Source organism: Sarcophilus harrisii, chromosome 1 (genome assembly GCF_902635505.1).
Source record: "Sarcophilus harrisii chromosome 1, mSarHar1.11, whole genome shotgun sequence".
Classification (NCBI taxonomy): Eukaryota; Metazoa; Chordata; class Mammalia; order Dasyuromorphia; family Dasyuridae; genus Sarcophilus; species Sarcophilus harrisii.
Window position 1 is genome coordinate 525,712,712 of NC_045426.1, and position 72,089 is coordinate 525,784,800.

The window sequence follows — 72,089 nt, forward strand, 5'->3', positions numbered from 1 at the left end:
CAGCCACTCCAACCAGAAGTAAATATTCCTAAATGTTGTTCCACTCATGGATTTTTTTTTTGGGGGGGGGGGGGGAAGTCCAATCAATTGAAGTAATTCTTTACTTATGCAATTTATTTGGTATGGGCTCCTTTTCATGGGCAGCCACTAGCAATATGCTTCAGACTTTGTTTTTAGGAGCTTAATAAATATTTACTGAATGAATGAATAATGTAAATTTAGTCTAGATATATCTGTGGGTTTTTTTTAATCCTATATCTATAAAAAGAGCTCACATTTTATAGCCATATAGTATGATCTTGCTCCATTTGCTTAACTCATTTAATTTTCAATATGGATTTAACTAAGACATGGGAACTAAATGGTTTCCGCCTCCCAGTTCCACTGAGCCTGGCTTACATCTGCACTTTTAGAATAACACATGCACTGACTCCAGTTGGTAAAATAATTGTGTTTGAATGGACTAAAAACTGACACAGCTGCCTTCAATGAAAGCCGCTGCTATCCTGGAGAACTGTGCCTAGTATTTCAGGGAAGTCTTTACAGATTATTCAAGTCATCTCCTAGAAAAGTTTCAAACAGGATTTTTACTACCTCCCAGCACATGCTATTAATCAATTTCATCTCTTCCTTAAGGAGGAGATACCCAAAGGGCAAGTCTTCTATTTTTATGAGGCTTTCAGGGACAAAGATTAAGGATGGGCTCAACCTTGGAGATCAACATTAACCCCACCCAATATAAACAGGCAGTTATGTAAACCTTAAGGAAGAGTAACATACCAAGTTTCAAATTACTTGAGTACTCGGAACAGAAAAATGGGCCAAAAATATAATGAGAAGCCATGTGAGAATGAATTGAATCTATGTACTGATTCCTGTTGTTATTCAGTTATGTCTGGCTCCTCATGAACCCATGAGGTTTCATGGGATTTTCTTGGTAGGGATATGAGAGTGGTTTGCCATTTCCTTCTCCAATAGTAAACAGATATTAAGTAACTTGTTGAGGGTCACACAATTAGTAAGTGTCTGCAGCCAGATTTAAACTCAGGTGTCCCTGACTCTAAGTCCAGTGATCTATCTACTGAGCCATTTCATTGCTTTGCTGATTCCTAGTCTCCTAAGGCATTAAAATAAAGATTTGGCAAATTAGTATGTCATTACCAGTATGAAATAACACCTACTAGCACATAACCATGACATAAAAAGTTTGAGAGACATAGTTTCTAGACAATTAATCATTTGATTAATAATGCTAACATATTATTAATAAAAAGATGGTCATTTGGCCACCTCTCTTAGACCAAAGACTACTCATGGACCCCATTAAATGCTTATATGCCCTTGGAAGAGCTGGTTTTCCTTAGGGTAGAAATCAACTCTGATTGGGTAACAATTAATGAGAGAATTAATATTATAATGAGAATGGGAACTATTCTAATGAGGGTTGGGCTTTGTGACTTTGATCACTCAGTTTTGGTCAAAGAGAATTATCTATATTTATGTTACCCATCTGACAAAAGGGAGAATCCACATTTCCCCAGATTTATCTGAATAAAACACAATGGACCAGAATCCATTAATTCATCTAACTTTGTCTTTGGAACAAATCTGAGTTCTTCTACTCTCTATCTCTTCAAAGTCAGTCTAAATAACTTAACAGGGGCTGATTTCTGAATAAGGAAGTTGAAAAGTGGGAAAAAACCTTGCTCCTAATTCAATAGTTATTAAATACATGAGAGAAATAATCATTTCTCTCAATAACTTTGAATTAATACTTCTAAAGATGAAACCACTGTATGTGAGGTAAACAAGACTGGTCCAAATGGATTTCACTTGTATACACACACACACATACACATACACACACACACAGATATGTTTGTATATACATAGACATATATCTATGTGTATATATACATAAATGTACAGTATATATGTACAGAAATATATACATGTATGTGTGTATATGTACGTGTGTGGGTACAGAAATATATGCCTAAATGTATAAATACAGAAAGAGATGACAGAAAAAAGCTATATGTGTTTTGGGGGAGGGGAAAGGGGGGGAAAGAAAGAGAAGAGAAAGTGTGTGTGTGTGTGTGTGTGTGTATGTGTGTGTGTGTGTGACAAAATATAGAATAGAGGAAGATAAGTAAATAAGTACATAGAGAAAATAAAAGAAAGAGAATTAGGTAGATGATAGAGAAAGAAGGAAATGGAGAGAGATTAGTAGAAAGATATCAGAAGACAGAAAATAGAGATAAGCAGATATAGATAGATAATAGAAAGGAAAATAGGTAAAGAAGGATAAGGATAATAGAAAGAAGTAGAGATAGGAAAAGAGACTTAAGGAAGAGAGATGAGAAGACTGACATAGGAGAGAAAATGGGGGAGAAGGGGAGAGAGAGACTTATTTATGAGAAGCAATGTAAGAAGCTCATTATTAGTAAAACCTCATCATCCTTAAAAGTCCCATCAGCCTTGGTGATCTACTTCATGACCACCCTCTGTCCCTCTGTTTGGAGTGTGGCACCAAAAACTACATTTAAGGAAGAAACTCAGCTCAGAATATCTCCTCATTTCTGACATGTACCAGCTGGGTGACTCTGGGAAAATCACTTAGACTCAACAATCCGTGTAATTTTGGAAGACCAAGATTGCAGAGTAGATGCTGATTTACTTTGATAAAGGGAATTTCCTCAAGAGCTCTCAATATTGATGAAAATACAAGTCTCAACCCCCCAAAAAACCTAATAACTCTATATATGAAAAGAAGGGGATTTATACTAAAGCTGTATAGTAAGTACTGGCAAAATACTGACATTTCCCTCTTTAAACTATTAGGATGATGTTGAAACAGTAAGCACATCATATACATTTCTTTATATATTCAAAGTTTCAGTGAATTTCTAACAAAGAACTTAGACTTCTTTCTACCATATCTTCCAAATACAACCTTTTCCTCCAAAATATTTGAGGGAAATCCTTGTGCACACCATAAACCCTTTGAGTAGTGGAGTCATGCCTTATATTTTTATGTATCCATCACCTTGCCCAACTCAGTAAGCACTCAACAGATATAAACTAATTGATTGAGCCAGTGGGACTCCATTTTCAATGATAATTTCTCTACCCTTTGGCTGAATTCCTTCTAAAAACTGAATTGGCTCAAGCTTTCTATTTGCTTCTAGCCTAAAAGCAGGGAGTGATTTTGAGGCAGAAATAGAAGTTTTCTTTTGTAGTGAAGAAATAGCCTCTCTATTGTGTCCCATATAATTAACCATTTAGAAATAGAAAAAAGAATCCCCTCTTCTCATTTATGCTAAAAACTGAAACTAAATTTGCCTCTTTCCATAGTTATGCTTTATTGTTTGGACCAGCTCACTTAGTTCATTAGCTCAGAAGCCATAGTACTGGATTCAGCCATGCTATGACTCATTTAAATACACACACACACACACATACACACACACACACACACACACACACACAGTATTCTCTGGGCATTGATGACCTCTTAACAAAGAATACTATAAACATTATGTAAATAAACTTCATGAAAAGGGAAACTTGAAGAAATTATGCACATGGATCCAGGAAAACATAATGGAATTTATGGGAAAAGAAGCCCCAAATACATGTTTTGCTGGTGGTGCAAAGCATTTTCACAAAGAAATGACTACTTGGTCATGACAGTTTCTATTCCTTCTCACATTCTACTACTTCTAGGTCTTAATGTAAAAAATTTTTTATAACTTATTTTTGCCAAATTGTTCCACGTTAATAGGTTTCATAATGGCTCTAGGCAAAAGAAATCAGAGAACTAACAACAAATCTTAGAAAAGGATTGCTTTCTCACATAACCCGAATGTAAAGTGGTTGCTCAAGCCTAGGATCCTAGGCTCCAACTTGGTCCCTTGTGGAATTTAGAACCAAATTCAGGTCAATCAGTGATAAATGCTATTGGGGTAGATAATACAACAATAATAATAATAATACAATAATCTACAATAATAGATTTTCATGTAAAATTCAAATTGGAATAAATCAAAGAATTTTATAAGAAACCTTTGTAGCAAGGTTTAGCATTGGATTTGGACTCAGAGGACCTAAATTCAGATTCTAACCTTAAATTTACTACCTGTGTTCTGTTTGAAATATAGTAAGAAGACTAGTTTGTCTAGACCATAGAGTGCATAAAATGAAATAATATGTAATAAAGTTGGAAAGGTAAGTTGGGGCCATGTTATGAAAGGTTTTCACTGTCAAATAATGTTTGTATTTGATGATAGAAATAAGAAACAGCCGCTATGTCTGATTGGGTAGAAAAATGACATAGTAAGTCTAACTCTGTCATAATGTATATCACTTTGGCAGTTGTATAGAGAACAAATTAGAACAGGGAAAGATTTGAGTCAGGTAAAAGCTCTTGCAGTAACTGAGAGAATATGAGAGCCTGACCTTTGTGACTATGTGAGCTAAAAGAAGGTGATAGAAGTGAAAAATACTATGGAGGAAGAAATTAGAAGATCTAGCAAATGATTGGTTTTGAAGGGTGAGAAAGAGTGAAGAATCAAATTTGACCCTAAAGTCACCTGAACAACCTGGACCCCTGGAAGAAAGTACCTTTAACAGAAGTTGAGAGACTCAAAAGAGGGATGGATTTGGGGGAAAGAGAACAAGTTCTGGTTTTAGACATGTTGAATTGAAGATTCTTATATGATATCCAATTTGAAATATCTAATAGGTAGTTAGTGATGGAGGCAGAAGCTCGAGAGAGAGACTATGGGCTAGATATAAAGATCTGGGAGTAATCACTTTAAATATGATATTTAAACCTATAGGTGCTGAAGTCACCAAGTTAGAGAGTATAGACTGAAGAAAAGAAGAGGTGTATTATTTTAGACAGGTCTCAGCCATGATTTTCTGTTTTATTGAGGTAACTGGAGTTAAGTGACTTGCCCGGGGTCATACAGCTAGGAAGTATTAAGTGTCTGAGGCTGGATTTGAGCTCAGGTCCTCCTGACTTCAGGGCAGGTGCTCTATCCACTGTGCCATCTAGCTAACCTCTCTTAGCCATGTTTTACTTCACTTCTTACTCCTTAACCATCCTTTAAATAACCTCCAACTTTCTTCTACCCTTCAATTCTGGAACCATAATCAAATCAATTCTGCCAAAATTCCTAGAAAGGATGTATGAATGTTCTCCCCTATGGCAACCCACATCATTTCCAAAGGTTTCTGGACCAAAATGTATCTCCATGTTTACTATTTCCCTATTGTATTTACTATTCCTGTAACAGTGTAAGTCCCTTTGAAAGCACAAGACCCTTTTTTGGGTAGTATTTATATTCCCAGCTTTGGAACAGAGTAAGTACTTAACAAATATCTTTTCATTCATTCATTTGTGTGTGGAGTTCAAAGACAGTCCTGATAATTATGACCATCTCCATATGTATCATCCACAAAGCTATGCTTGGGCTCTACAGTCTCTGCTCTATCAGAATTCTAGTTGTCTGTACTCCCCACATGCACTATTTAAAATAAGAGTCTATCATGGTTTTAAGAGCAGAATCTGGAGGGACAAATGGGGATATTTTAGAATAATCTGCTCAAAAAGCCAAGAGGTAGAACAAGAGAGGGAGAGAAAGTAATGGTAGCTTCACCTAGAGCATGCCGAGTTTGGCGTGCAAAGAAGGAAATATGTTGCATGAATATGATTGGAACAATGCAGAGATGGAAGTAGGGGACATACATAGAGAAATAAAACCTTTGCAAACTTGTTTGGGCATTAATGAATTTTCCTACCTTGTCTAGATTCTCATAGCAACTGTAGATCATAATCAGAGGCATTAGCATGTATATCCCTTTATGGGATGAGAATTAAATGGAGATAATTATACAGCACAGTTTCTAGTAAGAGTACCAAGAGTTTAAACTTTCTGTTGTGTCCCTGTCCTGCTGTGTTGAAAGAACACTAGAAATTGAATAGAGAGTTGGTTTTTAATAGCCCTTGAGATGTTAAAGATAGTCATCTGGGTATTGGGTAGTACTTGCTGCTTGATTTCATTTCTTATTATTACTATAATTTGATGTTTGATTATATAATTTTAAACTTAAATACCTTCTGGCTTGGTCTTGTAAAAAAAGATTCATCAGATAGAGCCTTTTGAGCTACAGATGTAAATAGATGCTTAGAATTGGCATAGTTTTCAAGGGATCACAATGAGAGACCCAGGAGATATTATTATGATCAATACTGGAGTAAAGTAATCATATTTTTCAGTGAATTCAGCTTTATTCCCTGTGGGATCTTTAAAAATCCAAATTAATCCTCTAGTTTACAAAGGATCAATAAACTCTCATGTTCCCTCCTGGCAATAACCCTTCTTTATTCCATTTAATCCATATTTATTGAAGTGTTTGTTGAATTGATATTTATTAAACACCCTTCAATAAAAAGAGGTGTTAATTATGAAGCTGATTACTTTAGAGCAGAATTTTTCAAATTAATTTATCCATGGAAAAATTTACAATTTATAATATATTGAAGGAAACCAAAATGCTGGTTCAGGAATTATGCTTGGAATAAAGGCAGGGAAGTCAGTTGGGTTTGGAACTGATTTGACTAGATACAAAGATTAAAACTTTCTAGAGTTAGATCTCCAGGAGAATGGACAATCTTTCAATAGGATTGTCCTGTACAATATTTTATCAATTACTTTCATGATAGCATAAGTGGTATACTAATCAAATTTGTGGATGAAATGTATCCAAAATAATATATTGGAGAATAATGCCAGAATCCAAAAGTTCTTGACAGATTATAACAACTTGTTAGAACTAGCAAAAAAAAAAAAAAAAAAAAAAAGTAATTATTGTAAATGGTAGCTACAACAGTACAAAGAAAAATAATTTTGAAAAATTTTATAGCTGATCAATGCAATAACAAACTACAATTACAGATGATTAAAGATAAAGCATACTACTCCTTTCTGGTAGAGAGGTAAAGAACTCAAAATACAGAATAAAACATACATTTTGGGACATGGGCATGGTCAGTGAAGGAATTTGCTTTGCTTAACTATATACACACACGTACACACACACACATTGTATATGTACCTGTGTGTTTGTGTTAAGCCTTTTATTTGTCTATGTTTAATTGGGGAGAGAGTTGGAAGGAGAGAGAATAAATGCTTGTTCATTAATTTTTTTTTAAAATTAGATTCTAATTATTGTTCCATAAGAAACGACCAGCAGGATGAATACAGAGAGGATTGGCGAGACTTACACGAACTGATACTGAGCGAAATGAGCAGAACCAGGAGATCATTATATACCTCAACAACGATACTGTATGAGGATATATTCTGATGGAAGTGGATTTCTTCGACAAAGAGAAGATCTAACTTAGTTTCAATTGATCAAGGATGGACAGAAGCAGCTACATCCAAAGAAAGAACACTAGGAAATGAATGTAAACTGCTTGCATTTTTGTTCTTCTTCCCAGGTTATTTATACCTTCTAAATCCAATTCTCCCTGAGCAAGAAGAGAACTGTTCAGTTCTGTACACATATATTGTATCCAAGATCTACTGTAATCTATTTAACATGTATAGGACTGCTTGCCATCTGGGGGAGGGGGTGGAGGGAGGGAGGGAGGGGAAAAATCAGAACAGAAGTGAGTGCAAGGGATAATGTTGTAAAAAATTATCCTGGCATGGGTTCTGTCAATAAAAAGTTATTAAAAATAAATAAATAAAAATTAAACAGAAAACAAATTAGATTCCAATTTTTTAAATTCAAGTGTTGGAAGGGAGGGTTGGTTGATCAGGACATTTCTGATCACTTGACTCCTCCCTCTACCCAGTTCTAAAACAATGATCCTAAGTAATTAAATAAAGTAAAGGGGAAATAACAAAGACAATGAGGTCTTAATATCTTAATATGTTAAACAGATTACAAAGATGTATCTATATTCTGTTATTCCTTACAAAGTATGAAATTTTTTTCCCTGATAATATTGGAAGGCAGCTTACCATTGACTGGCTGAAGACTGGACATGTCCCTAATAGCCTTCATAAAGCCATATTTCCTATTTCTAGAGATAGTTGGGGCAGATATCAGTTTCAAAGAGTGTGGCTCCTAGCATTTTATAAGATAATTGCCTATGTATCATTCCAATGATCGATAAAGTATGCATTAAGTGCTTAATATATTCCAGGTACTATGCTATAGAAGAAGAAACAAGCTCTTGAGAGGAACAGTGATAGCTCTGAAGGGTATAACTCCTGGCAGTAGAGAAGTCATGTATGGATTCAAGAGAGAATTAGCTCGTAGCCAAAAGAAACATGCCAAGGGAGTCTTAGCAAAGTGAATTAACCAACAAATATGCTATGGTCAGTAGAGAACAGCATGAGGACACCAGAAGAGGAAAGATACCAGAAGCATGAGTTGTCTTGGCCATATGTTTCCCGTGTATAAGCCTGGCTAGCAATGAACTCTTTAAGTGTATTCCTATTCTTTTTCACTGATTCTATATAGCAACTAGGTATACAATGTTGTCTTCATAGCAGGAAAATATGAATTCAATCCTGCCTCGTTAACTCTAGGCAAGTCACTCTATCAGTCTCAATTTCCTCATTTAAAATGAGAATAATAGCATCTACTTGACAGGGTTGTTATGAGGTTCACATGAAATAACATATGTAAAGTGCCTTCCAAAGCTTAAAGGTCTATGGAAATATAAACTATTACTGTTTCTGGGAGAGTGCATCCTAGACTTAAAGGGAAAATGTTTTATAGCTACTGTTCTTACTATACTATCTTAGTAAATACCTTTGGCTTAAGTTAGTTTTGTCTAGTAGATGACTTTTAAATATAAATACACTGGTGGGGGTTCATGAGCTATTAAAAATGCTCACAAGATATCTTTGAATACAGAGAGCTATTCCCCTGAAATCTGAATACAAAGTAGAAGGAGAGAGACTGGCCAGAAAGGATACTACTTCTTGGAATAAATGAGAAAAAATATATCATACAAACTGAAACAATTAAATCTAACTTATTAAAACAATTTTCTTACAATGAAAAATGGAAAGTGATAGTAGAAATAATACCAACACCAATTATAATAATGTTATATAAAAGTGTATATAAATCAACTGCCACATCAAAGAGACCAAAAGAGCCTTAAAAGCACTTTAGCCAGCAACCATTTTACTTACTTGCCAAATATAGAGAGATGGAAGCCAAAGGCAACACTGATTTTGTACATAAAATCATTTGTAAAGTCTTTCAGAGAAAGAGAATGGAAGATTATATAAGCAGTGTTACCACATGAAGCAGAAAGATGATGGAGGTTAAAAATAATTTAAAGAGAGTTTGATAATTGATCCAACTAAACAAAATCGTAACGAGGACATTTAAGGATGAAAATGGAGGAACAGTGCACCAGAGAAAAATGTGAAAGTTCTGAACAAAAGAGATGAACAAATTTTCAATTAGCTCCTCCCACTCATCCTCTCATCTAAGCTGCCTAAGACCTTAAGAGGACTCCATTTTTTTTTACCAAACCCCTAATAATGTTGATTACCTACCCAAATGCAGTCCTCATTGATTAATGATGACTAAAACTTGGTCATACTATTCCAAATGCAGTGAGTCTGAATCTCAGACTATCATTAGTCAAACCTTGTCCCCCCACTTCCATTGGTTGCTCTCTTCTTCCATCCCACTCAAACCGACCACACTTCTGCTCCCACTCCAGATCTACCTATCCCATCCACTTCATGATATTCTCCAACTTCATTAAGTAACATAAAAGTAAGAGTAAAGGCAATAGATGATGGGAGTAATCCAAAGCTGACATTTTGCAAGGTAAGATTCATTATAAAGTAAGGAGCAAAGGAATAGAGGAAAGAATGGTGTAAAGTTGACCTAGTTCACCAAGGAGTCAAGATGGGGAAGAAAGGAGAATGGAATCCCTGATTCATAGACAATAAATTTACTTTTGTTTTAATTATTTTCCTTTCCCACTCTTACTGAGTGGTTCCCCACAATTAAGCAACTCCCCTAGCCATTCTATGTGACTCTAGCTGCATTTCTAGCACATATTGATTGAAGTGAGGGAAATAGAATTCTTCTAACTCCTCCAATTACTTTTTCTATTATAATCACTCAGTAACATCTCTTCCTCCAAGGTTTACTCAAATCCTGTCTATCATCTAATCAAAATCCCTGTGGCTGTTGTCTACTGACTTGTCGAACATTCCTTTTCTCTCCCCTTAATGAGTTCAGTGCTTGGCTTTATCTTTCTCCACCTCTCAATTGTTACTTCAAAATATATATATATACTGCTATTCTGACAAACACTCTAATCTCCTAGTTTCTCATTTATTTCACATGACCTACTCTTTGTATTTTAGCTATACATAGATAGGCATACCCATTGATCTTCAACTCCTTTATTTGATCATGATCTATTGTCATTTCAACTCTACCTTTGCCTTGCAATCCCAAGCCTGTTCTTCCACTTCAGTGTAACATCTAATTCTTCCATTCCTTGGTTCTTTTGCAGGTTATCACCCTCTATACCAGTTATACGCTCCTTCCTTCCACATCTTGACTCCTGATGAACCAGATCAATTCTATACTATACTCTTTATTCCTTTGCCCCTTATTCTATAGTCAATTTTGCCTTACAAAATCCCAGCCTTAGATTACCCCCACCATCCACTCCTTTTACTCTTATATGCTGCTAAATGGAGCTGAAGAAAATCATGGAAATAAGCTGACTGAAAATTGAAGCCATTCACTAAAACCTCCTTCTATTTTCTTCCTCCCGACAGCATCATTCAGATGTCTGTTTCCACAATCTCCTCATCCCCTGCCTCAGGAAAGAAGTAGCCCTTCTCCCTCCCAAGACAAATATCTATATACACACAAGTGATCTCATTCCATCCTATCTTCTCCAGCAGATTGCTCCTAATGTCATTCCTGCTCTCTCATTTATCTTTAATTTCTCTTTGTCCACTGGCAGCTTTCCTGCCTTCATTTAATCTGTCCCTCTTTACTAGCTATTGTTCTATATCTTTCCCTTTTGTGACTAACCTCCTTGAAAAAGCTATCTCTATTTTCTTTCCTCTTATTCTTTTCTTAATTCTGTAGGTTTTGACTTCCAATTTTATCATTGCTCTCAGCAAAGTTACCAATTGCCAAATTAGTTCAATCTGTAAGAGTTAATTGCGTTTTCTTGTTTATCTTTCTTTACTTTTCTACAATCTTTTACGCTTCAGTCACCCTCTTCTCCTTGATATTTTCTTCTCTAAGTTTTTGAGACACATTTCTCTCCTGATTCTCCTCTTATTTTTCTGAATGCTCCCTCTCTGTCTCCTTTGATAGATTTTCATCTATATCATACACATTAATGATGTGATTCCCCTGAGTTCTTTGTTGGACCTTATCCTCTTCACCCTCTATGCTATTTAGCTGGGTGATCTTTTTAGCCCCCATGGATTGATTCTCAGAGTTATTTTGTCCAGTTTGTCTCCTGATCTCTAATTTTTCATTTCCAACTTCCTGTTGGATATTTGTAGATATCTTAAGCTCAGCTTACCCAAAACAGTACTTGTTATCTTCCTCCAAAAAAATTTTTCCTTCTTCCCTTCCAAAATTTTTTTTTTTAAATCAAGGGCACCATCATTCTTCCAGTACCCTAAGCCTACAATTTAAATGTCATCTTCAGCTCCTCTCTTTCTCTCATCACATATTCAATCTGTTCCCAAGTCCTATTTGATTTTACCTCCATAACATTTCTCTTATATGTCCCTCCTCTCCTCTGATCCTGCTGTCTCCTGGTTTAGACTCTTATTATCCCATCGATGGATTAATACAATAGCTTTTTAATTGGTTTCTTTGCATCACCTTTCCCCACTCCAGTCCATCCCCTCAGTCAGTCAAATTAATCTTCCGTACAGGATCAAATATAAATTCTTCTGTTTCATATTCAAAGTCTTTCATAATCGATCTCCTTCATACCTTCCAGTCTTTTTACACCTCACACACTCTGTGATCTAGAATTGCACAAGACACTCTATTTGCACAAAATTTTTTTGAGATTTTTCTTTGAGAATTTTCAGTTGCTGTCCCCCATGTCTGGAACTTTCCCCTTTCTTGGCTTCATCTCCTGGATGTACTGATTTCTTTCCCAAGTTGTTGGTTAGCTTCCATTTATCTTGTATATATCTTACTTATACATAGTTATTTTCATTTTTTCCTTCTCTTTTAGATTATGAGCTCCCTGGGATGTGGAATCATTCTTTTTCTTTCTTTCTATCCCCAATGCTTAGCATAATGTATGGCACATAGTTGGCACTTAATAAACTTGCTTATTGGCTGACTGAAGTCAACAATAAATTTTTATACCAAATTATTTTTACCATCAAAGCCAGTTAAAGCCACCACACATGAACTCTAATAGCCCAGTTTTACATGGGCTTATAGGGAAGATAGAAATACCGTTTTTTAAATGGAGAAAGCTGGTATATATATATATATGTGTGTGTGTGTGTGTGTGTGTGTGTATACACATACATATATGTAGAGGAGATCTGTGAAGAAGGTGATTTGTAAAACTGATAAATAATTTGCATAAACTTTGAGGGAGGGAAAGTATTAAAAGTATGGAAAAAAATTCAGACTATATTAATATCCTCAAAAATGGTAATTGAGAGAATATTGACAAAGACTAACCTACTTTCCCAACTTTATAAAAGTTTCATCAGAATCTTCTCCACATACATCAGAGGCATCTTTTTTGATGGATTAATGGGGAGAAGGCAGGCTTTCATTATGGATATTGAAAAGTGAACTAAATCTTTAATATCACACAATTGATTGCAAGATGTGGAAAATATAAGATCTTATTATGATTATTGCTTTTGATTATAAAAAAACTTTTGATTCAATATAATCAACCCTCACCTTAAAGGCTTTCTCCCAATAAGATGAGTCCCATTAATACATTATAACACTCAGTATCCCCTAAAATAAAATTTTTTTTAAAATGATAAATATGCTTGTTCAATGACATTCTGATTGTAAACATCATGTGAGACATAAAACATGGAGAACTTGTTCAAATGTTCACCCTTGTTTTAGAGGAGTCCATGAAGCATGAAGTACAAGCTGAAAAGGCCTTATCTATGCTTGGTGAAGTTGTCCAAATGTACCTGTTTTCAGAAGATATTGTGATGATTAATCAAACCCTAAAATAATACATAATACTCTAGAAGAGAGGTTTACTTACTCAGATAAGGTTTAACATCATTCACACAGAAAAAACTTAGTAGATGATTGCCTAGATCAGGACAATTAATCAGATAAATAATCCATAGAGTTATCTATCAGTGTCTCTCTATCTATATGTGTATACATGTATTAACACATACATATACAGATATATATATACACATATTATAACACATATATCTATTTAATAGAACAAGAAGACAACTAATTGAGCACAGAATTAAACAGAATGTAGAGAGGGGACTGGATTTCCTTTAGAAAGTTATGAAGCTCTTTTAATGACCTCAAACTTCTTCCAGAAACAAAGATCCATTCTTTTAAGAATATTCCAAAAGTATTGTGATATAGTTGTAAGACATGAAATACAACAATCTCTAATGAATTGAAAATGAACATAAGTACAATAGAGAAATGTTTGGTGGATGAGAGCAGGCTAAAACATGTAACAAATAAGGAACTTCAAAGGTCAAGTAAATCATATCATCAGTAAAATTTAAGATAGAGAAAATGGCTTGGTTATGTAGCAAGGGCAGGAAATAGAAGATGTATAGTTTAAGTGTTCCACTGATATCCTCTAAATGTCAGGAGAAGTCAAGAAAAACCTCTGGCTCCTTGGGTGAATCATATATGGCAAATAGTCACTGAGTCAATAAACATTTATTATATGCCTTCTATGTCCCAGGCACTATGTTAAATGCTGTAGATAAAAATATAAATAAAAACAAAGATAGTCCCCATTCTTGAGAAGCTAAAAATTCTAATATATGGGAGAAAATGTTTGAGAATCACTGGGTTATAAGGGCTTGGATGGGATATGATCTGCATTGTTGGAAAGAACATCAAACTGATCAGATCAGAGACCTACTTGAGTGAAATATATAGTACTTATGATTAAAAATTCAATTACACAATTGTGATGAGACATTTTTAGTTCTTGAGGAGATTATCTAGGGATTTTATTGGATTGTAGACTCACTAACAATGTGATGCAGCAACCAAAAGAGCTCTTGTGATCTTGAGCTACATTAATAGAAATATCATGTCCAGAACAAAGAAGTTATAAGTCACAGGATCATTGATTTATAGGTAGAAGAGATCTAAGAAATCCTTTTGTTCAGTTCCTTCATTTCAGAGGTTAAAGAAACTGAAGCCAGAGAAATAAATAACTAACCCATAGGGATCTCTCAGCAGAATTAGGAGCCTGAATGCTCTCCAAATCCAGTGCTCTTTCTATCACAACATGTTTTTTCTTTTGGACTTAAGCAAAACATCTGGTTTTGAACCAGGGACCTCTTTTATCTTTAATCAAGTCTCATTGCCCTGGTTGAAACAGTCTAGTACTATGCACACCATTTTAAGGAAGCACATTGACAAACTGAAACATTTCCAGAACAGATTGACCAGAATGATGGGAAGATTCAGTTCAATGATATAATGATTAATCAGAGAAAATGACAAAAAGGGGAGTAGAGTTAATGTGGTAGGGCCAGCTAAATTATGACTATTTCAATGATTTCGCATGTGGTTCGGAAATGTAATGATCCCTCCTATAAGGAATAGGAGTATATGTTTGCTATTTAGGATTTTTTAAACTATAAATGTTGGACTTCCTTTGTGAATATATTGAACTAACATTGCTAGCTAGAAAATGTATAGGTACATACACTTTTTAGTTATTTGTTGGTTCATTTCACATAAGCAAGAGACATATAAAAGAGATATATATCCATATATAAACTTATCGTATACAAACACAAACACACACATACACATATACATACACACACACGCAGAGTATTGAACAAAAGACCCTGAGTGAATACTAACCTGGTTTTTATACCTATAACTTACTTTAGAGCAGAGGTTCTTAACCTGAGCTCTGTGAAATTTTTAAAAAATTGATAATTACCTTTCACCATAATTGTTTTCTTTTATGATCATGCTTTTTTTTTAACTTGGTACATTTATAAGCATTATTCCAAGAAAGGAGCTGAAGGTTTCAGCAAACTGCTATGGGCTCAAAATCCAAGAAAAGTTAAGAACCCCTTCTTTAGATTCTAGACATAGGTTCTGGAGAGCTTAATGTTAAACCTGAAATTCAGGTCATGAATAAAATTAATGGTACCTTTTTTCTCTATTTTGCCATAAGGCCCCTTATGAGCTAATGACCACCTTTGCAGAGGCATGACCCTCTGGGCCCTGATAAATTTTCAGATTAATGTTTCACAGAGTTCAGTCCAACCTCTATGAGAACACTTCCAAAAAACTTACAAAGTTAACCATAGAGTGAGCCAAGCTCTTTCCCCTTGGAACTAGAAAGACTTAAAACTAGAAATAGCCATGCTTTCCATCATGTACTGTCTACTTGTTTCTTTCATCTCAAGTGCTAGACTTAACTCAGATTTATCTATAATCTTATTAATTTGGAGAGCCCTTCTTTAATTAGCCAATTAAGATGCTGAAATATTCCAAAGTATAGCTTTTGGAACAGAGATAATAACCTATTTCCCAATCAATAATTGCCCTAGAATTCAGAGACGTAAAGGAAACTGGTAAAACATCATTGACTTAAGTTAGAGATAGAATTTTTTCTGCATAAAAAAAGGAAATCTGGAAAGTCATCTTTGTCACTATATGCCTTGAAAATTTACAGAAACTGGGGCAGCTAGATGATACAGTGGATAGAGCACCAGCCCTAAAGTCAGGATGACCTGAATTCAAATCTTATAGTTAACACTTCCTAGCTGTGTGAACCTGGGCAAGTCACTTAACCCCAATTGTCTCAGCAAAAAAAAAGGAAAGAAAAAAAAGAAAAAGAAAATTTACAGAAACTGCAATTTCTAGCCCTCTTAAAGCCTTAATCTACTATTAATATATATCCTTTAACAAGTCCTATTTAGATATATAATATGTGTGTATGGTCTCTAGTTTTCTTTTTAGTAGTGTGAATGTGTATTTACCACAAGTTATTTATTTAAAAATGTATTTGCCACAAAATGTAGCAGATAACATCAACAGAAGATACCAATTATCTCCCCTTTCCAATTTAAGAAAAATCTTGTGGCCCTAGAAAATAGCACTTATTCAGGGAAATATCTCCAAATCAATAGCAAGGTGGAAAGATGTAGACAGCTCTAATTAGAAAACTAGATTCTTAGACAATAAATTAATTGTAATTGCTTCTATATGTTTATGTGTGGTATCTTATGCTTGCTGTATACTAAATAAATTTAGTTTTATCACTACTTCCCTCACACTGACAACCACATAGACAAAGAACTGAACAAAAAGATATCTGGATATCAGAGGCAAAGTGGAACCAGGCAAATTGATCTAATTAGACATTTGGACTTCTGCTTATGAATTGGCTTTTGTTTGCAATAGGGTATTTCTAGCGTGTGCTAACTACAAATTAGAGTTAGGTGAGAAGACTAAATTGTTCAATTATCAAAAAAAAAAAAAAAAGGAAAGAAAAAAAGCCAAGAATCCTATCTTTTTTTGTTTGTTTTTCTGCTGAGGCAACTAGGGTTAAGTGACTTGTCTAGGGTCACACATTTAGGAAGTGTTAAGTGTCTGAGACTAGATTTGAGCTTTATCCACTGTGCCTTCAAGAATCCTATCTTAAATAAATTCAGACTTCTTCAAGAGTCTTCTTCAGGAGATCACTCCTCCCAAACCCTGAGAGCAATAAACAGTCATCACAAATAGTAATTTGCTGAAGCAAATGGCAATAAGCATTGACTGATTAAAGGAGGAGCCAAGAAGAAAACAAAGGACTGTGGATCTTGCTTTCAAATATATATGAAGAGAATTTTGCAGTAACTTACAGAGAATGTGCTATGGTTGTGTTTCTCCCAACACTAAGTAATGTTTGTATTTTGAAAGTACACATTAGTTTCTGTCCTTTAGGAGAAAATTAAAGGGTTGAAAATATTTCTCCTCTCCAGATTAGCCAAGCAAACAAAGTACTCCTTAAAAGGAAGAAATATTTCAAGGAGGAAATAAAGAGAAAAGATATGAAATCACAAAGGGGAATCCTCAGGTGGAAAAATGTCAGAGCTAAGGAAAGAAAAAACAAAGACTGTTGATCATCTGGAATTAAGTAAAGACTTTTAAATTAAAATTTAATTTATTAATTAATTTTAAAGATAAATAAAAGAAATTTAAATAAAGATATGAGGGTATTTCTATAGAAGAAAACTGGACCAATTCAGTAGAAAAAGGCACTCACTCTCTCTAATAAATAATGATAAAACTTCATAGGTTTATCAAGCATCCTATCATCCAGTAATGGTCAGAACAAAAGAGAGACAAGTAGTGGTGTTAGTAAATTCCTGCTGAGGGATTCTGAAATATCTATTTGTCAACCTAATATAAATAACAGACAGATCTATTGTCTTCCTCAGGCATGTGGCCAGGATATAATGGATAAGAGCTGTCCAAAATTTGTCATACTGAATGATTACTACCAATTTCTGATGATTGATGTGGAGTCAAATGACGCAGCCAGAAGGAACTTAAAAGTATTACAAAGAAATGAGGTTTTTTTTTTTAAAAATCTGAAGACTTTTGGCACACATATACCACTTTGCACACACTATTATTGCTTGAAATTCAAGGGACAAAAGTGGACTTTGGAAATGAACATCTTGGCTAGAAAGATATTATTTGAGGATACAATTTGGATTTCCAGATGATCATTAAAAATTTAAGAATGGTAGTCTCTTGGCCAAGGATAGAGTATACATAACAAGAGCTTAAGGGTTAAAATGCACACACTTGTGCATGCATGCGCATGCACACATACATAGGCATACACACATGGTATTTGGACTAGAAGGGAAGAAAAAGAAAACAACCTAAATTTGTTCATTCGGTGAACTTCTTATCACATAGTAGCACATAGAACATAAGAAAATAATAAAAGAGAGAACTGATAATTTGTAATAAACAATGTCCAAGAAGAGAGCTAGCAATAAAATCCATGATCACAGGTATTTATGTACAAATGAACAATGTATTGGTAATAAATCATATTAACAAAGATTTTAATGCAAGGAGATATATTTAACCTCATCATTACCATTGAAACTTAAGGGGAATAGAATTTATGACCACAAAATAGATGGGTATTATCTTACTCAAAAAAAAAAAGTAGTATAGATAAAAATAATGTTGATATCATGTTGTACATTAAAAAGACATATACAAATTAATAAATCTGGGAACCACAGAGTAAAAATTATATAGATTACTTGAGTAATACAGAAAGAAGCAGAAAAAAAATAGTGTCATTGGAATATGCTATAAACAACTAAGATAGAAGAAATACAGGAGAAGCTGGCATGAGAGCATGGTATTATTGTGATGAAAGATTCCAATACTACAGACTTCTGTTAGAACTCTTTCTCTGCCAAAACCTGATAGACTAGGTACTAGATTTGTGATTTATTAGTATAGGTAGGTCCTAAGTAAGGTCTTTGCTCACGCAAGTTAGTCCCTTCTCTGAAACTCATATTCTCAGTAATTTGTTTAGCTCAATGAGAGAACCTCAGGCTTTCACAGTCAGTATGTGTCGATGGTAGCTCATGAACCCAGGTTTTCTTGACTTTGAGATCGGTTCACTATCCATTGTGACACTCTGTCTCTTATGTCCAAAGTAAAACAGTTGATATGTTTGCGATTTACTTGAATGATAATTTCATCCTTCAAAAGACTGAGGAATGAACAGGAAGAAAGACTATTTTGAATCCAGTTATGATCAACATGAAAATCCTGATTGTGGAAATGCAAACAATAGGAAATGTAGAAACAAAGCTATATTCTATCATAGAATATTTGAAAATGTAGAGACAAGCCTATGCCCTGGGCTTGGAAATATCAGATTTCATAAAGTCCAGAGAAAGTCTAGGTAGGATTCAAAAGTCTAATATGTTACAGGAGAATTTGCCCAAGAAGAAGTTCTCATGAAATAAATTCTGAAAATTAAAGAATATATGGATTTGATGAGGAGTGTAAGAGGCAAGACTTAAGTTATAGCATAAGGAACTCATCAAATCAGATTTTAAAGAGGTATTCTCAGAGCTATTTCATGTTTTAAATATTTCTAGCATCTTGTACAGTGTCTGAAACATGAGTATGTGTTAGTTGAATTGATCTTGAATGTTGTTGGATAGATGAATAAAGATAGAAACAAAGGCAAGTAAATGATTGTCCTTGGATGAAATAAAGAGTAATATGGTTCCATAGGAATAATGTCAGGGATGATAAAACCCCAAGGAAGCCAGAACTAGTGATGAATGCTAAAGATAACAATTAGGTGCATTGTTGGTGCAGTTGTGAAATGATACATCCATTCTGGAGAGCAATTTGGAGCTGTGCCCAAAGGGCATGCACCTTTTGATCCAACAGTGCCATTGCTGGGCCTATATCCCGTAGTGACAAGGAACTAGAAATTGTGGATGCCCATCAGCTGCAGGATGGCTGAATAAATTATGGTATATGAATGTAGTGAAATATTATTGTTCTACAAGAAATGATGAGTTTATTCAGAAGTCTAGAAAAACTTACATGAATTGATCCTGAGTGAAGTGATCAGAACCAAGAGAATATTGTACACAACAACAACAAGATTATGTAAAAATTAACTGTGATGAACTTGGCTCTTTTCCACAATGAGGTGATTCAAGGCCATTCCACTATAGAAACTGAATGTAGATCAAAACATAGTATTTTCACTATTATGGTTTTTTCTTTTGGTTTTTTCTTTCTGGTGTATTTTTTTCCTTTTGGTGTGATTTTTTCTTGCACAACATGACAAATATGGAAATATGTTTTTTAAAAATTATACATATTTAATCTACATCATATTATTTGTTGTCTTGGGTAAGGAAGGGGAGGAAGAAATATTTGGAACACAAAGTCTTACAAAAATGAACTTTGAAAATTATTTTTACATGTATTTGGAAAATAAAATACTATAAATACTAAAAAAAAAAAAGATAATTAAATTTACCAAAAAATAATTTGTCTTGGAAACAAGAGGAAGATCAAGGAAAAGCATATGTCTTGAATGAGATGATGAGATGATAGTGGCCCACAGTGTAAAGTGATGGCCAAATTATTCATTTCCTTTTGTTTCTTCTTACAAAAGATATGTTCTTTGAATTTTGAAGAATAGAACAAAAAATGGCTAACAGAACAGAAATTCAAGATTATCAAAAAGAAAATAAGCACTTAATAAATGTCTTTTCATTCATTCACTTATGGTAGATTCATTCAGAAAATGAAAGACACTTCAGAAAGATATGATAGATTATTCCTTTCCAACACAATCTCTATTCTTTGAAAGTGCCACTTTTTTTTCCAGGTTTGGGTAAAACTTTTCATTCCAGCACAAGTTAAATCCCCTTTGCTGGCTTAGTTGATCACTGAGCAATGAGGAAGGTTGGCAAACCCTGTATATATCTAACACCTTTTTTAGTCTATCACTTTTTAGTATAAATAACAGCAGAGTTAAAGACCCTTCTTGTGTGGTATCAGAGAAAATGAAGGTGCCTACTATTCTCCTCAAAAACAGATTTTGGCTGTTTATCAAGTGAGTGCCCCCCCAAAACAAAATTGTCTTTGTGCCCACTCTTCCACACTTCCTCTGTTACTTCAGAGCCAGTATTTATATGTATCATCCTGTCCTTCAAACAGCTTAGGTAAATCAAACCAGGCAAGAGACAGAATGGAGGGAAGTACAAATCAAAAAGACCAGAGCTGCGCCTGAAATAACATAAGGCAATTTCACACTTCAAAGAGCCATGATAATATCCATAGCATCTTCATGGATGTTTCATTTGCATAGTAAAAAACAAAAATAAAAACAAAACATACAAATATGTAACTTGTAACAGACAAACTCAGTGGAAATAGTACAGAGTTATTGGAAAAAGCTAATCCTCTGATTTCTGAAGTTCCCTTTGAGTAGCTTGAAGCAATCGGTATAGTTCAGAGAAAGAGTCTGGAGATACTCTCTGGTGTTGGGGCGTGTCTGGGATTCCAGGATCTGCACATTCATGCACAGCCTTCTGTAACTGCTCCTGGAGCTGTAAAGTGACAGCAGAGCTTCTAAAATTGGAAGGAAACCAATGTCGGAATATTTTGTCACAGATCACCTAAGGAAAGAGAAAAGAAGGAATTAGCTTTCTGGGCTGGAGATAATATCTAATTTTTGCAGCATCTTTCTGATGTATATATCTGTAAGAATCCTGAGATCTTAATGAGGGTCTTTCCTGCTTGGAACTCAAAAAACTCTACATGCAATAGAATAATTAGCTATGCTTCAAGATGAGTCCATATGTGTAAAGTAGGAAATCCAGATTCCCCTTCCATATGGATGAGTAAATGGAAATTGATATTTCATAAAAAACAGAAAGGAACAAAGGGGTCCTCATTACATAGATATAGCTATTATCCAAAAAGCTTAGGAAGCCCACAAAAGAAGAGAGGACCAGATGGGAAAGGGATTTAGGGGAGCAGTGGTCTATACCAGGGCTTCTTAAACTTTTTCCACTCATGACCTCTTTTTGCCCAAAAGGTTTTTATACAATCCCATATACAGGTAAATAAATAGGTATACAAATCAAATGTTTAATTATAATAAATCATAAAGAAATTTATTATAAAATAATTCTTTGCTATTCATATAATTTTATCATTTATTAAAGAAGAAATTTTCATACTAATAAGATGGATGTACTTGTTTATTTTTACATAAAGAATTAAATCTTTTGGTGGAATATTTGATATTTTTTATTGTTGCCAAATTTTTCATGATCCCCACATTGTTATGCAACTCCTTCTGAGGTCACAACCCACACTTTAAGAAGCTTTGGTCTAGAGAAAGATTGTTGGAAGAGCCAAAATTATAATTGGTGACACTACCACAATTGTGGTATACTTCTTTCATATCCTGTTAATAAATAAGCATATCATGTTTGTTAATCTCTATTACAATGAGATTTCTTTGTATTCATGCACCACAATTTATTTAACCATTCCTCTGTTGTTACACAGGTTATTTCCAATTTTTTATAACTGCAAATAATGTTAATATTGATCTTTTAAAATATATTTTTTAGAAAAATAGAATTTTTAAATTGCTTTCTCAGTATATATTCTCAAACTGTAAAATTTCAGAATCAAAAAATGTAATCCTTTATGTAATGTTTGCTGGTGCTATCAGATTGATTTCCAAAAAGACTCCATCAGTTTGTAATTCCACTAGTAGTGAGTTGGTCCACTATTTCCCTATACTCTCACCAAATTAAATTTCATTGTTTTTTATTATTTTTGAAATTTTTAGAGTTGCTTTAATTTTCACTTCTTCCTTTATTAATAAAGTTGAATATTTTAATAGGCTCAATTCAATTACACATTTATTAAGTGCCTACAATTTGCAAGGTATTATATCATTCAAAATGGATGTTTCTACTTTTATAAACTGTTCATGTTTTTGACCATTTATCTACAAGGTATTTGCTAATGCCTTTGAATATTTTTTTAAAGTCCTTCTAAATATTAGCTGACATCTTTTATCTATTATATTTGCAAAAATCTTCCCAAACTGGTTTTGGGTTTTTTTTGTTTGTTTGTTTGTTTTCTTTTGGTTATGTTGTTTTTAATTCCAAGAAGTTTTTTTATTATTATTATTTTTAGGCAAACACACTTCCCTGTCCTAGACAAATTCTTCTATTTCTTTAACTGATAAAAAGTTATCTTTTCTCCAAAACTGAAATAAATATTTTATTCTACTTTCTTGCATCTTTTTATCCTTGATTTTTTGAAAGTTTGGCTATGACCCAAATGAAATTCCTTGCAGTATTAGATGTGACTTTAAATTTGTTTCCTACTATGTCAGCTAGCTTAAATTAAATGAATTTTTTCTCCAGTTTTCCATAGGTTAATCAAATATTTATATTTGTTTGTATCTGGTTTTGTATTGGATTACATTCTTTTTAATTTCTTTTTTTTTTTGTGTGTGTGAAAACTAGACAAAGAATTATAAAGCCTAATAAATAAGCAGGCTTTCCTCTTTCAAGGTTTGTCAAGCATTTTGGAAGAGGTATTACATTATGTGACAGTAATGCCTTAGATTTGTAGAGCACCTGCACTCCACAGAGCACAAAGAAATTTCACTTGTCTCATTTTTTCCAGAATAAAATTACAAGTTGACAAATGTCCAGGGAAGTTTTATGTTAGTTCCCAAAATCATGGAATGGACTCTCTTCTAACTCTGTATAGGCTCTGTATAAACTCTAGATTAAGGGGGTCAACTCATAATATTTTCAGGATCTAAAATAAGTCACTTAAGATTGTCCTTAAGTGGGAAGCCACTTTCTAGATTTCCAAAGCCAACTCAGAAGCTTGTGTACATTTTAGGGTAAGTTCAGGGATCTCTAGTTCAGAGTCACAAGATACATTCTCACATCACCCCACAGAGTGGTGAGATTCAGTTCAAATTCAGCAAATATTTGTTAGGTATTTACTATTTGCAAGACATTGTAATAGACACTAGGGATACAAAGATTTTTAAAACATTATATTCTCTGCTCTCAAAAATCTTACATTCTACCAAGAGAGCTACAGAATAGCTTCAGAACAAGGATCATTCAGTGTTAAACTGGTTCTCTATTAGATCTGGTCTAAGTCTGAGTAATATTAGCTTTTAAGGGATGGATGGAAGGTTTGGAGTAAGGAAAGGTTGGAAAGAGTAGATAAAAGCAGTGGTATTTGTTCTAGCATTATGAGCTGAGTCTTACCTTAGCTTTTCTTTTAAAATTAACAAATATTGTCCTTTCTCCCTTCCTCTCCCCATTCTGTTTCCCAACCTTCCAGAAGAAGAAGGAGGAGGAGGAGGAGGAGGAGAGGAGGAGGAGGAGGAGATAATCCTTGTAACAAACATGCTTAGTGAAGCAAAACAAATTTGTACATTGGCCATATCGAAAAATGTCTGGTTCTTTCTTCATTTGGGGCTATCACCTCTCTCAGAAGGTGAGCAGTAGCTACTATCAGCAGTCCCCTGCAATCTCTGTTGGTTATTATTCTGATCGGAGTTCTTAATTTTTTGTTGGAATACACGTGAGCCACTTGACAGTGCTGCTGGAAATCCAACCCAGAATGGATCTCTTCCTTGGATGATACAAGGAGACTAAGAGGCAGTTGCTGTTCTCTGACCTCTCTGACTTAGAGGCCATTTTCTGACCTCTCTCCTCTTTCCTCTGCCTCCAATTTATCTCATTCCCAGTCCGCAACACCTGTGTCAGCAAAGGCTACCTTGCAACTCCTTCAGATGCTATGATTCACAGTTGTGGAGGCTCTCGGAGAATTGACCTGTCCCTTAACAATTTTTTTAAAGTTATTTTGTCATAACAGAGTTATTGTTATTATATAATTTCTTCTAGTTTTCTATTTTATCCATGAGTAGGATGCATCTGTATGCCTCCAATGTCTTTCAGACCGGAATCAATACTCAGAGTTTCCAGAGACTCTCTTATATAAGAAGCACAAAAATGGATCAAAAAGCAAAGAGTATCTCCTCTGGAATTAGAAGTCAGAACTTTTGTTCCTTAGTATTACTGTTGTTAACCTATTTGTTACTCCTTTCTCATACTATCAGTATAGTATTCTTTTCCTTTGCTAAACTAAACACTATCCTACATATATTTCAATTATTCTCTTGTTCTTTCCAATATTAATTGGATATATTGCTTACCTCTTCACCTGCTAAGACCTAAAATATTCATTAGAATTCTATGGTTAAGCTAACCTTCAGATCACAGATCTCCTGGCCGGCCTTGTCCCATTGCCACCTAAGAAAATAGGGTAGGGAAAGGTCATTATACTTGGGAGTTACAAAACCTGGATGAGTCCCAAAGAAAATGGCATAAGTCTGTAACCCTGAGCAAATCATTTAACCATTCTGAATCTCAGAGCATCATAGAATCTGTGAGAAAGAAGGAAACAGAGAGTTTAACACACTCAATCTCCTTTAAGTCATCCAGCCTTTCCTTAAAGCACTCCATGAAGAACACACTGCCTCCTAATGGATATAATTCTACCTTAATAAGCTTTTCTTCTTAATAGGTCTAAATTTGCCATTTTGCCATTTTTACTCCTATTTTTGCCAGTTGTTTCTCCTATTTATGCTCTTTGGGGACTGGCAGACTAAATCTAATTTCTGTTCTATCTGATAGCTTTTCAAATACTCCCAAAGACAGCTATCATACTTTCTTTCCAAATTTTCTTTTCTCTAGTATAATTTAAATATGTAAACATCTCTGAGTCCTTCAACTGACACTCATATGGCAAGATCATGAGATCCTTCACCCATTCTGGTTATCCTCCTCTGAATATTCTCCAACTTAGCAGTAGAGATGATGAAGTATTTCATCTCACTAGATTTGGCCTAAATCTCTATCCTTCTAAGATCTTTGGGGATTCTGACTCCAACACCACTGTGATAGTGATATTCCCCAGATCATGTCTTCTGCCAGTTTATAAGGGTGCTATCTATGCTTTTATCTAAGATAGTCATAAAAACAGTACAGAGCCAAGCACAGATCCCCATTGCTTTTCACTTAAGTGCCTTCCAAGTTGACATTAAGTCACTAATGTCTACTCTATGCTTTCAATCAGTTCTGAAACTAACTGCACTACTGTAGAGCCTACGTATCTCCAGCTCTTTCACAATAATAGTAAGGGATCATCTAATGTGTTGCTAATGACTTTTTAAAATATATATATAGTAGTTACTGTTCTCCTGACCTGCTAGTAAAACAACCTTCAATTTTCTCAACCACAAAATGAAGACAATAAGATTGTATTATCTCATTCAGTACTACAGAAAGTCCTTTCGCAAAGAGTAAAATGCTGCAAAAATGTGAGTTAGTAACAGCAATGGTGTAGTAATCATGGTAGTAATCATTGTCATCATATCAAGGTGATTACTGTCATTTACATGATCTAGATCCATTTTACTATCTGTCCATCATTTAGCAGGTAGAGAAAATGAGGCACAGAAAAGTAATCTGTATATGATGATCAACTATGATGGACTTGGCTCTTTTCAATAATGAAGTGATTCAAGGCAATTCCAATAGATTTGTGATGGAAAGAGTCATCCATATCCAGAGAGAGAACTATGAAAACCGCACGTGGATGATTGCATAGTATTTTCACCTTTTTTGTTATTTTTTTTTCTTTCTTGTGCTTTTTTTTCCCCTTTTAATCTGATTTTTCTTACAAAGCTTGATGAATATGAAAATATGTTTAGAAGAATTGCACATATTTAACCTATATTGGATGCTTGCTGTCTAGGAAAGAGAGGGGGTAAAAGGGAAGGAGAAAATTTTGGAACACAAGGTTTTACAAAGGTGAATGTTGAAATCTATGTTTGCATGTATTTGGGGAAAAAAAAATTTAACTATTATTTTTTTAAGTAATCTGACTTATTCATATTATCTGGATAGGCAGTCCATAGGTGAACTACAATTAGAATCCAGTTCTAGCTCACTGTCTGATATTCTATTAATCATATCATACTGAGCTTCAACACTCTAAGAAGCATAACACATCCTCTTTGTCTAAGACAGAGAGGATGATTTATCACTCATGTGTACCATTGTTTCTACTTTTATTTAATATGGAGATCAAGATGGGTGAAAGGAATTAAAAATGATATATAAGAGGCAAAAGCCTCTAGGGAAAATGCTGATTTCTCAATTCCCAGACCAGTAAATTATACATCATCTAGGTAAGGACTACCAACTACTCACCTGCAGGTTGTTATTGACTCGCTGGGCACCACATTTATTGATTCTGAGATCACACCTTGAAAAACAGTCAAAGAAATTGCAGTCTTCATCTCCTGTGCAGTTTTGTTCCAGGATATCCCTCATCTTAGGTTCAAAAAAGGCCATGTCCACATCAATAGCCACCACCTATAATCAAAACAAGATATTCCCCACCCTCATAACATACATGTAGGCAACAGAGAATAAAGTCACTGAAGTGATTTCATATTACTGTCTGCCTAGAAGCCCCACATTTTCCTAGAAGCATAGATTTAGAGTTGGGAGTGACTTCAGAGATCACCTGGTTCAACTCCATCTATTTTACAAATAAGAAAACTAAGAGAATTTAGATGATTTGACCAAGATCATGAAGAACGTTAAGTGACATAAGTAGAGCTTGAACCTAGGTCCTCTAATTCCAAATCATACATTCTTTCCAATGTGCTACACTAGTCAGTCAACTTATAAATAACACAGAACCAAGAGCCTAGAGAATACATTTCCCTTTATTCATTAAGGCATCCTAAATTGGTCCTAAAGTAGATGGGGGTAATAAAGTAAAGAGGAAGAAAGACAAAGGGAGAAAGAATCAGAGAGACAGAAACAGAGAGAGATTGTGAGAAAAGGAAATAGAAACAGAGGGAAGAAGAAAGGGAGAGGGGGGAGAAAAGGGAGAGAGAGGGAGAGAGAAAGAGAGAGAGACACACAAAAAGACTGGGAAAGAGACAGTAAGACAGAGTCAGAGATACAGAGGGGGAGAAAGGAAAGAGAGAGGGGGAAGAGAGACAGAGATAGAGACTGGGAGATAAGGAGAGAGAGACTGGGAGAAAGAAAAACAGAAAGAGACAGGGAGAAAGAGAGTGAGAGAAAGAGAGAAGAGAGAGACAGATTGGGAGAGACGGGGGAAGGCGAAAGAGAGAGAGAAAGAGAAAGAGAGATAGAAGAGAAAGGGAAGAGAGACAGAAAAAACTGGAAGAGATTGGGAGAGGAGGACAGCAGAAAGAAAAAAGAGAGAGGGAAAAGAGGAGAAAGAACAAAGTTTTAAATTTTATTTTTCATTCTTTATATTGTATCACTGATAACATTCAGATCCTTGGTCATGTAAAAAAAAATAATAATAGTAAAAAATCTTTTGCAAAGGAAAGATTTTCAATAATAGGCATTGGAAGCATTACTATAAATATCAATTTTTATCCTGATGGGGAAAAAAAACCAAAGAACTCAATTTTAAAAACAAAGACACTGAATTGTCTTAAAAATAACTATTCCTCCATTTAAAAAAGAAAAAAACAAAGGTTTTATTTAATCAAGTGGTGCAACTGGGGCAAGATTGCTTATTCTTGTAGGTATGTAAAGTAGATAGAAAAATATCTCTGGGCAGGGCTATGACCTGTAATGGTGCAATTAAAACATAAGGAGATACACTACTCCTAGGAGTCCAATATCTTGGAATGCTTGAATGACGGGTCAAAACCGGCACAAATGAAAATGTTAGGGAAAGGGCCTAAGCAAAAATTATTTGTGCTGAAATTGTTGTGGATGGGACAGTTAGGAACTAACATGCTCCCACAACAAAGACAAAATCGATTGTTTGAATGACAGCTTGATGACCCCCTGGAATTTCAGATTTATGTTTCTGGCTGCAAATCAAAAGGATTAAAAAAAAAAAAAAAAAAACAGAAAAGAACAACTTCTAAATTATGCAGATTTTTTTTCCCACCACCTGGATTAAATAACATAAAATGAGCTCAAATCTGGTAAATCCTGGACTCAACCCAAGTATAGCAGCTTATAAGTCCAAAGTTTTAGAAAGATTAGAAAGCTTGATGAATCGGATGCAGCCCAGAGCGATCTACAAGCCTTTGCAGGCCCATATCAGAAATATTTGCCTTTCTCCATCCCCTTGGTAGTGTCTCAAAAAAAAGTTTGAAAAACGATTCATTCTACCCACTCCCATTCTCTATTAAATACATTCTGATCCTGTGACATAACAGGAAATGTTAACTTTTCTTCTTTTTTGAAAGGAGTAGAGGGTGGGAAGTAGGATGGGGGGGGGGGGGGAAGTGAGTGTCAGCAATCAGGTCAGTTTTTCTGAGATTGTCCAGCAAAGTAAGATTTGCTTAGAGGCATGTGGGGAATAATGAAAATGAAAAACATAGGAAAAATTTTTCAGGCATTTCAAGGCTTTGCATAATTATACATCCAGTCATAACAAACAGAGCCAGCCTGCCATTTAAATAAATCTTTTCTATCTCATTGTGAAGCCAAGCCAAATATGTAATTTGTACAATTTACCCCAGTGGTACTTTAAAAGTGAACATGAGTGAGACTACACTAATGAAAATTGTTCTCTGCCTTTTCTCTTTCCAGGGTTCCTGGCAGGATGTCCAGGCTCTTATCTGAAACTAGAGCCTCCTTCTATGTACCTATTTTTACCTTTTTTGTCATATATGATTTTTTCCTCAGCTTGTAACTGTGTCTTTCTGCTTTCCCCAGGAGACCAAGATTTTTTTCCTTTTTTCCCTCTTGTAAGTAATAATAGAGAATAGTTCCCATGTATTGCAAACATAATCTGATACTTAGAGAGTAAAATCAAAAACATTTATATACCTAGTACTTCTTAAGTCTTGAAATGATTACAAAATCTTTTATGCATAAAATTACCTAAACCCACATAATTTCCTTCAAAGCCATAACATCTCAGCATTAGAACAGAAAGACGTCTGATGATAATTTCATTCTTCCCTGAAATATGGTCTCACACATGCCTTCAGAGCACAAAAATGTACTATCTGTTTGAAAGTGACCATTGGCATTCATTTAATAGTAGTTTAGACCAGAAAGTGATGAAAAAGTTTTTAAGTGTGACTTCAAGCCACTGACTCAACATTGGAAAGTATTACAAATTGTTAAACTGGTTCCTGGCTAGGAGGTTACTGCTGCAGGCTTCTGGGACGTTGGATGACTGGTAATTGTCAGGACCCAGTCATGGGCTAACCCAGAAGACCAGCCCTTTGCATTAAATCATGTCACTGCTTGAGAGTTGGCTCAGAAGAATAATAAGGTTCCGGGTCAAACAATGGTTGAGAATCAGGGAACAGAGTTACAGAGCTCCTCTCTTTTGGTAATTTCTCCTCTAGCTATCTTCTCCCCTTCTCCCCTTACACTATCCTCATCCTTCTCTCTTTCCATTTCTCTTCCCTTAGACTCCTTTTCTTTTTTTCTCCTTTCCCTTCTCCTTTCTCCTCCTCGCCATTATCCTTGTTTCTTCAGCTATTCTGGTCCTCTTCTCTCCTTCCTCTTCCCTTCTCTCTTCTCCTATGCTTTTCTCTCCTCTTCTCCCACATCTCTCTTCTCCTTTCTGTTTTTTCTCTTTTTTCTTCTTCTTTCATCTTTTCCCATCTTTCCCCATTCCAAATTCTGAATGAAGTGACCACAGTGTAGAAGTATAAATAAAAAAGAAAATCCTTATGATTACCATACCCCCACCTTCTCTTCTCTATAGTCCCATCCTGTGTGCTTCAAGGCATGCACTCAAATATACTACATCTCTGCTGGTAATACTGCTCTGACCCAATTCTAGCAGAACTACAAAATATAATATGAAAGGTGTCACTCCTCCCCAAAATATTGCTCTCAGAAACCTGCCATTGTGATATTATTCTCTCCTATCTTCCCTGATTTTTTCAGGTGATTTAAACTATCTAGACCATTTCCCATGTAATTTCTCACAGTGATTGTGAACATTTTTTTCTCTTCTGTCACCCTCCTCTTCTATTCCTACCCATCCTCTAAAGATCAAGATAAAAATTAAAATAAGAAAACTTAACAAAAAACTTTTAAAAAGTCTTAGGATTCTAAAGCCTCCATGAAGTTTTCTATGATTTCCCCCAGTTTAGAATAAGTTTCCCTATTGGATCTCAGAGAGCAGTTTGTTTTTCAATCTCTAATGTAGTAAGAGACAATCTGGCATAATGGAAGAAGAACCAAACTTGGAGTTAGGACAGTCTGGGAGAAAGACAATATAATACATTGCAGAGCACTGAATGTGGAACATGGGTTTGAATTCTCCTTCTATCATTTACTGCCAGTGTGACTCTGAGCAATTCCCAATCTCTAGACCTCAATTTCCTGGTTTGTATAATGAAAGAGTTGGATTTGATAGCCTCTGAGATTCCCCACCTCCCTATTCTAAATCTATGACCTTCTGATGCTAAATTTCACCTGCCATACATACAGTCTGTGTGAATTTGGGTAAGTCCCAACCTCTCAGTGCCTCCAGCTAGTTCTTAAAGAGTACAAGTTGCAGGGCAGTTGTTGATCTGCTTTCATGGAGGGAGTTTCAGAAAAGTCCCTTATATCAATGAAATCACAGATGCAGACAAAAAAAAAATGTACTTGTGTAACATTCTGTATTATAGCCATCTGTGTTGTTATTCTGTCCCCATACTAGACTGTAAGCTCCCTGAAAGCAAGGATCATAACTTGACTAAACTTTGTATCCCCCTTAGCACTAGTGTGCTCTGTATTCAGCAAGCATGTTTGTTGAATAAATAAGTGAAGCCTTATTCCCTATTTATATAATTAACCAAAAGGGATCAGTAATATCACCATTCTTTTGATAGCTTATATTTATAATTGTTGTTAATATAGTTGTTATTCAAATTTCAACAGATTCATAGGCTCTCGATTTCAGAGGTATTAGTTAATCTGAATTTTTTAATTCACTAGTTATAAGATGTTAACAGGGCAGACAACCTATGAGACAAGAGAGGGAAAAATGTAGGCATGAAATTCTTTCACCACACATTTCACCCAGTCCTTGACTGGTCAAATTTGTTTTGTTGTATGTCTTTTATGTAGTAAGAAACAATATAAAACAGCATATTAAAAGCCAGCCTTAGAATCAGGATGATCCAAGCTTCCTTTGGCGCTTGAAATCTGAATTTGGGGAATCATGATTACTGAATTAATTCCATATGCCCCCTGTTCTCAGTATGGTTGGGGAATAAAAAGGTCCATCTCATAAAGAGATACATAACTTGTTTTTGGCTGCTGCTTCTTTATTTCAACAACCCCCTCCTCCTTTAAGGCCAGGTTGCAACTGAGTAGGGAATATGCATTCATCTGTTTTCTATCAAAGTAGATCTCAGTGGCAGTCATTCTCACCCAAGGCAGGTTTTTCACTTGCTACCAATACTAAAATACTGCTTGACTTTCTGACAGTCGTGATAACGGAATGAAAGCTAACCAAAACAGTGCTTGGATGAAACCGTAGGGAGAAGCAGATTTAAATTAATGAGGAGGAGAAAAAGGAAGAAGGATCCCCAGGCAAGAACACACACACACAAGACATCCCCATCTCTCAATCCTTCTATCCTTATCTCCTTTGTAATACTCAATCTCCTGAAGATGTTGCCTCAGGTCAAACTTTAAATAGACATCCTCCCCTTTCCCCAAGGCATCTACTGCTTTTAAATTAACAGTGGAAATGTCTTTCCTCTCTTTGAGAAATAAATCTTATTAGCCATTAGAAAAATAGACCTTGTTGAAGTCTGGATTCCCTGTTCCCCTTTTCTACCAATACTCTGGACAATAGATGAAATAGAAACATTCCTAGAGAGTTACTGCCTAGAGCTGAAGTTGTTTAGTAAACACAGAAACACAGAAATTCTGAGTTGCAAGAGAACTCAGCAGCCATGCAATCCAGTCCATAGCTGAAGAATCTAATGCATGTGAGCCAACTGACAAGTGCTCCTCAGAATCCACTGCCTTCTGAGGCAGCTCATTCCATTTTGGCATCATTATAATTGTTAGGATGTTTTTTCTGACAGAAAATCTAAATCTACCTCTTTGCTACTTCTACTCATAGCTCCTGGTTTTGTCACCTGATTCTAACATAGCAAATCTAATCCTTCTTCCACAAGACAGCCCTTAAATTACTAGAACACAATTATCATATGCTGAGTCTCTTGGTATAGAGGAAGTGTCCAAAGGACAACCAGGATGATGTAGGGTCTTGAGATCATATCACAGGAGGCCACAGGGGAATATTCAACTTGAAGAATAAAAAACTGAGTGGGGGAGGAGGGGAAGAGGAAAAGTCAGTGATGATGGTTATGACTCTATAGGAGAATAAAAGGTGGAACTCTTACCAGATCAGGGCAGGGAGATATTCATGGGGCTTTTACTAAATGAAACCCAGATTTCTAGAACCCAAACAATCGGTCTTTGGAGCCCATGGTCTTTTCTGCTCTACTTATTATTCATCCCTCCCTGGAAGCACTTACTGTGAAATCACTCCTTATAGCAAAGTTTTCTGGCTTGATATCACAGAGGTGAAGGCGATGGGAGAAGTCATTATCAAAATGGTTTACCATATCCAGGAAGCTGAGGGCAATGTTGTTAATGGCCCTTGCCTGGCCCTGGTCACTCACAACAGGGATGCCAGCAGCTTCCTCCAGAGGAAAAAGTGTTCTGTGTCGGGGATGTCCAGCAGCAAGATATTCTACTGCATAGAAGTGGCCACAGGAACCCAGCACCTGCAGGACATGTCGGCTGAAGTCTTGTAGAAGGCTGAAGTAGATATATTCCTCCTGCTGAAGCAGTGACCACATGCTGGCCACCTGGACCTTCCATCGAGGTCCCCTTCTCCCTGACCACAGGGGCCCCATGGTGCTGTTGGAAATATCCAGACCGAGGGCATTCTTGACCTCTATGGCCACCATTAGGAGAAGCTCTTCCTCAGGAAAGTCCTTGCCACCCTCCACCTCCTCATCTAACAAGTCAAGAGGTTGGAAGCTGGAGAACGCCTCTTTCTTGGACTTTAGGACAACAGGCTGACCGTGCCAAGAAGCCTGAAGAACCTTCTTCCCCCTCTCATAGTACAGGCAACGCTGGTATACCAGCTTGCCAGCCACACACAGGTCTTCACAAAGGTCTCCCATCAGCGTGCCCCCTTGGTAGTCATGACACTGAAGTGAAGGAATGGAAGAATCAGTCACAATAAAGATGGATCTGGGAAACCTGTTATGGTTTAGACTTCACTTAAGTCAAAGTATTTTTTTTAAAAATGCATTAATCTGCTCAATTACATTTACTGAATATTTACATAGTTGCTATGCTAGTGACTATGGGAGGTATTGAAGGAGAAAAAGAGATGGTCCCTGTCCTCAAGGGATTCATATCCCCTGCTGAACTCCCCATCTAGTGGAAAACAGAAAATGAACAACAGATAATATGGGACAACATATAATTCATATGATGTGATAAAGAGAAAACTTACCTTTTCATATTTATCTTGTTCTTAAATAAAAATTATGATCATACCCATAGGAATGAAAAAAAAATGAGATTCTAGGCAGGCTTTACAAATAATTAGTTGTATGGCCATAAACAAATCACAAGGGGAGTTGCTAGGTCCCATTTAGTTCCAAAGTCCTGAAGGGCATAAATAAAGTTTTTAGAGACTTTAAAGAATTGAATATGAGGGAAGGAGCAATAAGAAAGAAAGTGAGGAGTCAAGTATCATACTTAGTTTGTGAGTTTGGGGAATTGGGAAAATAGTGGTGCCTTAGATAAGTAAAAGGGAAGTTTAAAAAGAGAGAAGGGCTTGGGTGAAAAGACAATGAGTTCAGTTTTGGACATGCTGAGCTTAAGATGTCTATAAGATATATACAGATCAATTGTGCAGGAGGAAGGAATTTGTGACCAAAGAAGAACTGGAGATCATTAATGATCATAAAATAGATAATTTTGATCATCTTATGTTAAAAAGGTTTTGTACAAACAAAACTAATGCAGGCAAGATTACAAGGGAAGCAATAAATTGGGAAAACATTTTTACATTCAAAGATTCTGATAAAGGCCGCATTTCCAAAATAAATAGAGGACTGATTCAAATTTATAAGAATTCAAGCCATTCTCCAGTTGACAAATGGTCAAAGGATATGAACAGAGAATTTTCAGAAATTGAAATTATTGAAACTATTTCTACTCATATGAAGAGGTGTTCTAAATCACTATTGATGAGAGAAATGCAAATTAAGACAACTCTGAGATACCACTACACAGCTGTCAGATTGGCTAAGATGACAGGAAAAGATAATGACGAATATTGGAGGGGATGTGGGCAAAGTGCAACACTAATACATTGTTGGTGGAACTATGAACAGATCCAACCATTCTGGAGAGCAATTTATAATTATGCTCAAAAAGTTATCAAACTGTGCATACCCTTTGATCCAGCAGTGTTACTACTGGGCTTATATCCCAAAGAAACCTTAAAGAAGGGAAAGGGACCCACATGTGCAAAAATGTTTGTGGCAGCCCTTTTTGTAGTGAGAAAAAACTGGAAACAGTGGATGCCCATCAATAGGAGAATGGCTGAATAAATTATGGTATATGAATGATGAACATGGCTCTTTTCAGCAATGAGATGATTCAGACAAGTTCCAATTGTTCAGTGATGAACAGAGTCATCTACAGCCAGAAGGACTGTGGGGACTGAATATGGTTCACAACATAGCATTTTCACTCTTTTTGCTGTTATTTACTTGCATTTTATTTTGCTTCTCTTTTTTTCTTGTGTGGCACGATAATTATATAAATATGTATACATATATTGGATTTAACATATATTTCTACCATGTTTAACATATATTGGATTACTTACCATCTAAGGGAGAGCATGGGGGAAGGGGAGGGAGATTGGAACACAGGGTTTTGCAAGAGCTAATATTGAAAAATTGTCTACACATATGTTTTGAAAAATAAAAAGCTTTAATAAATTTTTTTTAAAAAGATATCCAGATCAAGATGTCCAATAGGCAATTAAAAAATCTAAGACCAGAGGTCAAAAGAGAGGTTAGGACTGTACAAATAGCTCTGAAAATCATTTGCATAACAATGATAATTGAATCCATGAGACAAAGCAAAATAATACAGGAGAAGAGAGAGCAAGAGCAAAAACTGTATTATGCCATCATGTGTATATAGAGGAGTTTGGCTTGGCAAGAAGAATCACCTCTTTATGTGAGACAAGGTGAAGGAAGAGATAGTGATGGAAGGCATCTCTCTGATATGGGAAAAGGAAAGGGGAAAAGAGAAAGCTTTCAGTGAATGACCTCAATTTTAAAAATGAAATGAGTCAAGGTTCTCAGCTAAGAGAATAGGGAAGGAATGAGAGCTGTGAGGGGGTTTGAGGAGGGATAGTGTTTGGATAAACCACAATAGAGAGTGGGATAGTGTGGGGGAAAAAAGAAGTGTAAGGCAAGGGAGGAGGGTTGATACTAATGTAATGAGTTTCCAGAGTGCAGAGAAGTCAGTTTAAAGAGCTATTCTTTTTTTTTTTTTAATTCTTTATTAGAATTGGTGTTGAGATGATCAGGACAAGACATCATCAGAGCAAGGAATGCTAGCAGAAAGGAGTTTTCACTTTGTCAGTGACTGAATGAGAGATAAGGAGAGGAAAAGGTGGTAGCATAAGATGGGGAAATAGCATCTGTCTTGGGCTCTCCCAAGTCATGTGATGCTGTAGGTAGCTATCAGTTTTTTCTCACACATCAGGAAAAAGGAGAGATCTATTTGGGCTTCTAGGTCAATAAACACCTAAGTCAGGAGCCTGAGAACTCAAATTCAACTCTATATACTTCCTAAGACTAAGGTCCTATATCGCTTCTATTTTCATAGCCAACCCCCTAAAATAAGTTATCTACATTCATAGCCTCCATTCTTCAATATCTGCTCACCTTTTAATCCCTTGTAATCTGGCTTCTAAATTCATATTCTATGAAAACTTCTCTCTCCAAAGTTACTGACAACCTCATCTCTTAAATCATGTGTTCTTTCATCAGTTCCCCTCCAAAGTTAGATAACATAATAATAGCTGGCATTTATGTAACACTTATATTGTTCCAGTCACCATGCTAAGCACTTTACAATTACTTAATTTCATCCTCACAACACTGGAGGGTGGAGAGATGTGGTTTTATCTCCATTCTGTGGTTGAGGAAACTGAAGCAATCAGATTAAGCAATCAGGCTTGACCAGATTTACACAGTTCAGTGTCTGAATTTAGGACTTCCAGAATCCAGGTCCAAGATTCTATGCACTATGCTCCTAGTTCCTTCACCTTGCTTATCCAAGTAGTCTTATCAATAATTTGCATTTCTCCTATTCATCTCCTTTTTTCAACTCATATGGCCACGACTCTATTCAAAAGCCGATTCCCTGACATCTAATTGGTTTCTCTACTTCTAGTCTCTCTAACCAGTCTGTAAAATTGATATTCCTAAAATAAGGATGACTATGTCATTTCTCTGTTCAAAAAGCTTCAGTGGTATCATATTGACTCCAGGACAAATTACAGATTACTCTATATAGACAAGTATCTAAAGTCTTCCGTGAGCAAGCTTCTATTAACCTTTCTAGGTTTGCTTCATAGTATTCCCTGCCACTCATTCTCAGTTCCAATCAATATGGATTAATTATTCTTTCCTGATTTTAGCCTTCCATTTCCATTTTAGACAAAATTCTCATGCCTAAAATGCACTGCCCAGCACTTCTTACACCTCCTCATTTCCTCTTTAGAAACCTTAGCTTCCTTCAAGACTCAGCTCAGTTATCACTCCTACATGAAGCTCTTTCTGATTTCCACAATTTTTAGTGGTCTCCTCCTCCTAAAATTACCTAATATTTGCTTATCTATACATGCTGTATCTCCCCAAAAAGACTTAATCTTCTTAAGGAAATTAATTAATTTTAATTTTTTTTCTTTGGATATCCTCAGCCGATAGCACAATGTCTTGCGCATAATAGGTTCTTAATGCTCATTGAATCTCTGTTGGATATTAACCCTAATAAATGCTGATTGATTGATTATAAAACAACCATCCCAAGACATTCAGGTGCACATATTCCAGAGAATTGTAATCACATCTTAAAAGAATTTCTGGATCCCAAGAAACATTCTAGGTTTACAGATTCATAGCCAGCACAAATGCATAGCTGACTCAGCAAGAGTCTAAAACTGAACTGAAAGATATGACCTGACTCCTTTGATCGTTTTTGAGAAATACTCCTCCTTCCCTTTTCCCAAAAATATTCTTTAACCTCCAACTTTGGTCTCCTCTTCTGTAAAATAAGATAGTTGGGAATACTCTGTTTGACAAATGCTGACTTAGGTAAGAAGGTATGAAATCATGACTCTAATTTTGCAACTACTAAGTTTCATATGCCAAGCAGTGCAAATTTGCACTCCATTTTGTACTGGCACTCAAAACTATCTTAAATATTTTTGTTAGAGAAAAGTGCATTAGTGTGTTTTAAAAACTATATAAGTTCTGTGTATGCCTTGAAATTTAATATGGCTGTGGTAAACTTCCATCCTTCTATAATTACCCCTGGCACACCATCTCAAGGTTTGGGGGTCATCAAATGTACCATCTACAGGAAACAGAACTCTCTTTGTCAATCACCCTCTCAGCCTATAATTGTTTCCATGCCTCTACTTTCAAAAGAATTGCTGCTGCTGCTTTAGATTGCTCTGGGATCATTGTGAGCATCTAGAAGTGCAGCTACAAGTTGATTCTTGGAGAGAGAGTAACATTTGGAGAAGTGAACATGACCGGTGATTAAGGAGATGGGACGGATAGGGGCACAGGAAATGGCTTGCAGGTATCCCCTTTCCTTGTTACTTTTCTCTTGATTTCATGTGTTATTTATTCAATGTGCTTATCTTTCTATAGAAATCTTGATGTGAAAATACAGTAAGAAAAAAAACAAACCAACCTTTTTTTAATTGAAATATGAATTGATAGCTTCCCTGTCATAATGGAAAATACACAGCTTAAAGTTGGTAAAAGCTAGTCTTTATCTGGAATGCAGAATGCAATTAAAATGGACAGGACATATATGAACAAAAGCACCATTAGTCATCAGACTGAATTGTGGTTTCCAATAGAACCTAGGCTACAAAAGCATTCTTGTGACTTCAATCCTTGGGAGCTAGTGCCCAGCAACAAGGAAGGAAATACTTATCTGTCGTTACACAGAAAGAAGACTGAATCAAAAAAATGACAATGATCAGGAAAGGCTATTTAGTTCCACACCTGCACAAAAACTCTGTTGGCAAGTGCTACATTTCACCATATTGTCTGGCAGCAGGGGAGCAAGAAGGGAACTTTGTGTAGCTCTGACTTCCCAGGATCCTGATTTTCTTATTTGAAAAAAAAAAAAGGAACTATAGTTTTGTTTTGTTTTTTTTCCTTAGCAAAAATAAATGACCCAAAATGCGTAAGAGGCACAGCTATTCACTTGGGCATGCAAATGACCACAAATAGGACTTGCGAACTTCAGCTATACTTCTGGTCCTTAATATAGATTAATCACAGCACTGCTGGATTTTACGCTAGTCCAATCCCAAAGGTTCAGTTTGCAGTATTCAGAATATGGCTACTCTATTTCTTTTCCTTTCTTCAGTTATCTCACATATTCTGCTCATTTAAAAGCCAGCACAAATCAGGATAAAATAATAATAGTAGTAGCAGTAATAATAATAATAACTAGTATTTCTATAACACCTACTATGTACTAGCTACATAGTGCTAACTGCTTTTCAAATATTATCCCATCTGATACTCACAATAATCCTGAGAAGGAGATCCTATTTTTATAATTTTACATATGAAAGAAACTGAAACAAAAGTTAAATGACTTGCTTAGAATGGAATAACTAAGGTAGGATTTGAATTTAGAATATATGAGATGTGAGGGGTACAATGGCTAAAGTGGATAAAGATAAAAAGAACCCAAGTTCAAATTTACTCATGCTACTATTTACTCATGAGCTAGAAGTTAGGAATAGAGGCTTGGATGTGAATTTCAGTTGATTCTTATTAACTACATGATCTGGACAACATCTCTCTCTCAACTCCCTCATCTATAAAATGGAAATACTAATCCTTTCATTACTTACTTCATAAACTAGTTGATAGGAAAGAGCTACAGAAATACTACAGTGTCATAGAATATAAGCCCATTGAGGGCAGGAACTGCTTCATTTGTGCCTGTTTTAATCCCAAATGTTTCACATGGTGTCTTGTATATATTTAGTATTTAATAAATATTTGTTGAACTGAATTATGATCAGTCTCCATACCTTTGAATCAATCTGTGCGATCGGAGTGGGAGAGAAAGGAGTACTTCAGCTACTAAACTGCTGTGAATGGGATCTCAGATAAGACCACTAATTCATTTAACAGGAATGAGCATTATGTTTCACATTTTTTGTACCTATTAAGATCTGGAAATTAGATACGCTTTAAAAATTTTAAAACAATTTACAAAATATTTTTGAATTCTAAAAATGAAATTCCTTTAAAGCTTTTTCATCACATTAAAAAGCAAGTGAAACTTTTAAAATTTTATTCTTAGCTAAACATTACTTGATAATTTTTAGATTAGTTTCATTAAAACCCTGGATCAATTTTTCTTTACACATAAAGCGGTCTCATGTTTAAATCTTGAGTATGAAACATTTCCTTCATCTAGATTTATTTGTCCATAAAACCAATTTTCATCTACACTTTTTCTCTACTTACGTAAAAACCATTCTGATTCAGGCCCTTGCCACCTCTTTCCTGTACTTTTTCCATAGGTTCCTAAGAATATTTCCGAATCCAATCTCTTCCCCTACAATCCATATCTCTATACAATTAAAAAATTCCATTCTTCTGCTTATGAAACATCAATGTCTCCTGAAATACCTCTAGAACAAATTCCTCCACTTGGCATTCAAGGCCTCTCACTACTTGCCTCTAGCCTGATTTTTTCTTTTTTTAAGTAAACTACATATTTTCCCCTCTTGTTCACTGTATATTTTAGCTAAATTACCCAATTTGTTTTTCCCTATAACAGACATATATTCTATCTCCTGCTTCCACATATTATAGCAGAATATTCCTTCAATTGTAAATTCCTCCATTTGGTTTTAACTCCTTGAAGGATGGGGGTACTTTTGCCTTCCCTTGTATACTCAGGTCTTAGCACAATGTCTCAGCACATTGTTTAATAAATGTTTGTAGACTTGCCTTGTCTCACATATTTGAAATGCCTTTCTTCCTCACTTCTACCTCTTGGAAACCCTAATTCTTTCTAGAGCTCAGCTAAAATATTGCCCCTTAAAAAGCCCTTTCCTTATTACCTCAGTGTTAGTACCTTTTATTCTTCAAACATTTCATTTTTTTTCCTTAACAGTATTTTTTTCCAATTACATGTAAAGATAGTTTTCAACATTTACTTTTATAAAATTTTGATTTTCATTTTTCCCTCTCTCCCTCCTGTCCCTCCTTCCCAAGACAGCAAGCAATCTGATTTAGATTATACACACACACACACACACACACACACACACACACACACACAATCATATTAAACAAATTTCCATATTGGTTGGAATGTGAACAAAAGGAAAAAATCACAGAAAGTAAAAAGAAATCCAAAAAAAATCTACAATATTTATTAATACAAACATGCTATATCCCTAAAGAAAATGAACTCCTTGAAAAAATTTTTATTTTTTTCTTTTGATTTTGTATTTCCAATGCCCAGCATAATGCCCAGCACATAGGAGTTGCTTAATAATTACTGCTGATCAATTGAATTTAAAAAATAAGAATTTTAAAATAAATAAGGTAATGAAAATATTAATGGAATTTTTACCTAAAGAATATCTTTAATTCAATCATTACATGGCTTTTATCCACAACTGATTCAGTAGCTGTCCATTTACGGATGTGATGAATGATTCACATATGCGTCAGGACCATATCCGAGTTCTTATAGGTTTCCTATAGGTTGATTTCTTATTTCCCTAGCTGGCTTTAAGGGAGAAACAATTCCTGTCCACTCAACTCTGAAAAACTGTTGACAAGGTCAGGAAAGTCATGTTGCCAGAATCTAACAGGGTTGTTGGAGTTTTTTAAGTGGCATTATATTGCTCGTTGAATTGACAAAGCCTGCATTTCATCATAACTGATGTGGCTTTTCACAGATAGTTATATTGTACTTTGTGGTTTCTCATAACATTTAACTACTATAATATGTATTTCTTCTCCTTTTCTTCCTCCACCCAAATTAATAATTTCCTAAATAGTGCAGCTCTTAACCTAGAAGACTTGAACTAAGACACTGGGTCTATATATTTTGTGTAAATACAGTCCTGATCAAAGCTGGGAGGAAAATAGTCATTTGCACATTCTGGTATGTGATTTGAATCTTGTTAGTATAGAACATTTTTAACAGCCTCTATTCCAACAAGTAGAACCCAGGAAAAATGAGCATTAGTTTAGGCTATGTTATTGAAAATGAATCGATGACTATACTGATTGAATAAAAACCTAGTCATGCAAAAGTGAAGTTAGGATTTTCTAATTAGGTAGATAGTATAAAAGAAAGCATTTTCTAAAAAGTACTTCCTAAAATGACAGATGAAATGGAAAGATGAAATATTCTCCATTATTAGCTGGGATTTTTGTTATTGAAGGGAGCAAAAACACAGTAGCAAAAGCCATTCTTCCTGAATTTTTCTTTTCTCTTCTAAAGCTTTGCTTATTATCATAGCCCAACAACCTGCCAGGATTATAAATTATCAATCATGGCATAACACTTGTTAGCCTACCATTGCCTCCAGCCACAACTGACTGAAAAAGCACAGTCTTGAAAATCTTGTAGGCAAGGGGAGGAGAGTCTAACCTATTTCCTATTATTAGAGTGTGGACTGAGAAGCAAAGTAGAAAGAAATGATGTACTGTAACTTGGAAAAGCACAGTTCCAAAAAACAGGGCCACCCTATTTTGGAACAATTCCAACAGTTCCTAAATTACAGTCTAGAATCTGAGTAATGGAAGAAATCTAAGAGCTCACCTTGTTACATTAAAGAATTTGTAGCAGAGCTTGAATTAAGTCATAGTATTCTAGATTTATAAAAAAATAACATTGATTATACATTGGCAGCTAAGTGGCACAATGAATAGGGCCTGGAATTAGGAAGACCCAAGTTCAAATCTAGCCTCAGACACTTCCTAGCTGTGTGACCCTGGGCAAGTCAAATTACCCTGTTTGCCTCAGTTTTCTCATGTGTAAAATGAGCTGGAGAAGGAAATGGCCAAATTATTCCAGTATCTTTGCCCAGAAAAACTCAAAATGAGGTCATGGAGACAAATAACAAATGTTCAGCAAAAACAAACTATGAGGAGATACAAAGAGAAAATGAATGGTCACTGTCTTCTAAGGACTCACATTCTACTGAATTTTCAGCTAGAAGGGACAATAGAACTTATCTATTTCACTTTAACAGACAAGAAAACTGGTCCAGAGACCAGAATCACACAGATATGTGGCAGTCAGGATTTAAAGCCAGATGCTTGATTGTAAATTGAGCGCTTTTAACTGCCACTCTGTTCTTTAGGAAATGTTTAGCCCCAGCATTGAAATATTGTTTCACTTCAGTGGCAATAACTACTAAACAAGATTTAAAGTCTAAACAAAAGTATTCTATTTCACAGGGTTATTGTGAAGATCAAAAGAGATCATGTATTTAAAGTTCCCAATGGTACTCTATTATTGCCATCAATTTTGCTATCATAAATGGTTCTCAATCATCTTCATGTCTCCTTAATCATAACTCGCATAATATATCACACTTTTGGGTCCACAAAGCCTGTTATGTGTTGTCTCATTTAATTCACTGTTACTGTTCATCATGTTTGACTTTTCAACATCCCATTTGGGGTTTTCTTGGCAAAGGTACTGGGAATAGTATGTTATTTCTTCTCCAACTCATTTTACAGATAAGGAAACTGAGGCAAACAAGGTAAAAAAACTTGCTCAGAGTCACTCAGGTAGAAAGTATCTGGAGCCAGATCTGAGATCAGAAAGCTGAGTCTTCCTAACTCCAGACCTAGCATTCTATCCACTATGTCTAGCTTCTGTAAAAGCATTATTATTCCTCCTTAATAGGTAAGGAAATAGAGGCAATAAGAGTTGAGGTGACTTTGCTCATGTTCACATAGAGTCAGAACTTGAAATCAAAATCTAGACGTTTGACCTCAAATCCAGTGTTCTCTCCATGCTACCATGCTGACTTCCTATTGCTTTGTCCACACTAGCTAATTAATATTTGCTGAATACAATTGAATAGTGTGTAGAAAGGAGCTTCCCTGGTCCATTTCCTTTATTCTCTAATTTTGTTCTTTGCTTATTAATGCACACCTATAGGACTCTGTTTATCCTACTACTGTGCTTTGTAATCCTACAGTCATACTCTCTTCCACAAGCTCTTCCAAGAAATACCACCTGCAGCGCTTGTTATACTCAGAATACAAGGAGAGGCTTCCCACTGAGAGACATTTATCATAATTCTTTTGGGCTCAGCCAGAAAGAGGTTTCTTTTTGACTCAGCCAGTAGGGCTGTTGCTTATGCACTGTTGTGTTCCGAGGGAAAGCTAATGAGAATTTGGAGGCAAGTCAGAAAAATAACAACCACTTTTATTATGAAGTGTAAGAGCTAAGCTGAGCTGAATTGAAAACTGCTTAGGGAGCCAAAGAATTGAGAGATTCGATATAGTCAGGGTCCACAGAAGCTACAACTACCTAGTTCTTCTGGGCTTTTGAAAGATCAGAAGGAAGGATATCACATAGCAGAGTAAGTTAAAGCAATTTAAAAGAAAATCTAATCTATATGCATCTTGGCTAAAGACACATGTATTCCCATGGGCAAATGCAGCATGGAATGAAATAGATTGTAAAAGGGATAAAAATGATGGCTTATGGAGGAGCAACTGACACTATATAGCCCAATTAACTTTAGTTTAAGTCAGTTCAGGGGAAAGTTAAATCTGTCATCTTTGAATCTGTGAAATTTTCTGGGGAAGAATAAAATTGGTATTTTATAATTGCTCTATTGACAGGGGGGGATATTTATCATCTCATCAGCCAGAAAACTGACCTTTCAGCTCTATGTCAGACCATAGCTTTAAAAAAAAAAAAAAAAATCCAATAAGGTTGCCATTTAAGACAAATTGATAGAGCTTCTGAGCTTAATTAGTCTTCATTTATTATGTGGAACTCTGGAAAATTAATGATTATCAATTACTTGCTTTCATAATGGATTATTTAGTTTCTATTAGGCTTTATTCCACTTTATCTAAACTAAGTTTCCATTTAATCTATACACTTAAAATTTTTAAAAATTATTATTTTTCAAAAGCAGCTTCAACCAGACCCTCAGTTTTTGTTTAATGATAGAAAGAAACTGTCTGAGGATAAAAGGATGAGAATAGTAAGTAAGTGTATAAAAGTGAGAGAAAAGTATGAATGGAATAAGAAAATGAGTGTATGCAAAGTTTAGGGAAACTCTAGGAGCTCAGAAGCAGAGGTCATGCATTGCACAAATGAATTTACATATGAAAGGAGAGGAATTATGTAAATAATAATGAATACTTTCACCAACATATGGCTTGTTCATCATGTCTAATTCAATTCGGGAATGTTATTTGTTTAACTTGGGCATTTTCATAAATTTGTTTCCTTCATTTTTTCCAATTAATTTATGTATACATACTTATGAATATTTTATCCCCAAAGCATTGTTTCCATGTTTTAGTGAGGAAGCAAACATAGTTGCAAAAGTAGGCAAAAATTGCAGATTATTCTTAAAGGTTTAGGAAGGTGAGTGGGAGAAAAAAGGAGAAAAGGAAAAGGTAATAGTTCTTAAGACCAATGCTGAAGCTGCAAATGTTCAGAAAACAATTGTCACTATTCTCTCCTCTAGCTTCCTTTTAAAGGATATATTCCATTATCATTGTCCTTTTATTTGCTTAATATTCTAAATAAAATGGAAGGAATAAGAAATTACTAACATTTTGGATCAGACAAAAATGAAACCTTGCTTTATGACAACTGAGGGGTTTCTATGCAGCCAGTTTTAACTAATTGTCTCACCTTTGATACTATATCTTTTTAATCCATTAGAAGATGCTTTAATTGTTTAGGCTAAGCACTTAAGGTTTCTATTTTGTTTAACTGACAGTAATTGCTGTGTAAGAAGAATAAAGGAAGCAAAAAGGAGTTTGGGAAGGAAGAACTTTCCAAGGGCATTCATTTTATTCTTCTCTTTTGCTTTTGTGCCTTTTGCTATAAAGTAATCAGACTCAGTTCCGAGGCTCACACAAACTGTATTCATGATGGTTGATTGCTAGTACTTGACTAGAGAAATCATCTGAAGGTAAAAATGTAATGGATTGTAGGAGAAAAATAAATGTTGAAAGACAGGACAAATAGCGGATGGAGATTCAATATGGTTGAATTTCTTTTAAAAAGAGAGAGAAAGAGAAAGAAAGAAATTTCCTCCAAGTTTTGAACTTCTTTTAGCTAGGCACTCCACCTTGTTCTGGCTTGCATACAAATGAAGTTTTTAATGAGACCTGGGCAAAAATTCTTGCTTTGGCATTTACTAGATGAGTAATTATAAGCAAATCAATGTACCTCAGTTTCCTCATCTATAAAATGGGTGCTGACTTTCAAGATTTTCTAGGAAAGCAAACTTTAAAGCGTTTTTAAATATGAGTTGCAATTATTAAGGGCAACTGCCTATTACTAGATATAGTAAAAAAAAAAAAATCTTTTGAATAGCGGTATCAGATCCAGGTTTACAATGAAGACAAAAGGCAAGCTCAAAGAAAAATAGGAATTTGTACATACACATACACACACACAAACGAATACATTATGTCTGTATTCAATGTTCAAATAGACAATTGTGTTCGCATGTATTTTCCAATACGTGTATGTGTGAATGGGATGCCTCATATATGCTGTTAAATCAGAAGCAAGAGCCCTGTTTGAGGAGCGTGGCATCCCATTTTCTCCCTCTAGATGGGACAGAGTAATGTGAGCCATAAGCGCTCCTGGAGATGGAAGTGAGTCCAAAGTCAAAGATCCCAAGCATTCATTCTGAGGGTCTCCCGCTTAGTAGATCCCCACCTGGTGGCTGTCCCTCTCTCCCAGCCATACCATCCCGAAGCGCTCGCGCTCCCGGGAGAGGGTGGCAGGTAGTGGGCAAAGTGGATGGGCACAGAGGAGAAGAGAGATGGAGGGTGGGGACAGAACGGGGTCAGGACAGGACATACCAGCCCAGCCAGGATTCTCCGGCTCTTTTCGTCTGTGCAGCGCTCAGAAAAGACGCTCCTGTGGACTTGGAGGAAAAGTGTGGCCACTAGCACCCAGCAAACGGTCCAGAAGAGAACGAAGAGGAGGGTGCAGCGCCTACCGAGCTTCCACCTCAGCCTCCGGATGCCCATAAGGACCTTCATTATTCCCCCTCGGGGGCCTGCCCTCTTCTTCTACAACTCCCTCCCACTTTAGTGGGTCTGCAGGCACCGTGCCCCTGGGGCCAGAGATTCGGGGAGAGCCATTTGGAGCCAGAGATACTAATCCCCGCGCAGCGGTTTCCTGGCTCCAACCCCCAGGCTCAGTAGGAGGGAGCGAGAATGGGGTGCATCTGCCAAAATGCAAGCCCCTGAGCTGCCTGATTGGCCTGGTCCGTAGGAAATGACTGGGGGTACCCACGGTGCACTTGGAGACCCGGCTGCGGCAGAAGCAGCCGAGGCAGCAACAGCAGCATCTCCACTGGCTGGGGCTGGATGCTGCTCTTCGTTGGAGCCTCCAGGATATATGAGAGTTCTGCTGCCTTTACACTTCCTAGCCAACTCTCCCGCCCTTGTACAAGGATTGTTTCTCTCCCTCTCTCTTTCTCCTAGACTCCCCACTCTCCCTCGGTCTCCCATTTCTCTCTTCCTCTTTCCTTCTTTTCCTCCCTTTCTTTCGCCGTTAACTCTTAACCTCTCCCTATTCCTCTCTTCTTTCTTCTACCTTTCCTTTCTTCTCTATTCCGTCTTTCTCCTTGTCTTTCTCTCCCTTTTCTTTTTCCTCTTTATTTTTCTTCCCCGTCCCAATATACACTTTCCTTCTCCATTCATCCGCTCTCTCAATCCTCCAAAAGACCACAATCTCCTTTAGAATAGAAGCCACATCGGTTCTCCTTTTAATATTCTTCCAATATCGATCTCTTCTACATTACTTACTAGACAAGTTTTTCTTTGCATAGTCTATTGTGCACTCTCCGTCATGCCCTCGACCTCCTCTTCCTGCCATGCCCTTTCCCTAAGATCCCATTGGAGAATAGGAGAAAAGGAGAAGCAGGAACTCCCCGAGTCCTGGATTCATCCTTCTGCTTTAACCTTATTATCTCTCCCTGGAGATAGCTGTCTTGGTCAGCGTGTAGAAACATGGCCCCAGGCTTCCCGAGCCTCCAGAAGAAAGCGGAGTTCTTTGGAGATGGAATAATTTACCCCTTTGGACAGGTTCGCAAAGCTGCTTGGGGAGAAGGACCAGGACTGTTAGAAAAGAATATTGTAATCATTCTCACGTTAGCATCACTATAGGTTATTTTCTGGGGGTGAAAAGCTGTATGCTCCGTAAAATTTATTACATTTAGCCTACCGTGGGAGAGGCGGGGTAGCATTTATTTAAAATTATGTTCACCTCTCTTCTAGAAACTCGTGCTTTCCCTTTAAAAACCCAACAGTTGTAAGGCAGGCGCCTCAGTGACGGAGAATTGACTCTAACGAACCAGTACTAGGAGAGACCTAGCCTCTCCTTAACCCTCCCATCCAAACGTGCCCCTCCCTCTCCCTAAAAATCTCTTTCCCTTGAAGTAATGTGATTGGGTTTCAAGGGCAACCAGCCCTGGGTGATGCTGATGAATAATAAGGGAAAGATGGAAAAGGTTTACAGAAAAAGCCTGGAGCTAAGGAGTTGAAAACAAATAAGTTTCCTTCAAATGGGACCTCAAGGCTGAAGTGTGACTATCCATCACCAGACTGCCAATTCTGTACGTTACTTAGCCTTTTGGTCCACAAAGGTCTGTCAGCATCATCAGCTTCGGTAGAATTGTAAAATAATGCAGACAAGACGAAGTCCCTTAGGCATTCTGTCTAATTGATATATTTCCTCTTATACTTTTCATAATGCCAGAAGAGTCTCAACCTTAGTCTGGAGGTCTCAATAGCTATGCTGGAAATGCAGAAATATTGGAGAGTTCTACCTGTGAAGTCAAAAAGGCTTAGGATAGACGGGGTGCCTTTCTCGAGGTCAGACTCACCTAAGTTTCTAGAGACGACATAACAATAGTTGGACTACCAAGCAATGAATTTGTTCCCACTCATGAAAATCAACTGTTTTGTACCATAAAAACCAGCTGTCTGAGAGTTTAAGGTCTTTAGTGACTAAAGAGAATGCCTACACTGAAATCAAGTATTTTTGTATAGACACTCCTTTAGGAAAAGCAATAAGACACCTGTAAAATGTCAAACGATTAAGATGTCACTTTCGCTGCCAAGACACTCCTTAAAATTTAGTACTTCTCTATATTTTCTTTATCTACCAGAATAACTTGTGTAATTTTATATCAGCTTTATGTCACAGTTGGAACACTCTTCAAAAATTTATTTATTCAATTAAAATGAGTAATTTCTAAACAAAATGAGGACCTTCAAGAGGATGTCATTAAGTAAAAGCAAAGGAAACATGCAATGTATCTATTACTAACTCTCCTGTTAATAGTGGAGCATGGCTACTTATACAAATGAGCAGAATTGAAACCCCTGAATATCAGCCAACTGGAGAATTTCATGCCCAGTGGCTCTCTTCTCACTCCCACGCATTAATCTTCTGTGAATTTTTTTTATCTAATGTGATTTGTTGATAAGTTAAAATAGGCAACTGAAGAACTTTCATTATTCCCAATTTCATTGTTCCAAAATGTTTGCCATGCAGCCAGGGAGACCATCACAGTACACTGTTTCATGGAACGCTGGTTTAAAAATTCCTGCACACATTGATTTATTTGACTTCCCACAGTGCCTTCTAAGAAAAAATAAAGCAGTAGAACATTCAGACTGACTAGACAATGTCTTTAAAAAATAAGACCTTTCAGGCATAAGTTTTGATACTCTTACATAAATAACAGAACTTGACCATTAACATTATTTCACATAACCATAGTAAATTATATTTTTGTAAAATCCTTTATGCTTCAAAATCTTCCAGTATTATTTTTAGAATGTCAGAATACTTTACAAGCTGCATCTTAAAATTTTCCAGATTCCTAGAATAAATTTAATACCTAATCTTTTTGAATTTTTTTTGTAAAAAAAAAAAGTTAGAATTTTTGGTTTAAAAAGCCATGGAAGATGAATTTAGTCTTATCTTCAGCTGATTTCTACTCCTTGCATATCAGTCAAACCAATGCATGGTTTGGCATAATTCAGAATGATTGGCAGCCTCTCTTTGGACCTGGCAGAGGGAAAGCTGCTCCAGGTCAGGATTAAGTGTATTGGCAGAGATGCAGGAGGGAGTTTGGCCCAGTGCCTGCCCCTTAGTTGGAGTTAATACTATTAGCTCTCCATTCAGGAATAATTTCTTCAGAAATTAAAACCTAAGAACCACTTACCCTTATTTTCTTACCTTAAACTAATGAAAATTGAAGTCATATGATTAAGTAAGGCTGAATACATTGATCTTTACATCCATAATGAACAATTTCATTCATAGAGCTTGTTAGATTTGCTTTTGAAGGGATGAGTCTCCACTTTTGGAAAAAACATAAATTCAACTCTATTTTTCATGGAAGAGAAGAGTTTCAAGTCACTACTATATTCGAGTTTCCAATGACTTATAACATACCATTGAGCCTACATCTTCCAAAATAGAGAATAATCAGGCACACTGTTGGTATTTTTTGTTTTTAAACAAAATAACTGAACACCCACAAAAGAATATGAATGTCGGCTTTTCTATGGAAAGACTAGGAAACTTTCAGCACCTTCAGAAATTTAGTTTTAGAAGTTACATTTAACACATAAATATATCTTTGTGATTTCCTAAGGCTAAATTGAGCAATATAGATACATAAGACTTGGAATGTGTTTGAACATATCCTTTGGGTCCTGAACAATATTTGAAAGATATTTTTAATCAAATGTTCTAGCCAACTCTTATTCTTAAAATAATATTCTCACGATGCACAATTCATCTTAAAAGCATTTAAGTACTAACAATAGTTAATATTTGTGTTTTATACTTTTTGAACAACTTTCAGAATCTAATGAGATAGGTTGAACAAGTATTTATTTACTCCTTCTTGAGAGATGAAGAAATTAAAACCTGAGAACCACTTTCTCATTCTCTTACCTGAAGCTAATGAAAATTGAAGACATATGACTACATAAGGCTTAATACATTGATATTTATATCCATAATATTCAATTTCATTCAAAGAAATTATATGATTTGCTTATGAAGGAGTGCCTTCTCCTTTGGAGAAAATGTAAATTCAACTCTGTTTTTAGAGCGAGTTCTATGTTCTAGTTTCCAATGACTTATTACATGCTATTTTCAAAATGAAGAATAATCAGGCCCACTCTTAGTGTCAATATATAGGTTGAACATTGGTCTGGAAGTTTGGAGGACTGTAATACATATTGGCTGCATGACCTTAATCATGTAACTTAAGCTCTCAGGGTCTCAAGTAACTCTCCAAAAACTATCTGTAAAAAGAGTATACTGATGTGGCAAAAGGAATTACCTCATCTAGGAATTTCTTATAATTTTAATACCCCTTTGGGATTCTAGTATCAATTCTAAGGAAATGTATTCTTCCTACTTCCTACTCTTTCTATTATTCTAGCTCATAACCTTATTTCTCATTAATAGCCAATAAATTCAATTTTCATTTACTCAAATAGCCTAGCAAGAATAGTAATTCTAAAACATCTCTTCTTTGTGTGGCATCCAAAATTGCTCAACTTATATGGGAAAAAAAAAAGAATAAAGAAAACAAACTGAAGCAGAGCTCTGAGCCAATGGAACTTTATTAAGAAGTCTATGGTCCTTTTTATTAAGGTAGATACAGATCTTAATAAGGTAAACTCAGATCTTCACAATCCGAGATGCCCCATTCCTCCAGAGCCTTAGTTTTATAGTTCTTGATATTCAGACAATACAGATGAAGCAAACTAATAATTCAGAATCTCAATGGTTGATGGACTTTGTCCTTAACCCTCTAGGATGGTCTAGAAAAAAAAAATCCCATTGATTGATAAATGGGCCAATGAACAGATTTTAGCAGACTTATCTTGACCATTCAGGAGGTCCTAACAAGCCAAATGACCTGGGCTGATAAGCATGTCAAAATATCTACAGTGAGCCAGTAGAAAAGCCAGAAACCAGGGTCACTAGTGGTCATCTCCTCATGTTGGGCAGTAGAGGGATAGCAAAGAAAGAAGGGCAACCAACAGTCAATACCCCTATGGAGTCATGTCAAACTAATGAATACTGAATGGAATAAAGTAGGAGTCCAATAAAATAAGGGGCTAATTAATCATCTATCACATAGGAATCTGTGGTGTACTCTTTTACAAATCATGAGAAAAGTAGGTTCAAACATAGAGCACAATAATAGTTAAGTACATATTTAGGATATGCAGCAAAGCTTACAGAACTTCTGTTATTATAAAGGCTAGAAACCCTTCCTTTTTGGAGTTCTCCACAGTTCCCTTCAGCTATAGCATGTCTGCTGGCTATTTCACTCAGCTAGATCTATAGAATTATAGATTGAACTAGAAGAGGCTTCTGAGGTCATTAAAGCCGACTACCTCATTTTACATGACAAAACAGGCCCAGAGAGTTCTAAGTAAGATTTATACATAGGCATCAATTCTCAGAGTCACTCCGGCAATTTCGTGTTTATGCCAGTGTCTGTCTTCCCTTTCAAAGCTAAACTTTTTTATAAGAGAAAAAATATCTAGTGGACATCTACAAGAGTTTCCTCTACAAACAGTACCAAAACTACCTCACAGTAGAGTTTCTGGGTAATTTAATAATTTATTAATTAGGTTAACAAATAATATTTTCAGTGGTCTTTTCTGGGTAACCAAAAACAAAAGACCCTAGATATCAAATGCTTAAATATCTTTACAAAAGTGGGTGCCTTTGAACAGGCAGAAATCAATCCTGATTGGTGAACAACCAATGAAAGAGCAGATATATTAATAAGTAGGTAGACCAACAGTAGTCAAATTACTCTTTTATCAGGAAATGGAGATCCTAATACACAACTTGTCCCTTCTGCAGATTTCTAGTTTCCCACTATACTTTGGATTTTTCCTACCTTTTTCTAGTTCAAATACATAATCCATAATACTTTGGATTTTTCCTACCTTTTTCTAGTTCAAATACATAATCCAAAGTATAGTGGGAAACTAGAAATCTGCAGAAGGGACAAGTTGTGTATTAGGATCTCCATTTCCTGATAAAAGAGTAATTTGACTACTCTTCTATAAGAAATGAGCAGGTGAATTTCAGAAAAATGTAAAAAGACTTACATGAATTGATACTGAATGAAGTGAGCAGAATAAGGACACAATTGTATATAGCAACAATAATACTGTATGTACCATGATCAACTTTGACAGACTTAGCTCTTCTCAACAATACAATGATCTAAGACAATTCCAAAAGATTCATGATAAAAAATGCAATTTTCTTTCCAGAGAAAGAAACTATGGAATCTGGAGGCAGATCAAACCATATTTTCAATTTTTTGTTTCCTCATTGCCCTTCCCTGCTTGCCTCAGGGAGTATATATATATATATATTTTATAATCCTATCAGTGCTACAAGCTTTTTCTGCTAACATCCACCTGGCTACTCAGGACCTCATCAATTGTACATGTATAACCTATCAGATTGCTTCCTATCTTGGGGAGGGTGAGCTGAGGGAAGGATGAAGAAAAATATAGAAATCAAAATCTTATAAAAGTAAATGTTGAAAATTATCTTTTTATGTAATTGGAAAAATAAAATATTATTAATGCAATTAAAGGTGGGGGAAATAAAGAGAGCAATTTGTGGGGAGTTCTTAGGTGAAACAATATCTCCTTTTTCTCATGGATTTTCTCCTCTTCTTACTTAATACATGGCTTGAATTACTTCCCTTGCTTTGTCCAATATAACATATATAACAATATAAGTAAGGAAGAGGAGAAAGAAAGGGTCTCTTATTCTACCTTGAATCTCCTGTCCCTGCTCAAAGCTACATGCCAGCTCACTCAGTTTCAATTGAGCACCATCTACCAGTTCCAGTGCCATCTGGCAGTCCTTTCATGATGAGTAGCTACAAGCCTCCTGAGGCTGGCCAGTTGCTCTCTGAGTCAGGCATGTGATCTGGGCTGAGAGTCTGGCTTCCCACTTCTTGCAGTGAGGCGATGGAGACCACTGCCTGCAGGTCCTGCAGAGTTGGACAGCTCCTGGCTGGAGCCTCCTGAGCTCAGCAGCATAGTCCTTATCTCCCACTCTATATCATCCTAGGCCTGCAGCCACTCCTTTGCCAGGCTATATATCTCCATGAATATAACAGGAATCTTTGCCATGATCTTTCCTAAGATTGTTGGTCTAAGAAAGTCACAAACATTTCTTAGGTTTGCATATAGAAGACCCTCTAAGAAGAGTAGTCTTAAGAGCTTAGCCCTCCCTCTTTGAGACTGTCAGAGATAATGAACTTAGTTTACTTTTTAGCTAGACTGGTTAGAGAATGAAGCTAGGAAGTGAGTGGGTAGACTGATTTTCTCAATCCAAAATTAGCAGCTATGTACAATGAGTTGTCTTATCCAAAAGCTGATGCCCTTTAATATAATACTATCAAGTTAAGTGAGAAAATATTTTATTTAATCAGAAGCTGACAATGACCTCCAGTCTATTACTATACCTAATGTTGTAGGGCTATTATCCATATCATCTTGTGGGTGTCCCCCCAAGACTCTTTCCTGGGCCTAATTCTGTACTCTCTATGTACACAACCAAGTAGAAACCAAGTCAGTTATCTCATCAGTTTCCATGGATTTCATAATCATTTCTTTGAAGATAACTGTTTCTCCTCTGACCTTCAGTTCTACATGGCCAACTGCCTTTTATATGTTTCAAACTGTATTATCAGAAGACATCTCAAACTCAACATGTCTAAGGCAGAAACTCTCACCTCTGCTAAACTTGTTCTCTCTACAGCTTTTGAGGCTGTTAATTATCATCTTCTTGTTACTCCCATCTCTTTAGGTTTTTGTGACTACTCTTCATGGTTCTCCTCCTGACAACTCTTTTTCAATCTTCTTTGCTGGATCTCCTTTCAGGTTACATTCAGTAACCGTGGATACATCCCAGTCTATACTGGGTTCTTTTTTCCCTCTATACTATTTCAATTGGTGATCTCATCAGTTCACATTGATTCAATTATCATCTCTATCTAAACATACTTATCTAGTTCTAACTTCTCTGAAACCTCCAGACTTGTATTTACAACTGATTATTGATCATCTCAAACATTTTTAACTCAAATTTTCAGAAATGAACTCATTATCCCAAACCCTTCTTTCTTTCTAACTTCCCTGTTACTATCAAGGATACTATTATCCTCCCAGTTGCAGTTCAAAACCAGTGTCATTCTTTACAATTCACTATCTTTCACCCCTTACAACCAATCTGTTTCCAAGACCTATAAATTTTACCTCTGTAGCATACAGAGCCTTCTTCACTATTCTAATACTGCTACAATTTAAGTACAGGCCTTTATCATCTCCTTCTTGGATTACTGCAATAGCTTGCTGATTGGTCAGCCTGCTTCAAGTCTTTCCCCATTGCAATCCATACACCATTCAGCCAAAAGTGCTGGTCTAATGATATCACATCCCTATTCAAAAATGCCAGTGACCTTTATTTCCTTCCAGATCATTCTGTCTGGCATTCAAAGTTCTTAATAACCTGGCTCCTTTCTATCTTTTCAGGTTTCTTACACTTTTTACTCCCCACCATGTACTTTATGATCCAGTACCATTTTTCTGTACTGCACACTAGACACTTCATCTCTCGGCTCTGGGCATTTTCTTGGCAGTCTCCCATGCCTAATTCTTTCCCTTATCATTTCCATCTCTGGCTCCTTTCAAGACCCAGCTATAACTGTACTTTCTGCAAGAAGCCTTTCCTCATCTCTTTTAATCCTGGTATCTTCTCTTTTACATTGTCTTCAATTTATTTTTCATCCAGTTAGTTTGAACATAGTTGCCTTTTCCACTAGACTGTAAGTTCCTGGACTTCATTAAATTCATGTTGACTTACTATTTTTCTTATGTTCTTTAAAGGCATTACCATTCTTCCAGTGTGGAACTTCAGCATTATGCTCAACTTCTTATTCCTTCTTACCCCACATAGCCAATCAGATAAGAAAATTTGCTGTTTCTATATAACATCTTTCATATCTGACTCCTCAACTACTCTATCAGCGACCTCATCTATTCTCAGTTAGACTATAACTTCCTGATTAGTCTCCTGGCCTTGTGTCTCTCCTATCCACCCTCTACACAACTGCCAAAGTGATTTTCCATAAATATAGTTCTAGCCATGACATTCCCCTATTTAATATGTTACAATGATTCCCTATTTCCCCTAAAATAAAATGTAAACTCTTTTGTTTAGTTTTTAAAGTCCATTGTCCCCATCCTTTCTTTCCAGGTTCATTATATGTTACTCCCTTTCTTGAACTCTTATGGTCAAGCCAAAGTAGGATTCAATCTAATTTTCACACATCCAATTCTATTTTTCCTCTGGATGTCTTTGTCCTGACTATTCCATAGACCTAGAACATACTCCCTATTTATGTCTGCCTCTCTCGATCCTGATTTTTCTTCAGGACTTTAATTAATCTTAAAGTCTTTCTTGATACCTCAAATTATTGATGCTGTCTCCCTCCTCAATTTATTTCACAGTTACTGATTTTTGCATGTTTTGGAGCTCTTTTTTTTTCTTACTGTGCTTCCTCCCCCAAATCTGAATAAATAATCATGCCCATGTATGCAAGCAGAACAAGTAAGCAAGTGTCCAAATTAAGTAGAAGTGACAGAAATGCGGCAACTAAGAATACAGGTGTTGGGTTTTCAAAGAAAAAAAAAAAACAAAAGGGAAAGAAATGGACATTTATATATTGTCTACTATGTACCAGGCATTATGTTAAGCATGTGTTATAGTGTTATATTATTATATTAATGCAATATTGTTATATTATTTCATAAATACAATGTTATGTTGATTTTACTAATATTAATTATAGCTAATTATATTAACAATTAATATTATATTAGTAAAGTAATTATCATATTAAAATATTATGCTGCATTAATATTATTTCCTTTGATTTTCATAACAACCTTGCAGGGTAAAATCCCCATTTTTACAGTTGGGGAAATTGAGATTAAACAGATTAAAGTGTTTTACCCAAGGTCACAAAGCTTTTGTGTCTGAAGCCAGATATGAACTCAGATCTTCAGGACCCTATGCTCTTCAAGGCACTCCATCTAAGCAGTACTTGGTAGGTAGAAAGAGTTCTCTCCATATCTGTACTGCTTTTGATTATACTCTAATGCTCCACTAGTTAAGAACCAACTGTAAAGAGAAATCCCAATTTTAAAGACTCAATTGAGAAAGCAGTTGGAAGGCAGAAACAAAAATTGGTATCTACAACAGAACTGTGAATGGACAAATGGTGGGAGCCAACTTGGCTCCCAAGTACTTCCTTCAATGGAAATTGATACAACGATCTTCTCTAGGTGAGTAAATTTACACTGGGAAAAAAGACTGCTCACTTTTCCTGGGAATGAGTGATGGGAGACATGACATTTGACCTGTATCTTTTCTTAACTTCTGGGTTTGAGGTATACCTATAGATTGTAAAAGGATTGTTCTACTGAAGTAGTTACTCATATACATAGACAGCTAGGTGACACAATGGATAAAGTACCTGGAGACATATCTTTATGAGTTAAAATCTGGCCTCAGCCATTTATTAACTATAACTCTGGACAAGGCACTTAGCCTTCTGGGGCTGCTTCCCCAAGTATAAAATGAGCTGGAGAAGGAAATGGCAAACCATTCTAGTATCTTTGCCTAGAAATCCCTAATGTACTACAAAGAATCAGATAGAACTGAACGAGACATATATTGCACATTAATTTTTTTTAATTTATGTATTTAATTTTATTCTTTTACTGGTTCTATATATAAAATATATGTGAGTATGGTAAGTGTCTAATGATAAAGATAACTCAATTGATTATGGAATTAATAGACATCCCATTTGAAATCTAGCTCACACTTCTCCAAAACAGCCTGTGGTCTTTGTAGAGGGAGCAGGAGGTGGGCTGTAGGGGGGCTCCTTGCTCCTTTCTCTCTCCTCTCCAAAAGGAGAATTGGGCTAAAATTATACCTCTCTAAAATACTTTAAGTATGGCAGTTCTAGAAAAATAATACTTGTAGGAATAAGACAAATTCCCTTTCATCTTCCCTAATTCCTTTCTAGGTGGGATTGGGGGGCAGGGTGGATATTTAGCTCGTTAGTGACAGCTTAGCTTCATGATAGACCATCACAAAGTGCCAGTAAATCTATTTATCAAAATAAGCAGGAAGCAGAAAGTGGGAAAATCACACAGATTAGTAAAGACCAAAGAAAGCACAAAAGTGAAGGAGCCCTTTGGCTGGTAGCAAGATAAAACATAACTCAAGCAAAGAGAGAAGGAACAATCAGATCTTAGGGAATTTACTTTTAGTAGTAGGGTAACTGGCAAGTCATGGAACATAGCTGAAGCCACTTTACACACCTGCATCCCTGGGGAGCCCTGGTAAGTCTGAGCTTATCTCTCTTGCCTACCCTTCTTGAAATCTTCCAACAATTTTAAGAAATCCCTTCTGTCTACACAGAATACAGTTTCACCGTTCTGCCAATCAAGAATCATATCCATATCCACCATATACAGTGCAGTATAGAGGTCATAGGGATGCACATTTTATTATGTTCACCCACCCATCCTTATTAATGTAATCCTAGAAATCCCAGACAGCATGATTGGATCAATCATTAAATTAAAACATGTGCTCAACACAGGAAATATTTTGATTGGCTGAAAAAAATTACAAACCTCTAGATCTAGGAATAAAACAGAAAGTCAATTTGAAGTCATATAAGATTAATCTACTGTCAAGATTCATGAACGAATGAAATGAAATGAAATGAAATGAAAATTTGCCCAAGATTTTTTTTTCTTTCTTTTTTAAACAACTAGGTAATGCAGTGGATAGGGCACCTAGAATCAGAAAGCTGTTCAATTACTTTTCAATCATATCCAACTCTTTGTGACACCAACTGGGGTTTTCTCAATAAAGATACTAGAGTGGTTTGACATTTTCTTCTCCAATTCATTTTATTGATAAAGAAACTGAGACAAACAGACCTAAGACCTTTCTCAGTGTCTGAAGTCAGATTTGTAATCAAGAAGATGAATCTATATGACTCCAAGCCCAACACTTTGTCAAGTAGACCAGGACCTACCTCTAAATTGAGAATGGCCAGAGCCAAACAGAGCAGGCTAGAGAATAGAATTAAGAAGACCTGAGTTCAAAAACTACTGAAAAAATCTGGGTAGTCACTTAATCTCTGTTTGCTTCAATTTCCTCATTTATAAAATGAGGATGATAATAGTACCTACCTCCCAGGATTGGGGATCCAATGAGGATAAATGAGGATCATTTGAGGATCCCATTATCTCATTTGATCCCAGTTTTCCCACATCCCCTCCAACAATCATCATTATTTTTTCCTGTCATCTTAGCCAATCTGAGAGGTGTGTAGTGGTATCTCAGAGTTGTCTTAATTTGCATTTCTCGGATCAATAATAATTTAAAGCACCATTTCATATGACTAGAGATGGTTTCAATTTCTTCATCTGAAATTTGTCTATTCATATCCTTTGACTACTTATCAACTGGAGAATGACTTTAATTCTTATAAAATTGGATCAATTCTCTATATATTTTAGAAATGAGGCTTTTATCAGAACCCTTGAATGTAAAAATGTTTTCCCAGTTTATTGCTTCCTTTCTAATCTTGTCTGCAATAGTTTTGTTTGTACAAAAACTTTGTGAGGATCAAATGAGATAATTATAAAGCACTTTAACATAGTACCAGCATATGGTACTAAATAAATTTTAGTTATTATTTTAAAATTGTCTTTTATATTTTAAAATAAATTTTTATTATAGTTTGCTAAACCCTAATCAAGTAGTAGAGAAGCTCCTGTTAAACGGAGGAGCAGAGAAGAGAGTTTCTTTTTCTCTTCTCCCCCTGCTAGGCAACCCTGTGAATGTAGGATATCTGGACCTTCCATAGGAGGTCCCATCAACAATTGAAATCCACCGGAGTCCATAGAAGTAAAAAGAGGAATGAGGAGGTGGCTGAGCAGCAACTTTGAGGTGAAAATGCTTTGGTAGTAATAGCATCACAATGTCAAGAAAGATGTCAAGGTGGTAGTCAAGCAGCCTGGAACTATCCAGCAGCAAGTCCATCTGTCTAGCAGAGATCCAGTGCCCTGTGAGGAGTCCACTCACATGGGAAGATTCATCATCCTTCACCTACTCCAAGGCACACAGCAAACTTCATAAAGATTACAGAAAAGGATGAAAGAATCTTTAAAAATAAGCAATCAGGTTTCCAATTGATTTTTTGGTCTATTTTCCCCTGGCCTTTTATTGAATGTAATTAATGGGGGGAGAAATGCAAATGAAGGTGGCTTAGTTGTACCAGATCTAAAATTATATTATAAAGTAGCAATCATCAAAACCACTTGGTACTGGCCTAAGAGAGAGTAGTTGATCAGTGGAATACATTAGGTTCACAGGACAATATAGTTAATGACTATAGTAATCTAGTGTTTGACAAACCCAAAGACCTCAGCTTTTGTGATAAGAATTCACTATCTGACAAAAACTGCTGGGAAAATTGGAAACTAATATGGCAGAAAGTAGGCCTAGACCCACACCTAACACCGTATATCAAAATAAGGTCAAAATGGGTTCATGATCTAGACATAAAAAATGATATCATAAAAAATTAGAAAAACATAGGATAGTTTACTTCTCAGATTTGTGGAAGAAGAAGAAATTTGTGACCAAAGACCTGGAAATCATTATTGATCACAAAATAGATAATTTTGGTTGTATTAAGTTTTAAGTTTTTGTACAAACAAAACTAATGCAGACAAGATTAGAAAGGAAGCAATAAAGTGGGAAAACATTTTTACATTCAAGGATTCTGATAAAAGCCACATTTCTAAAATATATAGAGAATTGATCCAATTTTATAAGAATTAAAGTCATTCTCCAGTTGATAAGTGGTCAAAGGATATGAATAGACAATTTTCAGATGAAGAAATTGAAACCATCTCTAGTCATATGAAATGATGCTTTAAATTATTATTGATCCAAGAAATGCAAATTAAGACAACTCTGAGATACCCCTACATACCTCTCAGATTGGCTAAGATGACAGGAAATAATAATGATGATTGTTGGAGGGGATGTGGGAAAACTGGGACACTGATGCATTGTTGGTGGAATTGTGAAGGGATCCAACCATTCTGGAGAGCAATTTGGAACTATGCCCAAAGGACTATCAAATCGTGCATACCATTTGATCCAGCAGTGTTTCTATTGGGCTTATTATATCCCAAAGAGATCTTAAAGAAGGGAAAGGGACCCACATATGCAAAAATATTTGTGGCAGCCCTTTTTGTAGTGCAAAAAATGAAACTGAGTGGATCCCCATCAATTGGAGAATGGCTGAATAAATTATGGTATATGAATATTATGAAATATTATTGTTCTCTAAGAAATGACCAGCAGGATGAATACAGAGAGACTTGGAGAGACTTACATGGACTGATGCCGAGTGAAATGAACAGAACCAGGAGATCATTATACATGACAACAACAATATTATATGATGATCAATTCTGATGGATGTGGCTCTCTTCAACAATAAGATGATTCAAACCAGTTGTTGAGTGATGAAGAAAGCCATCTAAACCCAGAGAGAGGACTGTGGGAACTGAGTATAGTTTACAACATACCATTCTTACTCTTTTTGTTGTTGTTTGCTTGCATTTTATTTTCTTCATTTTCTTTTCTGGTTTGATTTGATTTTTTTTGTACAGCAAGATAATTGTATAAATATGTATACATATATTTTTATTATGTTTAACATATATCAGACTACTTACCACTTAGAGGAGGGGAATGGGGGAGAATTGGAATACAAGGTTTTACAAGGCTAATGTTGCAGAATTATCTATGCATATGTTTTGAAAAATAAAAATTAAAAAATAAGCAATCAGAAAGCACTATGTTTTTATCTCACATTTTCTTTACATGTGTACATTTACATTTGCCTTACTACCCTCCAGTTCTTTAAATTTGAGGTCATTGTCTCTCTGTTCTTTATGTATTCCAGGGGAGCATATAGTCTAAATTTGGAGGGATTTTTTTTCCTGATCAAATATTCTCATCACACCTAATAAAACCTAATTGATGCTAATGGTTAATAGGGAGTAGTGATAAAAGCTGGTAACTAGTTAGTATCCTCTGCCTTCTAAAGATAATATAAATACAAATTGGGGAAATTATCTTGGAGGGGAATACTACAATGTGATTATGATTTGCTGAGACACAGAAAAAGACAGAAGTAAAAAAGTGCAATATCCTGGTTGGAGCCTAGGGCTAAGATTCTAGTTGAGTAGATCAGTAATAAATATACTCAGAGACAGCTAGATGGCACAGTGGAGAGCTGGGCCTGAAGAGAGGAAGATTAATTTTCCTGAGTTCAAATCTGGCCTTAGGCACTTACGAGCTATGTAATCCTGAACAACCCTATTTGTCTTGGATTCTTTATCTGTTAAATGAGCTCGAGAAGAAAATGGCAAACCCTTCTTTGCCAACAAAACCCAAAATTGAAGAATCAGGCACAACTGAAAACAATTGAACAACAACAATCACACTCAAGATTAACAAAGAAAAATAAATAATATCCATAGAAGTGTGGGGAACAGAGACAATGATTCTCTGAGAACCATAGAGTTTGGCAACTTCTCCCCCAACTCCACTTTTTTGCATATTGTATGGAATTGTATGGAATACACAATGGCCTTCTATAAACTTGGGATGGACACTCCCACAAATATCCAAAAGTGTCTGTGGAAACTGGCAGTGAATCACATGCATAAGGAAGACTTCCTGGCGTTAGTCATTGCCTCCCTGTGACTGTATCTGTCCAGGGAGTGTGTTTCTTTGCTTGCTAATGGATATAATTGATGTTTTGTTTCTTTAGAGTATCACCCTTTGGAAGCAAGTATGAAAGAAAGGAAGGAGAAGAGAAAAATACCTTCTTCTTTACATAAAAGGTGAAAACTTACTTTCTCTCAAGGATTGGATTTTTGTTCAGTTATTAGCTCCTAGTTAGTTGCCTGGGATATTTGAATCTGAGGAGCTCAGCCTTTTAAGGATCATCAGGGGTATGGCCAACCACTGGGTTCCCCTTTCCAGTTCAATCATGGAAAAACCATTTCACACCTTTTGTAAAAGGACATAGGAAGAGAAGTGTTTTATAGTTAATTTAACATCTCTTAGATTCTAGGTTTTCTTAGGAATGATTTCTCCCCCTCCCCCTGCTCATTAAATAATATTAAAGAAAAAATATTAATGCTGAATTTTGCATTTTAGGCAGAACTCTTAAATCCAAGCATTTCTACTTTAGAAAAAGGGAAAAGTACAAATATGCATAGTCCTCTCATATCCTTGAGCATCTCTCCAACACAAGACATTTTAAAATGGGATAGGATTTTTGAATATAGGAAATTTCACAAAGATAAAATATAGTCAGTCACACAGCTCCAAATTAACATTTTGCTTAACAGAACAAGGCTTCTCTCCTAAGCTAGTCACTGGGGACTTGAAGTAATTAAAGAGACCTCCTCCCTTGATCAATGCCCTAATCACTTCAGGAAATGGGGAAAGAAGATTCTGCTCTTAGGTGGATCATTATTCTAATCCTTTCTGGGGAAAAGGAAGGCAATGATCTTAACTTTTTCATGCTTGACCTTTTAGGCAAGTGCCTAAGAGAAAGCAAGAAAAGGATTTCAATGGAGGGCTTTGTTTCCTAGGAAGTTTCATTAAGTAGGGATAAAAGTTTCCTTCCTTCTGGTTAGTCTGGAAAGGAAAGGCCTCTAGACAAAAGAAAAAATATATATATTTCTAAATATTTTCAGTTGAATTTAATAATAAATATAGATACATATATACACAGAGACATGTAATGGACATCTGGTGTATGTGCAAAAATTATCAACTTGCTAACATGGTTCTTCTTCCATCGAAGAGGATGTTAGGAAACTGCTTCCAGGAGAATTATGATGAAATATAAGGAAAGGCTTTGGAGAAAAAGACTGGAGCAAGAATAGACATTTCATTACTGGTCCCAGTCAGCTAACAGAGTTAAGAGAAGACTTTTTAATTGGTTCCAGAAGCATTCAAAAAGGCATTGGCTTCAACTGTGGTCTCTTTCTCTCATTCACTTCTGGGAGGTTTACTGACTACATAGTTTAGGGCAACTTGGTGAGAGATCACGTTGAAAATTTTGAAAAGTAGGATGAGGAAGCCACAGAAATCTGGATGTTAGGGTTCAGGGCAGGTTTCACAATCACCAGTGCTCCAAGAATCAAGGAGAGACCTATTACTGCTGACTTGTAAGCCCCAAGCCCCTAAGCCCGCAATGGCTTAGATAGTTTTACCCAGCAGTAGTGCTGTATGTGAATAGGAACTTGATGGCACCAATCTAGGTTAGAAATTTCAAGCTGGATTTCCAACTCCTCCCCTTGATGAGGTCCTTCCTAACTAGATAGGGTTAGCAAAGAAAGCCTGAAGATTATAATATTCCCTGAAGCAAGCAGGGAAGGGCTCTGATGAGGATCAGCTCAGCCTTACTGTCCTACCCTGGTGATTTCTTAGGAAACCCCATCTTACTGTCTCCAGTCAAAAAGCCAAGTTATGATATCAAACACCCAAGGTTAAATTTCCTCTATAAATCTGCTCATAACCTACACCACCTTTGCTAAAAAAAAAAAAAAAAACTTTTTTAGCCAGCCATACTCTACCTCATAGTGTCTTTCTCCTTGCCCCCTGCCCCATGCCTCCTGGTATTCTTGTTCTTGTTATAGTTAACTCTTTTAGGGTGATAAACTCCTATGGATTTAATTAATTAGTTAATGGCACACTCCTGCTTCATATTCCCTTTCTCCTGGTTAATTGTGAGTTCCACGGGGGAATTTGTCTTCTCCATTGTTAATTGATAAAACCCCTATTCTTGCTCTCCCAAACTATTTACTATTTCTAGCATCTATTTTACCTCTTCATTTTGTCTGTAATCTCTTCTCATAAAGAACGGTACCTTTTGGCAAAGAGAGTACCATTGTGAATTTTTCACATATGCCTTGTACCTTGCACCTGTTATTCAAACTAGGAATTGCTGTTTGACCTGATCTTTTAGTGCCAGACTTTTGGTGCTGAATCTCATCTTTTTCTGAAGTATAGGAGGGATTGTGGCTTGGAAGTATTGTGCAAAATGTTCATAGGATTGTTCTTTTTATATTTTTGAGGTAAATATCCTCTAAAGCTAACATGATGTAATGGAATTGGGAATGCTAAGTTAAATGGAATTGGGAATGCTAGTCATTGGCTCCCTGACAAAAGGGGAAGCTGAACCTTTATAGATTTGAGTTGTAGTACAGATAAGCAACCTTCTGGCTTAAGAAAATGGGACTATGTCTCATACAAAATAAATAGTGGGTAAATCATTTAGGGGAAGAAAACTAGCAGCTGGGAAAAGGACTCAAGGAAGGCTTCATGAAGAAGTAGAGTCAAGATGGAGGAGTAAAGACAGGAATTTGACCAACCTGTTCCCTAAACTGCTCCAAATCCCAAATTTTAGAGCATCAGAATATCCCAAAAGATGGAATAGAACATTTTCCAGCTGAAGGCAACTTAGAAGCTCAGTCTGTGACACCAAGATAGAAATCCAGAATGTAGTCCTGGTGAAAGCCACACCAGTGCCTTCCAGGTATCAGCAAAGCAATATCTCTGAAACTGTGGCAATACTAGTGATTTCTAGACTTTTCAGCCCAGAGACACAAAAGAGACTTTTTTGACTTGGAAGGTTAGCAGAAAAGGCTGTGCAACCAGAGTGAAAATCCAGGACGCAATCCCAGCACAGGCTGCACCAGTGAAGCCCCGGTCCCCAGGGCTGGTCTCAGTGTCAGAAGGCAGGACCTTTGAATTGGCAGTGATGCTGATGGCTTATGGACCTCTTAGCAGGGGGAACACCAGGGAAGACTTGAAAAGTCAGAGGAGAGGGTCTGTGGCAGCAAGGTGACAGTCATGTGTTCAGTCTCAGCATAGGTCACTCCAGTGCAGCCCTAGCCCCAACCCCAATCCTGGTCCTGGAGGTAGCAAAACAGGAATCTTACTTTAACATACTAGATTTTATTGCTACAGTGGGGCAGAGATACTCCTAACAACTCCAGGGCAGAAAAGAGTGTTTGTGACCAGGTCCCTAGAAGGTTCTCTGAAAACAGTTGTACAAAACCACTGAAGTTTGTGACAATGCATTCTCCATTCTGGAAATGGAAATCTACTTTAACAAAGAGTTAAAAGCTGAGATATAGGTTAAGAAAAGCCACAGTAAGTTACTATGGTGACAAAGTTCAAAATACATACTTAAAAGTTGATAATGAAGTCAAGGCTCCTACATCCAAAGGCTCCAAGGAAAATAAGAATTGACTCAGGTCATGGAAGAGCTCAAAGGGGATTTTGAAAATCAAGTGAGATAGAGGAACAATTAGGAAGAGAATTGAGAGTGAGTGCAAAAGGAAATACAAAAAGTTAATTAAGAGAAGAATGCCTTGATTAAAATTAACCAGTTGGGAAAGGAGATACAAAAGCTCACTGAACAAAATAATTCCTTAAAAATTAGAATTAAGCAAATGAAAATTAATGACTTTATGAGAAATCAAGATACAATAAAGCAAAATCAAAAAAATTAAAAAGTAGAAAAAACATGAAATATCTCATTGGATAAACTACTGACCTGGAAAATTGATTCAAGAGAGATAATTTAAAAATTACTGCTCATCTTGAAAGTCATGATCAAAAAAGGAGGCTGGACATCATTTTTCAAGAAATTATCGCGGAAAACTGTCCAAATAGTCTACAATATCTGGGGTAGAAATTGAAAAAATCCATTGATCACCTCCTTAGAGATCTTGAAATGAAAACTTCCAGGAATATTTTAACTAAATTCTGGAACTCCCAGGTCAAGGAGAAAATATGACAAGCATCCAGAAAGAAACAATTCAAGTATAGTGGAACCACAGTCAGGATAAGACAAGATCTAGCAGCTTCTACATTTGGAGGACTTGGAATATGATATTCTGGAGAGCAATGGAGCTGGGATTGCAACCAAGAATTACCTACTCAGCAAAACTGAATATAATCCTTCAGAGGAAAAATCCTCTGAAAATTTCAATGAAATAGAGGATGTTCAAGCATTTGTGATGAAAAGACCAGAATTGAATGGAAAACTTGATTTTCAAATACAAGGCTCAGAAGCATACGGAGGTAGTCAGGAAAGTGATATCATAAGAGACTTAAATAGATTTATCTATTGACATTCCTACATGGGGGGATGATAATTATAACTCATTAGAACTTTCTCATTATGACCATTTGGAGGAATATATATATATATATATATATATATATATATATCTTTTAGAATATTTTATTCTAAGATTTATCTCCTGATTTTTAGTGGAAGCTGCCAGATCCTCATTTACTTGGTAAATTCATCTCCCTGTAATTCCTTTCCTTCTCTCCCTTTACTCCTATTTATCTGTTCAGTGAAATGAATTTCTGTATTCCCCTAATTATGAGTATTTATTCTTCTCTCCTTTGACCAATTCAGATAAGAGTGAGTTTCAAATGTCAGTCACTTCAAACTCCCCCTTACACATTGTTTATATAGACTTTTATTTGTACATTTTGATTATGTGAGATAATTTTCCTTAATCTTCCTTCACCCCTTTCCTATGACATCTAATAATAATCAGGTTCAAAGGTAATTGATATATCATTATCCTATGCTAGAATTTAAATAATTTATCTTTGTTTAGTTCCTTGTTGTTGTGGAGTTGTTTTCATCTGTTTCCAATTCTCTTTGTCCCTAGTTGGGATTTTGTTGGCAGATATACTGGAGTGGTTTCCCATTTCCTTCTCCAGTTTATTTTACAGATGAGAAACTGAGGCAAATGGAATTAAATGATTTGCCCACCAGTCACATAAGCAAGTGAAATGAGATTTGAACTCAAAACCCTTGAGTCCAGGTCCAGTGCTCTATTCACTGTTATACTAATTGCCCCTAACTTCTTTCTTGTTGTTTCATTCGTGTTTACCTTTTTACATTTCTCTTGACTTCTATATTCATACTTCAGGCTTTCTATATAGTTCTGCTTCTTCAACAGGAATGCTTAATAAGTCCTCTATTTCATTAAAAAAAACTAGTTTTTCTCCCTAGGATTATACTCAGATTTCTTGGGAATAGATTCAAGAAACATGGGATCATTTTGATTCACAGAGAAGTGAATAGAACTAGGAGATTAATTTATGCAATTATGCCAATGATATAAAGGAAAGAAACACTGAAAGAGTTAAGAACTCTGATCAATGGAATGACCTGCCATGACTCTTGAAAACTGATAATGAAGCTTTCTTTCAACATCTTGGAAGAATGACAAAAAATAGAGCTTGAGACATGAAGTTTTAGACAGGGACAATGTATGCCTTTTTTTCTTTTTTGGCTTGACTATTCTTATTTGTTTTAAGGAAGGACTTTTACTTGAGGACAGGAGAGTGGAAGAGGAGTAGAGTACTGATGATGATGCAAGATAAAAAGAAAAAATCTGTATAAGTGAAACAAAAAAAAATACACAGAAGATAGGCAAAGGATATTTAGAAGGGAGAAAAAATCAGGACAGTACTGATAAATTTAAGAAATATTAAAAATAGAAAGAAGCTACATCTAATAGATTCATAGCTTCATTTATAATTGTTGTAATCTTTTTTATATATTTATATTATATATTATATTCATGTATACTTTATATAATATTTGTAATTTTTATAATCTTTATAATTTATTTTGTTTGTTACTTTTTACCAAATTCATAATAAAAAAATTTTTAAGAAGGGAAAGTTAAGAGAACAATAACAGTAATAGCTACTGAGAGAAATTCATATTATACTATTATATTAATAACTAATTATTAATTTGTGATCTACACATGTCTTCCTGTTTCTATTAAAACCCAACTCCTGAAAAGGTCAGTCGATTTCTGAAGGGCATGGTTGAATGATTGCTTCTAACCCTCCAGGCACATGCTGTTAACTAGGTTGGGCAGAATCCCACCCAACTGGGAGACCTAATTTCTCTTTAGAATTTAAATAGAATCTAGTTTGGGTTTTGCCTGTGGGAAGAACCCCCTGTCCTTGATTTCTGCCCTCCCCTCTTCATAATAGTTTAGGGCAACTCAGCTCATGAAGAAGAAAACTAACCAGAGAAGTCTGAATAGACTAGGCAGATACCATGAAATCGCTGAGTCTCTTGCTCAGGCTAAAGACCCTTTAGTCTATCTCCTCATTAAATGTCCACTTGTCAGGCTTTATTTTCACTTGTTGGTGAAGTTCCCTTTCGAAAGAATTTAAGGCATTTCAGGGTTTACCAAGAAAGAAATCACTGACCATTAATTTATTGATTACTGGCTGATTTAATAAATAACTTGATTATCAGTTACCTAGAAACTCTCTTTTTCAGGGATTATCTTTTATCACAGCATTTAAGGTTTGAAGTGTTTTACTATTATTTCACTCTCACAACAATCCTAGAAGGTAGATGTTAGTATTATCCATATTTTATAGATGAGGAAACTATGTGATTTGACCAAGGTCACATAGCTACTTTGTCTCTGAGGAAGGATTTGATCTAGACTTCCTTCTTTGGCTAGGTAGCATAGTAAATAAATCGTGGGACAGGAAATAAGAAAAAACTAACTTAAAATGTAATCTCAGACACTTACCAGTTGTGTGATCTTGGACAAGTCATTTAACATCTGTTTGCCTTAGTTTCCTCATCTATAAAATGGGAATCAACAGCACCTATATTACAAAGTTGTTGTGACAATCAAATGAGATAATTGTAAAATGCTTAACAGTATCTGTAAGTGCCTTATCAGTATTAGTTATTATTATTATTATTATTATTATTATTATTATTATTATTCCTAACTCCAAGTATAACACTCTGTTACAGCATCTCAGAGATAGAGGCACACTGAGGCACAAAACTAACAAATCAGGGAAGAACCCACTACATTCATAAAGTAATATCCTTATCTTTCAGCCTTAAAGATATCATGGCTAAAGATTTTTAAAAGGCATAGTATTTTTCCACCATGAGCAAAAAAGGCAAAGATATCACCTCTTACCTTGATGGTCATATGAAAAGAAGATAAGGGCTAGATCTTTTCCATAGATTGGAAGCCTCCATTTTGGAGGTTTGATCCTACATCATTGATTTAGAAACACAGAATGGAAATCAGTTTGAGAATTATTTTGGTCCAGTCCTTTAAAGATGACAAAATTAAAGCAAATAGGCAGGTTTAGTGACTTATCTTAAAAATCAGAGTTAATGGTAAAACTGGAATAGAACTCAGGCTTCCTGGTTGCCAGCCCAGTGCTCCTTCCCAGTTACATTTTCCCCATTGGAGACAATGATTTGGTGGTCTAAGTTTGACTTTCAAGCAGAAACTAAGAAAAATGAAGGTGACATCTCTTCCTTGTGTGAGCTATATAGAATTAGACTGAGTCTAAGAAGGTTGTCCTTATTTTAGGGAGATGCTCAATATCAATAATAACTTTTTATGGGTGACATTTGTTCTTGGATTAGTATGTAGATTTATGATCTATTAAAGATTCTCTGTTTGGGGCTCTGCCTGGAGATTGAATACAAAAAATATATATTGATGGACACTCTCTGACTAGTGCGATGTCATTCCAGCACTGCCAGAAGCTGTTTCAGTTTGCAACTATCAAGTATTAAGAATTTGTGAGAGCCCAATAATGCTATGAACATCTTATTTTATTTGATTGCAGAGAGGGGATTATTCAAGAAAGAAATCTCATAAACACCAACTAGAGCAAGCCTTCAGCTTGGCTATTACTTGACCCATGCAATACTATAAACTAAATTTTAGCCTAAGGTAAATCTCAAGTATATTCAATACCACCTCATCATCTTACTATGGCCTTTTTTCTTTTAAGTCACTTTTTTTTTTAATATCCTTGCAATCTAATTTAAGCTCTTCTAGAATGAACGAGTTCTTTCCATTCTATTACATAATGTATATGCTTCAATCTTCATTTGCTATGCCTATCAAATTTACTAATCTGTATGTATTTATATAATACAAGTATTTTAATTGGTTCATTTGTTTCATTGTCTATTTGCTTTAAATGTCTGTTCATTGAACTCTGCTGTCCCTCTTTTGTTATAAAATTTCAGAGGCCACAGAAAGCATCCACTTACATTTACTCTATATCTGGAAAACTGCCTCAGTTTTCCATCTGTATATGTGTAGGCACAGGTATCATGTGACTATCTTGGAATAATATAAGCAACAATGGAATAATATAAGGAGAAGGAAAATTTTTATCTTTCTGTGATAATTGTAGGAAATTTTTCAGAGAAAATGTTTCTTTCAAAGCTCAAATATTTTGTGTTAATAT

At 35.8% G+C, this 72,089-nt stretch overlaps 1 protein-coding gene and 1 pseudogene across 1 annotated transcript; both read right to left on the bottom strand.

Moving 5' to 3' along the window:
* Nucleotides 1-20,299: 20,299 nt before the first annotated feature.
* On the bottom strand, nucleotides 20,300-48,018 carry DIPK1C (divergent protein kinase domain 1C). Its single transcript, XM_003760104.2, has 4 exons — nucleotides 47,345-48,018; nucleotides 33,446-34,129; nucleotides 27,138-27,302; nucleotides 20,300-21,476 (listed from the first exon to the last, which is right to left on the bottom strand). The coding sequence occupies exons 1-4, from the start codon at nucleotides 47,525-47,527 to the stop codon at nucleotides 21,255-21,257; spliced, it is 1,254 nt and encodes a 417-aa protein (XP_003760152.1). The 5' UTR covers nucleotides 47,528-48,018; the 3' UTR covers nucleotides 20,300-21,254.
* A 6,160-nt stretch (nucleotides 48,019-54,178) lies between these two features.
* Nucleotides 54,179-54,682, bottom strand: LOC111719087 (annotated as a pseudogene).
* Between the last annotated feature and the right edge of the window lie 17,407 nt (nucleotides 54,683-72,089).

What these genes read in the sequence shown, in the direction of transcription:
- DIPK1C (XM_003760104.2), bottom strand. Translation starts at nt 47,527, where the DNA reads ATGAAGGTCCTTATGGGCATCCGGAGGCTGAGGTGGAAGCTCGGTAGG. An exon ending in GGAGAATCCTGGCTGGGCTG is followed by an intron (nt 34,130 to 47,344) that starts GTATGTCCTGTC and finishes CCTTCACTTCAG; the next exon opens with TGTCATGACTACCAAGGGGG. An exon ending in CTATAAGGAGTGATTTCACA is followed by an intron (nt 27,303 to 33,445) that starts GTAAGTGCTTCC and finishes TTTTGATTATAG; the next exon opens with GTGGTGGCTATTGATGTGGA.